A 71,147-nucleotide genomic window follows, 5' to 3' on the forward strand; every position below is an offset into this window, starting at 1 on the left:
ATCATCAATTCACACTAACATCCGAGTCTCAGGTGGGCGTGGGTGTATGTGCGTAGGAGGGGGTTATCTGGAATAACCACATTGTCTACAAACGGTGGACACAAAACGGACATTTGTTGACGGTTCGCAATCTCCCACTCATCTGTTGTTTTACTCATTTATCAGTTACCCCAGTACTAAGATACAACACAATTTGTGATTATGTTGCTTACATAAGATGTTCACTACCTCCTCCTTCTCCCTCAAAACATCCCTTTGGTGGGTGCTGACCATCCAACAGGAACTAAATGTCCCACTGCTGACCTTGCTTTGAAGTAAACTAGATTTCGTCCTACAGCCCAGTGTATTGTACTTTACAATCAAGTTGTGTCACGTTTTCTGTACTCAGTGATGTTCAGGTCTTACTGACGGCCATTTTGGCTGCTTGGTCATTCCGCAAGCAACCACCGAAGATGACCTGAAGTTCCCAAGTGTGAGAACTGAACTCTATCCGATCCATAGAGGGGTCACAATACTCTATCCACACCAATAAAACTCAAAATCTATTTTCAATTAGAATATCCTTTGAAAGTGCAATAATGAAATAGACTTTTCAATACAAAGCTACTGATCTCATGGCACTCGTACCAGCGTAAGACAGCTCTGTGCGCTGTCATCTGACCCTTCCTTTTATCCCTGTCATACAAAAAAAAGCTACGTTTTCTTTGTGCACACCAACATGCAAAGAATCCCCGGGTGCTGCAAACACACACACACACACACTCGCACACACAGTGGTTTCCTCAGTTCCTTATCATCAGATAACTGTAGATGTGCAACAGGAAAACGCCACAGAACCATTATTATTCTGTTGAATTTGAGGCCCGGGCCGAGCAGCCACCTTGTGCATATTGTCAGGGCACTCTTTTTGTTCAGAGCTCTACGCAGAAATGTGTGAACCTTTTGGCTGACCTGACGTCCGTTGTTTTAGTGCAATTTTCCGCTAAATGTGATGATAAAAACCAGCAGAATACAAACATGCCGCTCTCTATAAGCACCGTGGAGCATGTAGATGAGGCTTAGATCGGCTTGTAAAGCAAAGATGTGACATATTTCTTCTTGTACCGGTGAGTCGCGCTGAGCACCATCACACCATCCTACAGAAAAACAGGACAAACAGAAACAGGGAAGAGCAAGTTGTTACGGTTTCAGAGTACTTACCCAGTCTTCAAATCACCATGTTTGCCTGTCTCCCTACTTAGAGGACTATTAAGCTGTTCCTTCCAATTTATTTTGTGTTTTTTCATGGCGCGCTCACCCATTTCCAGAGACTACTGCAGCTATTTATTCCTTTTCAAGGGTCTTCAGTTTATAAGGTTGCTGATCTTTCGTGATTTTCAAAACTTTGGCCACAATTGCGCTGCTACACAAAGTGACGATGAAGGATCAGGACTACGAGTGGTTAAGGGTGACGTACAATCAGGTTTTACAGCAACATTTAAGCCCAAAAAAAAAAGTGGCAAAACTGACTTCTTTTCAGTATTTCTGGGACATGTTCAAATACTGCCCCCTGGAATAGAATTTCCAGACAAGTGTTTACAGAAGCAAGAACATAATGGCTGCCATTTCCTGCTAAGGGAAAGGGTGGGTCTAAATTGTCATGTCTTTATGTGTAGTGATTAGCAGCAGAAGAGGAATAATTTTTTTTTAAAATGACCGTGGCAATAATAAGATTTAAACAGTTTGTGTCCAAGACCAATTATACCTTAAGTGGAATAAGATTGTTACCAATTATTTTTGCTGACCTACCTTTATTGACAGAGCATACAGGTGGTTCAGCATGACATGGTTTGGTTCAGGAAGCAAGGCAGGGTCACACTGCCAAGAGAAACAAATTGGAAAAGTTAGGGACCTCAACTTTTCCATAGAAACTCATGAAACTAAAACACACAGAGAAACTGAGCAATAACAAAAATGTTGACTGGTCATGATAGCAAACGGTGGTCAAACAAACAAGAGAAACTGACAGATATGTTTGTGTCCTTGTTGAGTATGACTTGAAGGAGGTGCGGGGGGAGTATAGGGGGGGCTTTAAAACGCTCCTCAGGTCTGAAGATGTACTGCTCCTGTCCGTAAGGCCCTGGGGGAGAGCTGGACAAATCTAGGGACAGACAACAGCACAACATCATTTCCAATTTCACAATTCTGTATTTTTCCCCGACATGAATTTCTTGACTGAACAAAAGGATTGGGTGCGCACTTGGTATATCCTTAGAGCAGCTGGATAATTGATTTTAGTACAAAATAACATTTAAATAACAGTAATTATCAACAAATACCACAACACTGAAAATGAATCTACAGTTGTGAATAAACAAGCCGCTTTTGTTCGAGTTTTCCAGTCTGACAAATTTGAAAAACAGCTTTCAAGACGAGTTGATTATCAAATTAATTCTCCATAAATTTGCAGACCTGCATATAAACCCTCAAAAATGGAAAAAATATAACCAACACTTCATCAGAAAACTGCAATATGACAGAGCAGCATGTTATGAGCTCCAACACACCAGCAGGAAACTTTCAGCAGTTGTCTTTGTTGAGTGGAATATGAATACAAAGGCTACAATTGCCAAAGGGAGAACAAATGTAAATGGTATGAAACCAAACATGGTTGTGTTTCAGGGGCTAACCAACCTGATGTGTCAGAGCACTCCAATGAGTCCACCTGCAGGGCATCAAACACCTCAAAGTCAGACTTCCTCACATGGATCAGGTTGTTGATGGTGCCAAGCTGGCTGGTTACCACCGGCTAGAGGATGGGAGTTCAACAGGCGTAAACATTGAAAAAAAAAAAACTATTATCAAGCACTTTTACAGTTATTATTTAGTAGGATTTTCCCTGGTGTTTAGAAAGGCTTGGAGTTCTAGACTGTGCTGGAAGTGTGGCTGTTTTTACATTTACGCTGGGATGGGTTGAATACTAATAGAGGCTATAGCAATGTTTATGGGCCAACTACACATTTTTACTAACCCAAGTGTCTGCATATTTAATGATACATGGCATTTCCAAATCTGGTTTGGTCCTGCAGAAATATCTGTTACGCTTCGATGGGCTGCATCTAACAGTATCTTGTATCAACTTGCTGCAGTTATCAGCTGGGAAATGTTTTTTTTAGGTGGGTAAATATTCGTCCTAAATATCAAAAGTAATTATTCACCTACATAGTGCCTACAACTCGCAAAATCCATACACTGAACTTTGGCATTGAATTTTTCTCTTTTCTACAGGATATTTGATTATATTTTGGTAATACCTCAAAAGCTTTGTATACAGGTATATTCCCAAAACTTGTTTCCCCAAGACCAGCTTTATCAAAATAAATGTTTGTGGAAAAAGAGGAGTCAAACATGAAGGGAAATGTGTTACAGATAACATGTGACTGATGGAGTACCTCTGAAGAATCATGGACCCATTGTCCATCCACAAAGAACTTGTACTGGTGCTCTCCCTCTGGCAAGTCCAGGATTGCTACAAAGTCATTATGGCTTTGGAGTAGGGAAGACAGACAATATTATTTCAAGGCTGAACTTTAACTTAAATAAACAGTAATTCTCTAGTAATGTTGGTAACAGCTAGCATTTCCTGCTGAGCTGGTTAAGAGAATTAGAGTGAGCCTATACAAACATCTTACACTGAAATATTTTTTTTTTTTTAAAAGTGATTTTACCTTTTGTTTAGAGGGATCTTGGTACTCCAGTTATTGAAGGAGCCAGCTATATAGACCTCCTTGCCCCCACCAGCCCATCGAATGACAGTTGGTCTGGCCTGAGGACCTGTTTTCACCAGGTCATCCAGGTCTGGGGTGAACTCTTTCTCTCCTAAAGCCTTGGGAAGGAGAGGGAGCAATGGCAGAATTGAATTCGTGGATTCATAATTTCCCTCGATGCTGACTGATCTAGTCAGCGGGGACAGTGAAAAGAGAGGCAACAAGGTGGGTGAAATGCAACTCTTTTGGGAAATTTTTTTTATTTTTTTTTTTAGAAATCGTGTTACAGTAAGGGGTACAACAAAGGTGAAATGCATTTTTAGAGAGCATAGAAAACTTCTATTAAGTTTTATTATTTATTATTCTATACTGTTTTAAGCATACCTTTGACTCAGGTCCATGGGTGTTGAAAATGTTGGGATCGTCCGTGCTGTCCACCATCTTGCTGCTGGGTTCATGGTCTTTGTGACTTCCCCCACTGTCAGAGCGATGGGTTTTGGCCCCATGGCGATCTCCAGACACCCTGTCACTGGTATTGCCCATAATGCCTCAACCCTAACGGGGGGGGGGGGGGGGGGGGGGCAATTTGATATGGATACATCATCTCGTGTACAATCTATATCAAGAACATAATTACATGATAACCCAGTCATTCAGATACAGTGACATTAAATCGAAAAAGGGTATTGCAAAGTAGTGCCGGGCAATATAGAAAATATAATTTTCACAACAATAGGGACGTTTACACAATAACGATATACATCACGCACTCATTGAAAATGATGAACAAATTCAGGAGCTTCTGAGAAAAGCAGATTATGTGTGTGTGTGTGTGTGTGTGTGTGTGTATATGTGTGTGTGTGTTAATTAATTGTCAAGCGATTTGAGTGGCTGTTGCAGCTAGAAAAGCGCTACATAAAATGCAGCTTGACTGACTGATTGATAGACATCTGTTCCTATGCAAAATTACCATATTCAGGAACCCAACTGAGGTTCATCGCATTGAACTGTTTGGTAATGGTTAAGTATAATATTAAACATAACTAATTTTCAAATAATACCCCCTCAACTGTTTTAACCACATAATCATAGGCAATAGATTATCGTCATCATTAATGTAGACAACAAACTTGTGTGCGAGCTTCATCCTAACACAACACCGTTGAAAGACGACGAACGATCATGAATAATTGGCACACCTGTTTACAGACACCACACCGGGCGGGTGGTGCCGTCACGCCCCGTGTAACGTCTACGCTGCGTAGCCAGCCAGTCAAATTACTGCCGCTCTGCTTAGCGTCAGATCAGACTAACGCGTCCATAGCCCCGAGACTCCGCTGTGTTTATACGCATTTTTTTGAGATTAGAGTATACCGACAAACGAACATACTCGGCAGCGACATGTGCCTCTCCCGTTTCAGACAGGGTGGACAGGCTCTGCTGAGATTGTGACCCTGATAACAACAACAACAAACAGGAATCGCGCCTCTGTTCGTACAAACGAACGGAAATAAGCTAACGACGTTAGCTTAAACGTAAATAAGCTAACGACGTTAGCTTAAACGTAAATAAGCTAACGTCGTTAGCTCCATTACCGTAAAGACACAGTGAACAGCTAAAGCCGTACCCTCCGTCAACGCCCGCAACTGGACGATCGACAAGTACAGCTTAAAGAAATGTGTAGGTGGGATTTAAACATCCACCGTCAGCAACAAAAACCGCTTGCTGTTGAAAAGCCGCACGTCGCTACTATCGCTATTCGATGCGAGAAGCCGTCTTCTCGTTAGCCCCACTGAAGGCGACGTCAGCTGGGACGCTAAACGCGGCTGTCCGCGCCCGCTCGGCGGGAGGGAATATTTTTAGCTAGCGACAAATGAGCATTAGCTATGTCGGCTAGTTAAAGGCTAACGATTCGGATAACTTACAAAACTAGAAGTCAATTCGAAGCAAAAACAGTCAACTTGACTTAACGCGGATACAGCAGGACAACTCACCCGTTAAAAGCTAGGTTGACGTTAGACGTTCAAAGCGCTGTTTTCACCAGAGGGGCCGCCTCCTCTCTTCTGATCTGGCACGGCGACCTGACTACAGTGCCCGATTGGGACAAAAATGGCACGGCCGTGAAGGACAATTTTGAAGGCAATGTCAAGTAAAGGGCATCATTGTTACACTTTTTTTTAACTGAGATTTAAATTGGATTCACGTTTGTCAGAATACACACTGTAACTCCGTATAATATTGTAACGTGTATGGATAAGAAGACACGCTGGCCGCTGGCTTGCGGGTCTGACCCTTTAGTCGAGCGGTTAGCGACGTCTCCTGCGGTGCGGGCGACACAGTTTCGCTTCCCGGCAGCGGCAGTTCCTGTGGTTGCGTTGTCCCCCGAATTCGCTACAATATCCTGATTTGACCGCCTCATTCTGATACTCTGCATTTCGCTGCGGAAATCCTATTAGGAAAAAGGCGTGCTCAAAAAATCCAAGTGTAAAAAAAGCTAGAATTTAATTCGTTCACCTGGACACGAAGTTTAGCGGGAAAACGTTTCGCAAACTTGGTGTCCAGATGAACGGATTCGACTTTCTGGGAGGAAAAAGACCGAAAATTGACAGCTATTTCTCCTACGCGTGTTGTTTCGCTGCAAGCGATTTTCCACAATTACACCGTTTCACTTCTATGAATCAAAAGAACTGTAAACTACTAATAAAACACGTTAGCCCCTAGCTAAGGGGTCTGACCCTTTAGCCGAGCGGTTAGTGACGTCGCCTTGTGGTGCAGTACCCCTCGTATCGAATCCCGCACCGGGCAAGAAAATAACCGGTTACAGAACAATAATGATAATAATCTATCAACTGCGAACATATCTGTCCTGCAAAGAAGAGAAAGTGTTGGCGATACTATCGACACCTTTTCAGAGAGCGGATCCCCCGCTTGGCCATTGAAGCTGTCCTCACATAAAGGATCTTAAGAGTCTCGAGCTTGGGATAAGCTCTAATCAGGCCTAACAGAAGCTGATCATGCAGGTGAAGACTCACTAGACTTAATTCAGAAGATCAGTAAAATTAATTTTTTAAAAGAAGGCGATCAGAAATATGCATCACAGGCCTGAGGCATCTTTTGCCTTTCCTTCTTTTCTCTGTTTTCTTTTGGTGTGTATGAATTCTAAACCTTTTCTCTGATTGTTTCTTTCAGAGTCTGTTATACAGACCAGCAAGTAGTCCTTTGACAGACCTCACCGGTACCATCAAAAGCCACTCTGCTTTTGAAACTATTTCCATTTAATGACACTGTTTAACTAGACCTCTATATGAAGTCACTGAGAACCATTATGCATAATAAAGGTAGCCTTGTTAGCCACATTTTTTTGTGAAATGTCTACATTTTCAGGCATACGGCTTTTTAGCTTAACTTTATTGGGATCCCTGATAAAGCTGGGTGTTCATTTTATAAGTAGTACATAAATGTTGACCACTAGGTAATGTGAAATAACACAACATCATATTGGTTATCACAGTATCCTTTTAATCAGCCAGTCATCACATTATGCTCCTCTCTCACATAGTTCTGCATTTCTAACTAGCTTTGAGAACTTGGACTCTTGCAAATACAGGCTCCCCGATAACAATTCAGTCAAATGAAGAACTTGAACAGGTCCCAGCTTAATTATTGAGGTAACAACCAACATTTAAAACCTGTAAATCACTGTCAACAAAAATTTTTTGAATCTTAAAATCTATCTCTACTGTTTTTTGGTGACAATTAGGGAGGATGTTTCACATGCCTCTACATGCAGTTCTATCCCATCATTCACTTTTCTTTTTGCATTGTTTCATTAACATTTAGTACATACTGCAGTACTTACTGCTCTTTCATTAAGTGTTTTATCTACAATTCTGTTAATGCATTGTCTACTTTGCCTACTTGGCACCAGTTGCACAGCTATCCATCCAGGAAAAGGGACCCCTATTCTTCCTGGGGTTTCTCCTATTTTTTTTGGGGGGGGGGCTGTTTCCTCAGCTGAACTGAGTCTAAAGATAGAGTGTGTTATCAATTGTCCTTCACTTTATCTACCGGTTTTTCAGCATGTGAATGTAAAGCTTTTGGGGATTGCAACTACAATTTCGTTACGGACTATGGACGTAAACCCGACTTGACTTAAATATCTTTTGTAGTTGTCAAAAAATAGTGCGATAAAGCACATGTTAATAATTATCAACTCATATGCAACAATGTGCAGTTACTGAAAAGAAATGAGAATGTTTGCATGCACACACAGTTGTCCTGGTAGTGCCCATATCCCAAGAGTCCAAGTTAATGTTTATCTCAATATTCTGCATGCAGATAGCCATATGCACATAATTATGAAATGCATTATTATCCTGGACGACATTTGCAAGTCTCAAGAATTTTCATTTGGATGTCCTATAATTTGGATAACGGAAATTGCTCTGATGAGGAAGAAAAACCATGCTTTTCTGAAAACATTACTGTTTTGATAAATATTAATGTTATCTTATGATAATCACCCACTGGAGCTCATAGTTTCCCCGCTTTCTATTCTGACAGTACATCGCCCAACATTTCTTAACATACCAACTCAAAACTGGGATACAAATGTGCAAAGAACACTCATTTCAATAGGCCCAAAGAACTACAGCTTTGGTTTAGTCACAGTTTCAAATGAATCCCATCATATGACATTCCAATACACATTATTTATTTGTTGTCCACCTTTTTTTTATGCATCAGTAATGTGTATTAGATGGTCTTTGCTTGGGTCAAGTGTTGTATTTCTTGGAGTGTCTAAATCCAGGGGATATGTTTTGCCTCACAACAGGTCTGCAACTTGACAGCATGCTTCTCATAAATGATTAATATTTGACCTAGTAAAAAAAAAAAACCTTTAATTTATTAGGAACACACACTCAGTCTGCAGAGATTTTGTGCCCATTCATGCCTTGTATGTTTAGTCTCTGTTTGTTACCTTGGGGTTATTTCAGAGAAGTGTTTACGTCTGTAACCAACATGACTTTTCCCACTCGCAGCATCATTAAGAGATTCCCAGACCAGTCTTCATGTACTCATAGACTACATAACTGATGCTGACAGCAGGAATGACTTTCATAAAGTTGGGCAGGATGCCTCTGTAGAGTCCAAAAAAGCCCTCTTTGGCCACAATCCTCTTCGCCAATGAACTCATGGAGGGCTGATCAGATGCATCCATAGATGCTAGGGATACAGACATAAATTAGGGACCTGATCCAAAAATGGATGTACAAGCATGGCTTTTTATGTAGCATATCAAGTAGAATTGTCCACACATGAATCCCTAGGCTATGCTAGGGTATACAATACTACACACTGTGTTTTGTATTATGTAATACTGTCTAACTGTTGTGCTATCATCGCAGCTGCCAAATGGCTCCCGATTGTATTTACCTCGCGCCTGCATGCGTGTGCGAATGAGAGCAAGTGGGTAGCTGGCCAGCTGGCCACAGGTACTAGAGACTGTCCCACAGCCCAACAGCACAAGAACTCCAGGATTGGCTGTGTCTTTGGCATAGTGTGACAACCAGGCGTTCTTCAGACTCTGATGTACAAAAGAGGGGTGGAGAGTGGATAGGTTAATATCCACACCAGGGTAGTGCCACTGTTAACACCACCTATGAAACCAGATGCAGTCCAACAACTTTTGATGGATAGGCCTATCTATCAAACATCCAGCTGTGCTAATTAAATAAATTGCACACTATTAAATTAAATAAAGTGCACACCATTATGAAATACGGCGGACAAGGCGGCATACATTACTGAGCCTTCATACCTCATAAACAGCAAGGTCTATACCAGCATAGGGAATGATGCCCAGTAAGTTTGGAATATAGCCCTTATAGAAAGCTTTCACACCCTCTTTCTTCAGGATTTTCCTTGCACAATCAAACATTCCTGAATATTGGCCTGTTTTCCTCAAGGTCAACCTGGTCTTCATCACCTGGACAAAGAAAAGATAAAGAAGGCAAGAGATGGGGTCCTTCTTAGTTCAGAGGATTTCAAGGACTTTTTTTTAACATTTATTTCCACACAATGTACTGCATTCTTTGACTGTATGATATTCATCAGTGTGAGTGATGTAAAAGGTGCCTTACCTCCATGGGGTAGATGGCTGACTGTGCTGTGGCGCCAGCCAAAGAGCCAGCCATAAACCTGTGGTAGGTCTTAACCTTACTGCCCTCTGACGATAACAGCTTCTTATACTGCCACAAAAGACAATAAATAAATAAATAAATAAATAAACCATGCAAGCCCAACTCTGTAAGCTATACCATCCTGTATAAAATGGTCACACTGAAAGCACTGTTCCTTACTTGTTCATAGGCCATAAATTTGATTGCTGTCTCAGGGGCGATTTTCAAAACGTTTATTCCATTGCCTCTCCATAGTGATGTGACACCTCCCTCTGAAACCATCTGCTTAAAGCCTCCGACCAGGCTGATCCGGTTGGACTTAGTGGAGTGAACCTGCAATGCAGACAATAATATTCCACTGCTCTTTAGGTTTGCTGATTCTGTCCCCTTTTCTGAAAGCAGACTACTATTACTTTCGGCTGCTCCTGTTAGGGGTCGCCACAGTGGCTCATCCGTTTCCATCTCGTCCTGTCCTCTGCATCTTTCTTTATCAAGCCAGCCACCTGCATGTTCTCCCTCACCACATCCATAAACCTCCTCTTTGGCCTTCCTCTTCCCCACTACTACTACTTTTGGCTGCTCCCGTTAGGGGTCGCCACAGCGGCTCATCCGTTTTCATCGCTTCCTGTCCTCTGCATCTTCCTCTGTCACACCAGCCATCTGCATGTCCTCCCTCACCACATCCATAAACCTCCTCTTTGGTCTTCCTCTTTTCCTCTTCCCTGATATTCCCTCCATATTCAGCATCCTTCTCCCAATATACCCAGCATCTCTCCTCCACACATGCCCAAATCATCTCAATCTTGCCTCTCTTGCTTTGTCTCCAAACCGTCCAACCTGAGCTGTCCCTCTAATATACTCGTTCCTAATCCTGTCCTTCTTCATCACTCCCAATGAAAATCTTAGCATCTTCAACTCTGCCACCTCCAGCTCCGCCTCCTGTCTTTTCGTCAGTGCCACTGTCTCCAAACCATATAACATAGCTGGTCTCACTACCGTCTTGTAAACCTTCCCTTTAACTCTTGCTGGTACCCTTCTGTCGCAAATCACTCCTGACACCCTTCTCCACCCACTCCACCCTGCCTGCACTCTCTTCTTCACCTCTTTTCTGCACTTGCCGTTATGCTGAACAGTTGACCCCAAGTATTTAAACTCGTATGCCTTCGTCACCTTTACTCCTTGCATCTTCACCATTCCACTGTCCTCCCTCTCATTCACGCATATGTATTCCGTCTTGCTCCTACTGACTTCCATTCCTCTTCTCTCGAGTGAATACCTCCACCTACCTCTCCAGGCTCTCCTCAACCTGCACCCTACTCTCACTACAGATCACAATGTCAACCACAAACATCATAGTCGATGGAGACTCCTGCCTAATCAGGAAAGCAGACTTCTGAAAGCAGACTATAGAGCAAAAAGCACACTTTGGGCATTTTGTTGTATTATCTTCACCTGCATGAAGACTTTCACCCTGTCCAGGGGGGCGGTGCCAGTTCGAGAGACTGCTCCTGCCACTGCCCCAGCAAATAGCTGCTTCCACCAGCGGCCTGAGGTCTTTTCTTCTTCTGTGAACTCATCAGGAACGGAGAGGCTGTCACCTATGTCCAGCACCTAGGAGGCAGACACATGCTCATAGTTTTGCACAAAATTGCTGCACAGATCTGTAAGCTTAACCATTCCTAGAGGCCTTGGAGAGATCTACGTTAATGAAACAGGTGAATGTTTAATAAATGATAATCATCAACTTGTACCGGATTCTTTTTGCTGCTAAAATAATTTTCTTCTTAAACTAGAACGACCAGGATCTCCCTCATACCTAAAATGACAAACTCTATATTCTGTCAGGATAAATACCCAATTGAGATATTAATGCATTGCATATGTTAGTATGTCTGCTAAGAAACGACAGACACCAAAATTATAATTTTAACAACCATAATACTATTTTTAAACAAATTAAAATCGCCGGTGTCCAAACCCTGTAAATACTGCAACGCATCGGTGTAATTCTGTTTATCCTCTTTCAATGTTGTACTGTGTAAATTGTGTAAACACAACATCCACTGCACGTTGCCCGTCGTGAGAGAGAGATCCCTCCTCTGTTGCTCTCCCTGAGGTTTCTTCCTATTTTTTCTCCCTGTTAAAGGTTTTTTTTTTTTTTAGGGAGTTGTTCCTTATCCGACGAGAGGGCCTAAGGGCAGGATGTGTTGCTGTAAAGCTCACTGAGGCAAATTTGTAATTTGTGATATTGGGCTATACAAATAAAATTGACTTGACTTGACTAGTCATGGTGCATCTGAAACAGGGCTGTACTCAGACATGTTGGAAGTAATACCTGAAAAACAAGTCAAGTCCAGTCAAAATGTATTATAGCCCAATATCACAAAGTATGTCTCAAGGGCTTTACCTTAAACAATAATGACCAGCATTAGACAGCAACATCAAATATTAGTAATCAACATCAAAACAAGAACAAAACGGAGAATACATATTGTTAATCTAACAAACGTAACAATGCCTATAAAACGTGAAATGTAAAAAAAAAAGAAAGAACTGAACGTTGCAAGGAAATGACGCGAAACACACGTGACATGACGAGCGCAATGACGCGCAAATTACGCGCGGTCATATTGACCGCTCATTGTGGTTTAGGTAGCTCTTATCACAACTTTTGTTTTTCAGGTAATATTTTCACTTTTTCAATGTTGCTATTCAAGTTCGACCATATCTCTCTGAAGTTTAAGTTGTTTAAAAATAGTATTGTAGCGAATTCAGGGGGCAGCCGGGAACCGCCCCAGCCAGGACGCGAACCTGGACTGCGTTAGTCAGTCGACTAAAGCAGTGTCTTTCAACCCAGTCCTCAAGGACCCCCTATCCTGCAGGTTTTCATTGTAACCCTGCATAGGTAGCCCTGCTTGTACTTACTCGACCAATCATCTCGCAGCACTTAATTATGCAAGGTGTGCAACGTCTGACAAATGTCATTGCTGATTGGTTGAATAACTACAAACAGGTACCTATTCAGGGTTGCAAAGAAAATATGCAGGATAGGGGGTCCTTGAGGACTGGGTTGAGAAACACTGGACTAAAGGATCCGACCCGTTGGCGTTACTCTACCCCCCGCCCCACCCGCTTCGGAAAGCGTGCTTCAGCATACCAGCTCCCTCACGCCTCTGGGCGCACGCGCTTCCGATGGCTTCACGATCTCGCTGTCCCACTTCGGACACCAATGTAGCGAATTCGCGGGGAAGCCGGGACGGGGACGACCCGCGTTCGCGTCCCGGCTGCGGCGGTTCCCAGGCTGCCCCCCCCCACCCCGAATTCGCTGTAGTATTATAATTGTTAATTTTGGTGTCAGTCGTTTTCTAACAGACATACTAACATACGCAATGCCTTAATATCTCAATTGGGTATTGACAGAATCTCGACAGAATATAGTTTAAAAACCGGCGGTCATGATGACCGCCCACGGTCGTTTTAGGTAGATCTTATCGTAACTTTTTTTGTGCGATTGATCTAAAATTCATTTTAATGCAAATATATGCAATTTTAGTAGCATTCAGGGAGACAGATCTGTAACTTTTTTCCCACCAAGTGATTAAACTTTAAAAATCCGTTCTAGTTTTAATGACTTGAGTTTTACACGGTGCATACATTTGCATGCATAAAAACTGCTGACACGTTTTCCTTTTGATTGCCACAGTTGCACTGATAGCGCAACTATTACCCTTTAAACCTCCGTACATAAGCTCGTAGCAAAACAGAGTAACCCTTTCATAGACATAATACAACATGTGTGATTTGCATATGCTAAACTTTGGTAGCTATGCAAAAGACAGAAGTGGACATACTGTAAGATAAACAATCAGGAAATGAGATACAACCAAACCCTATTCATTGAACCAACTGATAAGTAGGACTAAAATTTAAAAAAAATCCACTAAAAACCCCTAATGCACCGAGTTCCCTCCTGGTTAAGCTAGTCGTTCTTGTGCAATCATAATCTTGTGTCCCAGCTAAACCCCTGTACTGCAAGCTTTCAGTTCCAGATACACCGCAGTAACAAGTGTTTTTCCTAGGCACACTGAATAACACTTATCAGGTGTGTTTTGGGTAGCTGGCGATGTGCATTGCTGTCACTCACTTGATGGACTTCTTAGAAAACAACAATAATAATAATAATAATAACAACAATAATAATAAAACAGTCATTAAAGACCTGCTAAGATACAACGAATGTGCAATATAGGTAAGAGAAATAGGTGAGCCGTTAAGCAGAGGTGCTGTTTTGCTCCAGAAACAGAAAACATTTTGTGGATGCAGGGGGAAAAAAAACAGTTACATCCTTAATGGCAGTTATAAGGGACAGCAAAAGAAAGGACAGGAGAAGAGAGGAAGAGGAGAGAAGTGGGAAAAGAGCCTGATACCTTTGCCCAAATAGACTAAGGCTGCTGTGAATACAAAAAGAGAGGAAAGTCCATAAGATCTGTATATAAAGGTCAAGATGACTTATCCATCCATCCATTATCCGAACCGCTTATCCTGCTCTTAGGGTCACAGGGATACTGGAGCCTATCCCAGCAGTCATTGGGCGGCAGGCGGGGAGACACCCTGGGCAGGCCGCCAGACCATCACAGGGCCGACATACACCCCCCCCCCCACAAACGTTCATACCTCGGGACAATTTAGTATGGCCTTTTCACCAGACCTACATGTATTTGGACTGTGGGAGGAAACCGGAGCCCCCGGAGGAAACCCACGCAGGCACGGGGAGAACATGCAAACTCCACACAGAGGACGACCCGGGACGACCCCCAAGGTTGGACTACCCCGGGGCTCAAACCCAGGACCTTCTTGCTGTGAGGTGACCGTGCTAACCACTGCACCACTGTGGAGGGAAAACAGGTGTTCCATTGTCTTGATGCATGCTCAATAATCCAGGTAAGAAAATGAAAGAAGGTTGAATCAGTTCAGCTTCTGGCAAATAAACGTATCCTGATGAACTGATTGAACTTTCTTGGACATTCATGCCATTGTTGCTCGTTATTTGTATTTGTGTGCGTGTGTGTGTGTATGTGTGCGTGCACGCGCGCATGCACACCCCATACCGATGAGTGTTTCCAGAAGCGTATGATCTCGTCCAGGTTATGAGCAGGGTTAAAAAGGAAGTGTTCCCTCCACTCATTCCAATCCACCATCATGGTGCCATCAATATCCATACTAATGAGAAAGATGAGCGATGAGAAAGAAGATTTCTCAGTTACGACTATGTGCTTAATAGCACATTGTCAATCAAACACTTCACATTTTCCAAGAGTTTTAAAAAGTTTGATGGACATTCAAATGACTTGACTCTCTGGACCCATACTTGTGGCAAGAGCACAAACTAGCATCTTGATAATAGACAAGAGATGAGCTCAAACCTCTTTAAGATTTTCAGGGCGTCCTCTCTTGATATGTCCATGCCCAGCTCAGCAAGGGACTGCTTGATCTCAGCCGCATCGATGCGCCCTTGGGGTGCCAAAAGACAGCGGTATTCAAATGTGCTTCGGTCTGTGTAAACCTGAATGTGCATATCTATGGAAATCGTGGTGTCAGGTATCTATCCTCACACGGAGGCAGTGCCTGAAATGCACCCCACACTCACAGCTTACCGTCGTTGTTCTGATCCAGACTCTTGAATGTCAGCCGCAGCTTCTTCTCGTGTTCCTTCAGATATCTCGTGAACTCGTTGAAGTCAAGGCTCCCGTCTTTGTTTTTGTCACCGGACGATACGATTTTCTGCACGCAGATCATGCATACGGTTAAGCTTCATTTCTATCATCCGGCGATGCAACAAGCAACATGTTTTCTTCTTTACCTTCTCTGTATCTGTGCACATTCTGCTTCTGCAAAGCGCATTGCATTGCATTTTAATCTGTACAGTATGAATTAAATTTGATCGATGATTGATAAATGGTGCACAAAATCCAGGCAGCTATGTCTTCCAAAGACCCCCCCACACACACACGTGTACATATATATATATTTAAACACATCACTTGAACAGTGGCAGTGGGACCCCATGGCTTTACCTGTGCAGCCCCTTTTCGGAAAACCCCCATTGCAGTGAGGCCCGCTCTCAACTCGACGACATCCACCTTCCCATCTTTGTTGGCATCGAGCCTCTCAAACAAGTCCTGGTATGACCTTTCACTGTTGGCGTCCCAGCATCGGGCATCCGGCAGCAAAAACGCCCGCAACGTTTTGTACATTGTGGAGGTATTGTGGCGGTGGGGGGGGGGGTTGAGACGAGACGTGCTAAATACGCCGGGATCTGGGAAAGTTATTCACCCATATTGTAAAACAGTCACACACCCTGCAAGAAACGAGGCTGTCTCCGTTCGCCTTTAGCAACGTCGAACGGATTTCCAGCCGGATTTAGAGTTTAGATCCCTCCATAGTGAATCAAATACGCGGAGGGGCATCCAGCGCGATTGCGAGGCAACTGCAGTAGTTATGGGCGGAGCCTGCACGTCACGTATACGTGCATTGTACGGGAAAGCGGTAAAACGGGTGTAATAAACTAAGCATAAAGCCAACCCGAATTCCGTTGTTTTCTGCCCGTCGCTCCGAGACGCAGACCTTATTAGCGTCTTTTTTTTAAAAAAAAAAAACAAATCTTCCGTTACTTTTAAACCCTATGTCAGATGAGCTTTAATCTCTTCATCTAAAGGTGTCGCATTTTTCAAGTGTCATATTTCTGACCGGGCCATGCCTATTATGGGCTGTAGGGGGCGCACCTTTCCTCAACATGGAAGCGGATATAACGGTTGTTGCGGGGGGCGATACTTACAGATTCCACCCCGCACAGATACTGAGGATGGTAATCCCCGAACTGGGTTCATGAGGGATGGTTTAATGGTGTTTCTCATTTTTGATGTCAACACCGTATTGTTTTTATGTATTTCTATACCCATACAGCCAAGTGTGTGTGTGTGTGTGTGTGTGTGTGTGTGTGTGTGTGTGTGTGTGTGTGTTGGCCCTTCTGTCGCCAGCAGTGCGACCCATAACAATAGTGTTATTTACAGTACAGTGCGTTATTTACAGTATTCCCCAATCACAGCTACCCTTTACTGATATTGTCTAGCCTCCCTTACCCCCCACCCCCACCCCAACCGTTTACTGTTGCTGTTGCTATGCAGCTGTATTGGTCATTGTTTATTGTCTGACGATGATGAGGATCCATGGGCTCAACACAAGACAATTCCTTGTATGTGGAAACACGGTCGGTTGGCCGATAAGTCTGATTCTGACTCTCGCCGTACGTTTGTGCAATGGGGGAAACTTTTAGGGGTAAAGATTTTCATGGAATTTCTTTTTAAAACAGTTGACTTCTCTTCACCGACAGTCCTACAAAGACACGCAGTGTGTATTGTTTGAGTCGAATGTCGAATACCTTTTTTAATTTATTTACGTTGTTTTATCAGAAGGTTAGGCTAAATCTATAGTAGGCTATCTCCAAGTTTAAAAAAAAACAGGTAGATGATGTAAACTACTAATAAGGCACGTTAGCCCCGAGCTAACGGGTCTGACCCTTTAGCCGAGCGGTTGCTTATGTCGCCCTGTGGTGCAGTACACCCCGTATCGAATCCCGCACCGGGGAAGAAAAATAGCCGTTTACATTGATGGCAGCGGGTATTTTCTTGGCCGGTGCGGGATTCGATACGAGGTGTACTGCACCACAAGGCGACATCGCCAACCGCTCGGCTAAAGGGTTGGACCCGTTAGCTAGGGGCTAACGTGTCTTATTAGTAGTTTACAATGATAAAGGTGGCGAATCAGATTCAAAGCTCAACACTAACACAAATCTCATACAACACGCAGCAGTCGATTGGTGAACCAAAAAAAGAAATCTCATTCATGGTTAACGGACAACCAGATATTACTGCACTCAGACCCTTTTTAAACAGTACTGTGTAATTACAGTTATTTTCCTCATACTATAATATACTAATCTAAATAATAATGGCCATAATTTATTGCATATTGTTACATAGTCTACTCCTCAGAAGTATGGAATAGACTGTGAAGACTACAGTCTTTAGACACTAACATTTTATTAATAACACTAATACTGCTACTACTACTACTACTACTACTGCTACTACCACTACTAGAACTACTATGACTACTACTACTACTACTACCAGTACTACTGCAACTACTACTACTGCTACTATTACTACTACTACTACTAGAACTACTACTACTAGTAGTACTTCTACAACAACTACTGCTGCTACTACTACTACTACTACCAGTAGTAGTAATACTACAACTACTACTCCTGCTACTACTACCACTACTACCACTACTAGTAGTACTAATACAACTACTACTACTACTACTGTTACTACTACTATTAGCACTACTACAACTACTACTCCTAGTACTACTACTACTAGTGATACTGCTACTACTACTGCTACTAGTAGTACTACTACAACAACAACAACTACTACTGCTACGTCCTCTTCTTCTTTTGGCTTATTCCTTGTTTCTTTGGGGTCACTACAGCGGATTTTACAGTTTCCATCGGTAGGCACAGCACTAATGGTGGCCATTGTTAATCTGAGCCTTGACCGATCCGGTGTGGAGTCTCTACCGATCTGGTATGGTCTTGTCAATCCACATAATGATTTGGCCCATGGACTACTACTACTACTACTACCACTACTACTACTAGTACTAATACAACTACTACTACTGCTACTACTACTATTAGTAGTACTACTACAACTACCACTACTGCTATGACTACTACTAATACTACTTGTACTATTACAACAACTACTCCAACTACTACTACTACTACAACTACTGCTACTGCTTCTACTATTGCTACTACTAGTAGTACTACTACTGCAAATAATGATAATACATTTTATTTGTAATGTACTTGTCATTAAAATTAAATGTCAAAGTGCTATAAAGTACGTCAGGTACAAATGAATGAATGAATTAAGATAGACACAAAGTAAAGGAAGGGCATATGGAGGGTTTTAACAATTACGGATAAAAACAAAACACATGAAAACAACACAGGGTTAAATAAAAAGGCGTTTAAAAAAACTAACACTGACGAAAGAGTTAAACGTTATTTTCATTCAAAAGTGGGGCCTTCCGATTTCCTTTATTTTATTTTATTTTATTTTTTTTTTTGCTCTCTGACTCTAACGGCATTGCTATGACTCCCAATCAGACGTGAGGTTTTCCCCACGTCACGCCGGTCGTGACTCATGTTGGACTTCGAATGCGTGGTGGGCCGGGCAGCGAGCGCAGCAGCTGAGGGAGAGCACGCACGCACGCACAGCTGCTGTCCACGCGCTCGGTCCGCGGAGCGTCTCGGGAAGCCCTTGGCTGCCAGCGTATCCAGAAGCGATGTCGTTCATTCTCACCAAGAAAAAGAAATTCAAATTCAAGGTAGACTTCGACTTGGACGATCTGTCGTCGGTTCCCTTCGTCAACGGCGTCTTGTTCTGCAAAGTTCGGCTGTTAGATGGGGGCTTTGCTGAGGTGTCCTCTCGGTAAGAATTTACTATTTATAGCGATTAACTAGTGCACACTGTTTGCTAATCCAAGCGAGATAGTTAGTGCGCAAATAGGTAAAATTGCCTGCCTCTGTTTATTCTAATGGGCTGTTTCTGTACCAGATTTTCTCTGGACATGTCTTGTTGCTCATTTGCTTTTGGTTGTTTTGCAAGTATATTGGCTTCACTCAGCCACTATTAGTTATATGTTTGGCTCAAACATATAACTTAGTCACGCCAGGTCCTGGTCTCCAATCTTTATAAGCCAAACCTAGTTCCCAAGATCCTTGTTGAGGTTGATTGGTGTATTGACTCAGCATGCATTGTGCATTTTCAAGCTTGTTCCTCATTAGATAACTACTGTCTCATGTTATTCTTTTTTATAACTTTTCATTAGTACCATTCATTTGAATAATCTCTGTTGGGTGACTAAACATAGAAACTCTGCATCGTAAAGGAGCCTTAACCAGTGATTGTTGCCATTTCAAGTTGGTCTAAGTGTCTTGCTTAGATGCAGCCTAGACTCTGGCCAACCCCTGAAAGAGAAGCACTTTAAATGAGTCACTGGAAAAGTGGACACATAGCCGTGCTACATGCCAACCACTAACCGTTGTCATTGCCCCCACATGACTTTGCTATGGTGACCGTGTCTCTAGTGGAATAAACACACACATAACCTTTCTGTTATTACCTTAAACATGCACAAACCGTGATTTTTTTTTCTAGTGCATTTATTATATATTGTAATGGGATGCAGTCAATTTTTATCGGAAAATGCTTTGTGTCCTCGGACTGCAAGAGCGCTGAAGAAATGCAGTCATCTCGTCTTGTTTTGTGCATCAGTAGTCACTTAGTTCAGTTTTTATTCCGATGAAGGTAACTGCGAACTCAATTATTTGAATCCTGTATCGCGGAAGCTGTATTGAGCCGTGTTCTCATGTGCGTTACTCCACAGGGAACCAGTCCAAGCAAACTGTGTGCACTGGAAAAAGAGGTTCTCTTTTGTTTGTAAAATGAGTGCCAATGCTGGGACTGGTGTGCTAGACCCCTGCATGTGCCGGGTGTCTGTACGCAAGGTAAGACAGAACATGTTTTATAGCTGGCAAGTCTTATTTTGCTAATGGTGCAAATACATATCGTGTACTTCGCTGGCCATTTCTACACAACGGAGTCGCTAAAGTAATGCAGAGTTTCATGGGCTGGGCTGCCAAAATGTTTGGCAAAAAGAGTTTAAAAGCAAGTCAATTCAAGTCAATTTTATTTGTGTAGCCCAATATCACAAATTAAAAATGTGCCTCAAGGGGCTTTACAGCAGCACAACATCATCCTGTCCTTAGACCCTCACATCGAAAAATAGAAAGCACTATTTCTTTATTTGCAACCGAAGCCTGACTGAGAAGTCACCTTCGTAGACAATTTTCAAGATACAGTGGCGTCAAGGAAGTTTTGATGAAAAGTGAATTTGTGGGATAATGAATCAACAGAGAAATCTGATAAATGTTTTATCGTTTTAGGAAATGAAAGGTGGAAAGACTTTTGCAAAGGTAATATCACCCCTCTTTAAGTCTCCAGATTGTTGTGTATACAAACTTAAGTGCATGACGTTGACGACAACACTCTTATCATTATGTTGATGTGATAACAATTTTCCTTCAAGGAGACTCAGAGTTCATTCCTTTGTTAAGTTAGACTCTGCAAACAGTCTTATTATTGACACTTTCTGCCTTTGGGCGTGTTTTTATTTACAATAATCAGTAACCAATGTTAAATAGTAACTCACACACAAAAGCCGGTGAAAATTAGGTTATCTTGGTTGCAGTTTCCATTTAGTCTATCCCTGTACTGTGTGTGTCCTAAGACTTGAGCTGGGACCAGTACTTAGTCAGTTATAAGTTTGGCTCAAGGGCGACGCGGTGGTTAGCACGGTCACCTCACAGCGAGAAGGTCCTGGGTTCGAACCCTGGGGTTGTCTAACCTTGGGGGTCATCCCAGGTCGTTCTCTGTGTGGAGTTTTTATGTTCTCCCCGTGTCTGCGTGGGTTTCCCCCGGCTGCTCCGGTTTCCTCCCACAGTCCAAAGACATGTATAGGTCAGGTGACTCAGCCGTACTAAATTGTCCCTAGGTGTGAATGTGTCGGCCCTGTGATGGACTGGCGGCCTGTCCAGGGTGTCTCCCCACCTGCTGCCCAGTGTAACTGCTGGGATAGGCTCCAGCATCCCGCGACTCTAAGTTGGATAAGCGGCTTGGATAATGGATGGATGGATGGAAGTTTGGCTCACACCACCACACCCTCATACCATAGCTTTATCTTGATGTGCGAAGAAATTGTCATTGCAGACCTAACAGTCATGTTTAAATGTCATCAACTGATCTGCATTGAACCAGTATGAACTGAGGTCCAAATAGCTCTAAAACCGTTCGTCTCTTGTAACTCCGTTGCAGCTGGGCTTTGCTGACTTAAACCTGTCTGAGTTTGCTGGGTCCGGCAGCACCACGAGACGATGTCTGCTGGAGGGATATGATACCAAGCATACCAGACAGGACAATTCTATCCTCAAGGTACGGCGGCGAGACTTTACACACAGCTCCAGAATCTTACATCTGGGGTTTTGGGAAATGTCTGGCCTAGGAGCCACTCATGCAGTAGCTTTGTGCTCGTGCAGTCAAGTGAGTCATCGTTTTCGTCAGAAGTCACAAGTAAAGAGACAGAAGAAAGCTGAAAACAGTGGTTAGCTGCCATGCAACCTTGCCAACAACTATGTCACTTGTTGATGAGCTTATACATTCAATACAAATACACAGTTGGTAACTAGGGCCATAAGTGCCAAGTGGTTCAGGATGTAGTATGTGCTCTGGCATGCTGATGATGCACGGCATGTTAGAACATGTGATCTACAAACTGCTAAAACCAAGTAAACGAGTTTTAGACATGTGGAGGTTCCCCCCTCGGCACAGACATAGCATCAGCTAACAGTATGTTCCCAAAGTTGAACCCTAGCCTCCACAAAGTAAACATTAATACATACCAACATGTGACTCCTGAGGGAAAATGGTAACGTGCCTGGAGCATAGCATGGACCACATATGGAAAATATTGTTATCATATGGTCATAGGGAATTTTACACAGTGTCGATATATATCATGATATCTGCTTGCAAATGCAAAAATACCGTATTTAAGAATCCAACTTAGGCTCATAACATTGAACTCTTTGATAAAGTATAATCTCAAATCAAAACTAGTTTTCAAATAATACTACATACCTCAAATATTTCAGACTTCATTTTATACGAAATTTTAGGAAATGGATTCTCATTATCATTATCTAACATGTGCCTGCACATTGTTTTTAATGACAATAAATTGAATTGAATTGAATAGAATTAATTAGACAACAAAATTGTTTTGACAATATCAACATTTCATCCCAATTAAATACCACTGAAAGATGATCGACAATAATATTGGATTATTGCCCAGCCCTAGCTCCAAGGCTAACATTGGTATTTTTCTCATCTCTATTGCAGGTTGTGATCACCACACAGCTCATGTCTGGAGACCCCTGTTTTAAGACGTAAGTACACATCTGTCCTTAATCCTCAATGGTCCAGTCTGTCTCTTTAAACAAGTACTAAGTCAGAACGTGTCACCAGTGGAGTGTAACTATGATACCGAAGCTTATAACGAAGAAAATATCGACTTTCTTAAATCATTACACTACTTTCTGCAGACCAGCTGTATATATAATACAAGCTGCTCGACTACATGAACACATGAAACGGCCTTAAGGTGCAGTAGTCTGCATCCAGCCTGACCACAGTCTGCTAATGTAATTACACAGGAAACTGTCTTTCACACATCCTCTCTGAAACAAACCACTCTGGCAGTAATGACCCCCCCCCCCCATGTCAAAGTCTGTCACATCACTGAGTGTCAGTGTATTGATGAGACCTTAATATGGCCTTATCAGAGAGACAAATAAGACAACGCCTGTGTGTTAACCTGCCCGGATGAGGTTGTGCACCACAGCTGATAGGGGATCAGCCCTGCCTTAAATGAAATCGTTATAACAATGGTGCCGGCCGGCGAGCCGTCAGCTTCCAAGGACACGGTGTAACCGCACACTCCTGGCCAAGCTCAGACCACGTGCGTAATGACCCCTGCTCCATCTTCCCCGTTACACAATCTGTGTTTGATCTTACTCACATTCGACTCCCTCTCCATAAAAAAACACACTGTTGCCTAAGAAATGTCTAGCGTGTACGCCCTGAACGCCCATTTATTTTCTCTTCTGTTACTCATTGCATGTGGCGGAGAAGCAAGACAATCCACGACGGAAAGCCTCAGCTGGCATTCCCTCCGCTCCACTTTTGTGTCTTGTTTGTCATACACCCGCTTTCTCTACTCTCTCTCACCTTCTTCTGTCCGAGGTTATGGTAGCATCCCTGTTTGCGCAGGAACGGAGTTTCCCCCCTTGAAAGAGTCACCTAAGCCCCCCTCCGGATGTTACCGGTTAAAGGTCGCATGCTTTGTAAGGCAGACTCACTAGATGCAGACGACTTTAGGACTTGTGAAAAAATTTGGCCGTCTACTTGGCAGGGCAGCACTGTGGCCCAGTGGTTATCGCTGGTGCCTCACAGCAAGGAGGTCCTGGGTTCGAACTCCCAGGTCCTTTCTGTGTGGAGTTTGGGTTTCCTCCGGGTGCTCCGGTTTCCTCCCACCATCAAAAAGACATGCATGTTGGGCGTCCGGGTTGGTGTAGCGGTCTAATCCGTTGCCTACCAACATGGTGAGCGGCGGTTTGAATCCCCGTGTTACCTCCGACTTGGTTGACTGTCCCTACAGACACAATTGGCCGTGTCTGCGGGTGGGAAGCTGGATGTGGGTGTGTGTCCTGGTCACTGCACTAGCGCCTCCTCTGGTCGGTCGGGGCGCCTGTTCAGGGGCAAGGGTGAACCGGGGGGAATAGCGTGATCCTCCCATGCGCTGTGGCCCCCTGGCGAAACTCCTCACTGTCAGGTGAAAAGAAGCGGCTGGCGACTCCACATGTATCGGAGGAAGCATGTGGTAGTCTGCAGCCCTCCTCCTCGTCAGCAGAGGGGTTGGAGCAGCGACCGGGACGGCTCAGAAGAGTGGGGTAATTGGACGGGTACAACTGACAATTGGGGGAGAAAAAAGAGAACCCCCCCCCCAAAAAAAGAATACAATTCATTGCAAGAATACAATTTCTTGAAATTTCTATATTTATTCTACTATAGTAATTTATTTCCTGTGGAGGAGGCCTACAGGATGGGGTGTAAGGTAGGGGGTTAAGGGTGTTTTGGGTTGGGAAGAAAACGTAAAAACTGAAGATGCCCGGTGTATGACCTTTTTTCTATTATTGTACAACATATTGCTGCATTTTCTTTAATAATATTGTTTAAAAAATGAACACAATGTGGAATAAAGTGGCTTGCGTTTCATTCATTCTTTCATTGTTGAAAAGTGCTCGCTGTAGCCACCGCATGCTGAGCTCTTCACCAACAAAGACCAAATGAATAGCCTGTCCCCTGCGTGTCTCCATAACCCCGCTGCACAGTAATTTCACTTGTGTTTACTTTGGACAGCCCCCCATCTACAGCCATGACCCTGGGGATACCGCAGGCCGAGTCGGAGTGTCTCCACGAGGACAGAAAGGGCGGGGACGTTCACTTGTCCCAATCTGCCGCCGGTATGTACGCCTGAACCGCTCGCTCTCGGGGGGTTGCTGTGACATCTGGAATGTTTTTGCTTCCAGTTTCCTCGGACGCAGAGCCGCGCCTCGGCTCGAGAGGGAAATACCAAAGAGTTTCAACAGAGAATCATTTTCTCTAAAGTTTATCAGTAGTTATGAACACTTCATAGTGATCTGTCTGTCCACCAAACCAACATTTGGTTTTATATGTATTCATTCCTGACAAAAGATTTTTTTAGGGCTTCTCAAAAAAAAAAAGTGGCAAGGGTTTCAAGTCAAAGTGCCGCCGTAGTTTCCGAGTAGCACTTTTTTGCATGTGTAGCATCCTCATTCTTTATTGCAACCGATTTTATAAGTGTAGTTAGTTCTCATTGTTGACTGGATGACGGGTTGTGCTGATGCTCTGTCCCCCCCCCCCCAATTAGAGACCATAGGAAAGTCTGCATCTGTCCCCGATGACCTAAGAGTGTATGGCCACTCTCGGACATCCAGCTATACCAGCCAGCAGTCAAAAATCTCAGGTACCACACACACACACACACACACACACACACCACCATCACACACTCGCAAATTCATTCATTTTAAAGGTCCTTCTGCAGCATGACCTCATACCTGAATGAAACTACAAGGTTGGGTTGGATTTAGTGAGAGGAGGGAGTTTGAGTTGGCTACCAGACAGTGACACCGGGCATCTTTAGAAGAATGCCCAGATAGCAAAATTGCTGTGGCCCAGACCCATCCCACACCCGACACTTTCATCCGGCCCACATACCGCGTGGAATGATGGCACTTGGGCAGTCCTCTACTGTTTGCCAGATCTGGGCCAGAACCAAGCCATAGCAATGCCACATATTTGCTAAAGGTGGCCCATATTTGTTTTGAGATATTTGGGCCATATTCAGCATTTACCACACGGGCAACTTCAGGGTCACATCCAGATTACATGTTGCCGAGGGGACCGCATTTTTGCCAAAAAAGGGCCACATTTGATTTGGCATATTTGGGCTGTATTTGCTATTATACATGTGAGCCACTTCAGACTCACATCCATTTTGTCAGGGCGAGAAGAAGGCCATCAGTGCCACATCATTGCCTGAAGTGGCCCACATCCGGATGCTATCTGGGTGTGGACATCGACACACTGTCGGCTAGATTCAGTTTGGTGGTCGAAGATTGCTCGTCTTTGCTCAATCGCGATCCAGTTTTGTCAGTAAATACCCGCAAGTGCAGGATGACGTAGCCACAAAAAAAAAAGCATTTGACAGGAAGTGAAAAAAAATATAAATCCAAAAATAAGACAATATTTTTTTCCCCGAAATTTTGAGAGCATAATGGCATCCGGGTGGCGTAACGGTCTATTCCGTTGCCTACCAACACAGGGATCGCCAGTTCGAACCCCCGTGTTACCTCTGGCTTAGTCGGGCGTCCCTACAGACACAATTGGCCGTGTCTACAGGTGGAAAGCCGGATGTGGGTATGTATCCTTGTCGCTGCACTAGCGCCTCCTCTGGTCAGTCGGGGCGCCTGTTCGGGGGGGGGGGCACTTGGGGGAATAGCGTGATCCTCCCATGCGCTACATCCCCCTGGCGAAACTCCTCACTGTCAGGTGAAAAGAAGCGGCTGGCGACTCCACCTGTATCGGAGGAGGCATGTGGTAGTCTGTAACCCTCCCCGGATCGGCAGAGGGGGTGGAGCAGCGACCGGGAAGGCTCAGAAGAGTGGGGTAATTGGCCGGGTGCAATTGGGGAGAAAAAGGGGGGGGGGATCCCCCTCCCAAAAAAAAAAAATCAAGAGCATAGTGTTAAGTAGAAGGAAATTAGGTGTGGATAAAAGAGGTAACAAGAAAATATATTTGTTTATTTCATGGGACTTTTTTAATTCCATGCGACCTTTTAAAGAAAAGCAACATTGGTATCCTATCAAGACTTGCGAGAATTGTCACTCACTTTTTCGCCTATAGGTTACAGCACAAATCACTCGCGGTCATCCAGTCTGACAGAGCTCGGCCACCGCAGAAACCCCTCCGGAGGCTCGGTGTCCACAGGCATCGGCAGCATCCAGGAACCCAGCGAGCAACAGGGCGATAGAGGAGAGAGAGAGAGCAGGTCCTCCCCTCCACTCTCCGGTATCTGTCTCCACCTGTCTGAACGCCCCTCCACCCCTGCCAGGACCCCAAGGTAACGCACACACTCCCATTCACACTAGCATGCATCACGCTTCCGTCAACGGCCAAGCAGCGAGCGTCAGATGATTAACCCTTAGAAAACAAAGCACAGGGTGTCCGGGTGACGTAGCGGTCTATTCCATTGCCTACCAACACAGGGATCGCCGGTTCGAATCCCCATGTTACCTCCAGCTTGTTCTGGTGTCCCTACGGACACAATTGGTCATGTCTGCGGGTGGGAAGTCGGATGTGGGTATGTGCCCTGGTCGCTGCACTAGCGCCCCCTCTGGTCGGTCAGGGCACCTCTTCAGGGGGGAGGGGGAACTGGTGGGGATAGCGTGATCCTGCCGCGCGCTACGTCGCCCTGGTGAAACTCCTCACTGTCAGGTGAAAAGAAGCGGCTGGCGACTCCGCGTGTATCGGTGGCAGAGGGGGTGGAGCAACAACCAGGGTGGCTTGGAAGAGCGGGGTAATTGGCCGAGTACAACTGGGGAGAAAAGGGGGAACCCCCCCCCCCAAAAAATATACACTTCTCTTTATATTATTCAGAACCGGTTTTTGTACTTGATTGTTTTCGCATTGCAAAACCATCCGTTGTTTGGATTCTCCGGTTCACTCCAGCTCTCTGTCCTCCCATTAGACACCCTGTAAAGCAGAACTCCGTGGAGAATCAGTTGAAAAGAGTGGACGCCACCAGGGTGGATGCTGATGACATCGTAGAAAAGATCCTACAGAGCCAGGATTTCAGCCACAGCTTTCTTGACTCGAGTGCAGAAGGTATTTTACACACACAGGTTCCCAGTCTCTCCCTTGAGACTTGAGACTTGCTCTGCACTGCATCCCAGTACTTACATGCACATGATAAGTAAATGCTTTGCACGCCATTTGTCGACCATGTACACGGCGGGCTGGACATTGTAAGGGTAGCAGGAATATGGCGCACTCACATGCTGGCTGCACATACAGGTCCAATGCAAACAGGATTTTAGCAGAACACAACGCACAAACCACCACACGTCATCTGTGAGTTTCACTGTGCTAACGAGGAAATAAGGTACTTGACTCATGAACAATACTCTTACAATGAAATTGAGCGGATTATGTTAAGTATCGGGCGGCACGGTGGCGCAGTGGTTAGCGCGGTTACCACACAGCAAGAAGGTCCTGGGTTTGAACCCCAGGGTTGTCCATCCTTGGGGGGTCGTCCCGGGTCGTCCTCTGTGTGGAGTTTGCATGTTCTCCCCGTGTCTGCATGGGTTTCCTCCGGGGGCACCGCTTTCCTCCCACAGTCCAAACACATGTAGGTCAGGTGAATCGGCCATGCTAAATTGTCCCTAGGTGTGTGTGTGTGTTGGCCCTGTGATGGCCTGGCGGCCGGTCCAGGGTGTCTCCCCCCCCCCCCCCGCCTGCCACCCAATGACTGCTGGGATAGGCTCCAGCATCCCGATGACCCCAATTGGGATGAGCGGCTTGGATAATGGAATGTATGTTAAATATGAGCAAGGCTCAGCGTTTCTTTTGTTGTTTTTTTCAAAGCCATCCAGCATGCCGAATTTCGCCACAAGAGGACGCTGTTACATAACCTCACATGAACAGGAACAACTTTTGGATCAGTGGAAACATAAAATCCGGGTGAAAATCAGTTTAAACCGGTCTGCTCCTTGTTAAAAATCTGGGTATTTTTCGGTGAAAATCGGTAAAAACGGAAAACGCTGAGCCTTGAATATGAATGAAGAAAGAGAAATGCTAATAACTGTAGGACTGACTGATTTGGTCACAATCGTTTTTAATTATTTAAATTCTTAATGGAATTTTTGTAAGTTGCTATATATTTTCTCTATTTGACTGCACTGTTGCACTTTCCAGTAAAACGTAGATAATAATGGGGATGGGGGGGGGTTGGGTGATACATGAACAATACTTTATTTATCCCTCGGGGATAAATAAAGTATTCTGATGCCATCCTGACAGACATGCATTTCTTATTCACCCGGACGTTAACAAGGGGCTTCTGTCACTTGCAAATGAAAGGGGACAGTTTGGTGACGGACACGTAGCCGCTGTCGAACATGGTGAATTTAGATCCGAGCCTGAATTTAACTTTAATGTTATTTGCCCAGCAGTTTTAGGGAGATTTGGTTTCATGCCATATCGATGAATAACACAAGGACAGTTTTCCCCAGGCCGTCATGTGCCATGTGAGACTGCTTAGTCCTTTATCAAGGAGTTTATTCAGAGGGCAAGGGAAACTGCTGTTTTCTGAGAACTGTCGCCTCTCGCCCTCATGATTTCACATTAAGCCGCTAAACATTTGTCATAGAAACACATTTTCTACGTTTTTTCGCCTTCAGTTATTGCTGCAGACTTTGCCCCAGTATACCACAGTACACTGGCGGATGCAATGTCTTATCCCCCCCCCCCCAGTTTCCTTACAAAGCCCCCTGTCAATATTTATTTATTTTTAGACCGCCTAGCAGCTAACTGTGAGCCAATTTCACATCCTGATGGTTAGGTTGACCGCATGGTAATTTCGTGTGTGTGCGTGTGTGTGTGTGTGTGTGTGTGTGTGTGTGCTGCTACAGAAGAGGGGCTCAGATTGTTCGTTGGTCCTGGTGGAAGCACAGCCCTGGGGAGCCAACATACGAGGTGGGTGTGATTAGGAATCTTCTGGAACGGGGACACCTCACACGACGGCACGTATGTCCAGCCATGACAAAGACCACCAAGACCTGATAGCGATGACCCATTTTTCTATTTCTAGTCACAGAGACCAAACTGTTTTGCCTTCGCTGCTTCTGATACAGCCCGTAACGGTGTGTTAAAAGTGAACTGTCGTAATCTAACGGTTGCCCTGTAATTGCGTATTCTTCATATTAAGACACAGATAACTTTCATATTTAGAGTCTGGCGTTGGAAGTAGAGCTCGGAAACTGTCAAACACATGCTTTCGCTGTCAGCCCTTGGTGCAGATAAATGCTGCATATGCTATCGTGTAACAGCTCGTGTTGTTCTCTTTCAGGGTTGCAGCTGGGGCCTTCGAGCAGGTGGTGATCAAGCACTAGGCTCTGAGGAGCACGAGTACGTCAGCAATGGTGCCGTGTTACCCCAGTGAGACAGAGGAGGAGGAGGACGAGGTGGAGGAGGGGGTGGGTGCAGGACTAGACAGGGAGTGGTGTCATCGGTAGTTGCTCCCACCTCTCTCCAAAAGACACTTTTGCTTCAATAGAATTCCCTCAATTCCGGACAGACTCTGCGGAACAGGAGAGCTTCCTGGTATTGAAAAATGTGGAGCTGAAGGCCACATTTTCTTTTTTGCTTTCTTTTTTTGGATAAATGAGATGATAGGTATTCTGATGTATTTTATTTTTCCGTTATACTGTTGTACTCTGCAAGGGCTGCACTCCCCCCCCCACACACACGCACACTATTTTGCAAGTACCATAAACGCTTATTTAAAACCTACTTGGTAAAAAATATCCTAAGGAAGGAGAAGTATTGAAACTGACAAGGGGAGGGAAGGTGCTGGTATCATTTTTCCTATGACCTTTATTTAAACTGACTGTAGATGAGTACAATCCCCACCCTACACTGGTGCTGTCCCATTATGAACAAGAAGAAAAGAGAACTGAAGATGCTAACTCAGATTATATGAGCGGGACATTGTGTTTGGGACAATCAGGGACAGTCACCGGCCTGTTTAGTTCGCTTTGACATTGAGCTGAATGAAGAGGAACTTAGAAGGAGCGAGAGGAAGTCAGCGCGAGTATCAGGTTGAAACGAATGCGCTCTTTTAGTCTAGTACACAAGAAGTCACTGTGTGATTCATTCCTCTAAGCTAGAATGGTCAGAGTACCATGGTGCACCATTACGTCAACCAAAAAAACTATCCTGTTCACCTGGCTGTGAATGTAGAGTGTGTTTGAAAAAAAAAATCTGAAAAGGTGGTGGACTAGAAATAAGTTGCCAATTTTGGCCACAAGCAAAACATATTTTGTAAAGAGCCAAGACACTTTTTTAAATTCAGTGATCAACAACTCAGGGTAGTGTTTCACCAACATATTATCATTTTGCATTAAAAAAAAGTGTAACTTAAAAATTTTTATTACCATGCCAAGCACATCCTTTTTTCAAATGTCAGTGCATCTAAGGGAGGTTAAAAAGTTGAGTAGGCTGCACATTTGGCTTCATTTGTGGTCTTCCTGGTTTAGTAGTTTATTGAATTACTGGGCTGATCTAGGCTGGCTGTGGACCTGTATTACAAGTCCTCCATCTCGTGTGACTGTTACCTGTTCATTGATTGTTAATGCCTCAAACATTTTTTTTTTTTGCCAAGTGTACTTGTTGTCAATGTTCATGTGTGGTGTTTTTAAATACAAGCAGAATGCTGAATCTTGAAAACTCACTGATATTTGCACTACACAAACAATTGTGTACTAGTTGGGGGGGGGTGTACATGTTGCATTAATTTCTGACAAGCCTGCACAAAAATGTTCAGACAGTGAAGAGCCTTTGGGGTTGTGTGTTTAAAAGTTTCTTTGATTTGAAAACATAACCAGCCCGTCAAAGGTTATTTGAAACGGGTTTGGCCCCATTTTACAGGATTACACAAACCGGCGTCCCGATTCATCCAGTCTACTCTGAGACAACCGTATGTGTTTGAAAGGCTGGTGGACTTCGCTCGACCTGCACTTAGCGGGCAAATTGAAACTAGAAGAATTTCGACTTCCGGTGTCCCACCCCCATCCAAACATGATTTTGCCTCCAGTTTCATTCTCATAAAGTTAGCGATTGTGACGGCCGAAAGCCGTTCACAATAAAAGTCCCCTGGAAGTCGACAGGGTTGGAGAGGCGCCCAAGTTGCGCATTTAAAAGCGAATGTTTGACATTTGGGGTCTTTTGTTTGTTTATGTATTTTGACAATCCCCCCCCCCAATTGTACCGTTACCTAACTGAAAAACTACAATTTTACATAAGACAATTTGAATCTCGTTTTGATATCTATGATAAACAAGTTTTGTAGTGAATTCACGTGTATAGATAGGGCTTGTAGAATACAGCCAAAATAGCATGCGCAGCAAAGGAAATCTGTTTAAAATAAACAAATCAATAGATAAATGACAATACAGGGAACACCAACTGGCTTTCGTAAGTGTCTCTGATAGACTGGTGGATTGAAAACATTCTTTGCACTGTTGACCCTGAACAGCTCCACTGAAACCATTCGACTTTGCGTCTTGCTTTAAGATGTCTGCTAGGGTCGGCGTTCATCGCAGAGAATTGGATACTGTAACGTGCATGGATAAGAAGACACGCTGGCCGCTGGCTCGGGGGATCCGGCGCTTTAGTCGAGCGGTTGGCGATGCCTCCTGCGGTGCGAGCGACACAAGCTCGCTTCCCGGCCGCGGCAGTTCCTGTGGTTGTGTTGTCCCCCGAATTCGCTACAATACATTGATGGTTTTCATTTTTCAACGGAGTAACATCAAGCACATTGTGTAGCTGTAGAAGGCTACTTTTTTGTGAAACGTTCTCCATCGGGATTATTACTTGTGTAAACTACTAATAAGACACGTTAGCCCCTAGCTAACGGGTCTGACCCTTTAGCCGAGCGATTAGTGATGTCGCCTTTTGGTGCAGTACACCCCGTATCGAATCCCGCACCGGCCAAAAATTAACCGGTTACACTTGTGTAAAATGAGGGTTTAATGATCACCCTCTTTTTCCACATTGGAAATGCCGGACTCTGTCTAACTTTATGTGATGTTTCAGATGAAGCAAAACGGCGAAATGTTGCCCCGAACGGGAACGTTATATTAGCCTGGGAGCCAAACGAATTCGCAAACTCTGGCTTCTCTCGGTTCATTTTCTAAGGGGCGTTATCAACGGGCGCGGACCAAAACGTACTACTCAAGCCTCGGATAAACCCTAACAGGCTAAGAATTGGACCTGCAACCAATCAGAGCGACGAAACGTGTGACGTAACGCTTAAGCGTCCTACCGAGAAAAGCTTTAAGCGCAGTTATTTGTTATCCTTTCAAGGAAAATATAACGCCCGGTTCGTTTAACACTGTTGCGACGGCGGCTTCACCGGCCCATTCCGCGTCAGCAACAGCCTCCCGTAAAGCAAGGTTTATTTTTTCCCTTACCCGCATTCTAAGAAGACCCGCCCCTACTCTGCCTCTGATTGGCTAACCATCAATTTAACCAACCTAACCCAACGGCGGCAACGAGCACCAGCCAATCAGAAGCAAAACTCCCGAATGAGGGTGGGGAACAAAAAAAAATAAGGCTGTACGTCATCGGACCAAACCCGCCGTTATAAACGGTTCCAGACAGGCCTGCTTGGAAATCTGTCCAAATGGGAGAGTGGCCGGACGTCAATGCCAGAGCAAGAGTAAAACGCGAGCTCGCAGAGTCGTCTGGCTCCCAGGCTTACGATGTATGTTAATTACGACAAAACATTCCTCGTTGTACGTTTGCACTCAGACGCGTAAACTCCCTGCTTTTATTTTGAAAAGGACAGACAGGAAGTCGTTGACGTTCATTTGACGTTCCGTCGTTCTGGCTACAGATGAATGACGCGCAGGTCCCGTACCGCCGCAGTACCATTGTTGACGGTCCCCACTCATGGCGGCAGCCAGTTCTCACCGTTAAAGAATAACAAACAACGTCCGTACTGAACAGCTGAAACTTGACGAGTGAAGATTCGGGTTCGCAAATCGATGGCGGTTATAGTCTGAGGACCACCGCCTTTGGAAGCCGAGCTTTAGCGGGGTAGGATTCCGCCATCATGGCTAACGCTGGTAGTCAGCAGCAGACACAGGCCGTCAGCAAACCCGCGCCGGGGAAACATGGAAACGTATTGCCCCTATGGGGCAACGAGAAGACCATGAACCTCAACCCGATGATTCTCACCAATGTCCTCTCCTCACCTTACTTCAAAGTTCAACTCTATGAACTGAAAACGTACCACGAGGTCGTGGACGAAATCTACTTCAAGGTAAAAAAAAAAAGAAAGGGGGAGGGGGCCCTTTCTGCGGCGGATGCTAACGCGGAACCCTAAGCTAGCGAATACGTGTTAGCATGAATAGCAGCTAAGCTAGCTATGCTAACTTTGCCGAGGCAACCACTGGGTTAGTTACCGCATGCCAGTATCAACTGGCGGAAAGATCAAACGAAACGAGCGTTGGGACGTCGTCGTTTTTACCACGCAATTTTTCTAACGTCTTTAATTCGCGTCGTTGGTCGACGGCAGTCCGAGCCGTAACGTAAACGTCAAGCTAAATTAAGACCGACGAGGCTCATTGATTTAACTTCTGATTGCGTCTTTCGTAATTTAAAAGCAGAAGTCTCCCCGGAGGCTCGGGCAAGGATGGCACCTCTAGTTATGTGTCTGATCAACGTGGTCGGTGACTTGATTTAGATAATCTGATGACGCGAAGCTCCGTTACGTAACATGCTGTCAGGCAGAGCCGCAGAGCCCCCCCCCCCCGTTTGTCTAGATCAGTGTTTCTCAACCCAGTCGTCAAGGACCCCCTAATTTGCAGATTTTCATTGTAACTCTGCATAGGTAGCTCTGCTTGTACTTACTCAACCAATCATCTCACAGCACTTCATTATGCAAGGTGTGCCAACTCTTGACATTCACTGCTGAATTACTACAAACGGGTACCTATTCAGGGTTGCAAAGACAATCTGCAGGATAGGGGGTCCTTGAGGACTGGGTTGAGAAACACTGGTCTAGATGGTGCCAGTTCGGGCTCTGCCCCGTGGCCAGCTGTGTGTGTTCGTCCAGATGGCCCACCTTTGCAAAACAAAGCCGCTGAGGTTCTCTCTCTCTCTCTCCCTCTCCCTCTCCCTCTCCCTCTCCACGCAGGTAACCCACGCCGAACCCTGGGAAAAAGGAAGCCGAAAAACTGCGGGCCAAACTGGAATGTGCGGAGGGGTAAGTTAGAAGTACGTGCTTTTTGCCTTCCCAACTTCTTTACTTCCATGAACTTTTACTGAAGTTGAGCCCTCCCTGACTGGCCCTGAGCTCGTCACAACGGTGTTTATGGCAGTCAAGGTTAGATCGGGCGAGATTTAATGACCTTATTATCAGGAAATACGACATTGTGGTGCTTGCATAGTCCATATCTTGATTGATGGCCGGTTGTCGGTGGCGTGGTTGCTTGGGATGTGTTATGTCAGCTGCCTAAAAGTTTAATGTTTTGTTTTTGTCCTATTCAGGTACGTGGAGTTGGCACTGGTGGTATTGTGTCAACTGCTTTCTGTCTTCTTTACAAACTGTTTACCCTTAAGTTGACGCGCAAACAAGTCATGGGTCTGATCACTCACACAGACTCTCCCTACATTAGAGCACTTGGCTTTATGTACATAAGGTATGAATGTCCTCTGATGGCGTTATGATTGCTAAATGTCTAGCCCTTATTTGCGCCTTTGAGCTTTTTTTGGTTGCCTATTTCAGTGATTGTCATTTGAACATGTTATTTAATTTTGATTTTGGAACTGCATGCCCATGTATAAAAGGGGAATTAGAACCATTCTATACCAGATGCACATAAAACAGGAAATTAATGCAAAGCCTTGAATTGTGGAAATATCATTCATTCAAGTTTATGAGGTAATAGTGAGTAATGGCTTTGTTGAAGCTAGTAATAGGAAAATATCTTGTAAATTTTCTAATGGTTCCTTCCATGCATGTGTACTTGTTCAGCAACACTCGCATTACATGTATCCCAGCTTTTATTTTAGCTAATAGATGTTGCTTTAAAAGTGCTAGTTCATCTCATTGCAAGTCTGAAAAGCTGTACATAAGATATCACAGGAAGAAAACCGGAATTACCAACATAGCTCATGCCATTACATTAGCTGTACATAAGATATCACAGGAAGAAAACCGGAATTACCAACATAGCTCATGCCATTACATTTGAAAACAGTGTCACTTTCAAATGGAGTTAATTCACTTGGGTGCTCATATTATGTCAATTTTGTCTCCAAACAGATACACTCAGCCCCCTCCAGATTTGGTGGAATGGTATGACGACTTCCTGGATGATGAGGAGGTATGTCACCACGGGTAATGATTTCATGTTATTTTCCCCTCACTGATGTCACAGTAGTCATATAACAAATTTTTAAAAACAGCCACGTTTCCCCCATTGTGATGCTCATAGCTGATTTTTCACCTTTGCTTTCATTTGGCTTAATTATTCCCCAACTTTGTTCTCTAAAGTTGCATAGCTAGGCCACTTGCTCACTGCTGTGCTGCTGGTTAAATCAGGGTAAGTATACATGATTCAGAGTAAATCATCTAGTCTGATCTCAAGGCATGCCCTGTGATGACATGTTAACAGGACTTGTTACACAAATCTTAATTGGGAATAATTGCCAAAAGTTGCATAGCTTTTTGACACATACAGTATAAAACATCTCACTTTTTGGGACATACAGCTGTTACATTTTTTTTGTGTATGTTAAAATTAATTTGACTGCCGGGCTGTGCAACCATTCCTACTTTGATGTACTGATGCATTATAATTGAACTGCTCTTATGACATCCTACCCAACTGGTTAATTCCCCTGTTCTTTCCTTTAGATGCCCATTGTGCAGCAGGTGAATTGGATATTGTATCTCAGCACTGTTGGTTTGCGTGTGTGAGTGCAAAGTGGCTGTTCTCTACCATATAAAGTCGATAACTGTTCAACTGGTGTGCACTTAACTGCCGACTCCAGTCTGTGCTTACATTGTGGGCGCTGTTTTTTATTTACAGTCCGTAGGTAATTTTGATGAAGAGTGATTGAAGACTAAAGCCAAGGCTTCCCTCTTTCTCTCTCTTTACATGATTAATAGATGCTACTCTACCTTTCTTTCATTTCTGGTATAAGAGGAATTAAAAGGATGGATGGAATCACTTGGAAACCACTTGCTATGTATTTGTGGCTATGGAAGGAGGGAGAAAGAACTGACTCAATAACATTAATTATTAAAACTTAAATAGTGTGCTGTTCACTTTGTGAATACAGACTCTGGAGAAAGCCAGTCATTTTAGATGACTTTTTTTTCTTTGTATATTTTATTTAGAATCAGCGGAATCAAAGCTAGGTGCATCTGATTAATATTTAACAGATTAAGCTAGATGAACAGAGGTGAAGGTTCAGTACTTGGTCATCACAAATTATTTTTGACTTAAAGCAAACAATTTGGTGATCCTTACTTGTAAGTGCCAATAAAGTTATTCATGCATTGCTCCCACCCTTTAACTCCAGGAGCTAGACGTGAAGGCAGGGGGAGGCTGTGTGATGACCATTGGAGAGATGCTGCGCTCCTTCTTGACCAAACTGGAGTGGTTCTCCACTCTGTTTCCTCGCATCCCAGTACCCGTGCAGAAAATGATTGACCAGCAGATGAAGGCTCGGCCTCGAAAGATTCCTCAGAAGGAGCCAGTGGAGGAGGAGGAGGGCCAGTTCACAGAGTCAGGGAGGCCAGGAGAACACCGGCGCACCAGGTGACACTTCAGATGGATTCAAATTATTGTCATCACATGGCGTTTTATACACTGGCTGTTTAGGTTTTCCACTTGATTGTAGCTAATGTTAGCCTTTTCACCAGGAGCCCCAGACGCACACCAACTCCGAGGAGGTCACCCAAACGGTCAAGGAGCAGGAGCCATCACCGTGAACGGGACCGCCATGGTCCAAGCTTTGACCGTGAGCTGGAGCGGGAGCGCGACCGGCAGAGGAAGGAGAGGGAGGGCAGGGATAGGGACAGAGACAGAGACCGGGAGAGAGGAGAGCGGGAGAGACGCCGGTCACGCAGCGCAGACAGGAACCCAGACCGGCGAGAGCGTCGAAGCAGCGGCAGCCGGGAACGAAGGAGTGAGCGGAAAGACAGGGAGAAGGACGGGGGGGAAATTGACCGGAGCAGGAGGAAGGAGAGGGATCACCACAAAGATCGGGGCAATGATAGGGAGAGGTCCAGGGATAAGAAGAGCAGGGGAGAGACTGAGGAGAGGCGACACAAAGATGACAGGGAAAGGCACAGGGAGGAGAGGAAATCCAAGCGGTCCAGCCGGAGCCGGAGCAGGGAGAAGCGACACAAAAGTAGTAGAACAGAGGGCGGAGAGGAGAAGAGCAGGAAAAAAGAACGCAGTCACAGCCGAGAAAGAGACAGGGACAGAGAGGGAGAGCAGCGCTCTCACAAACGTAGCAGGAGCAAAGAGAAGAGCCATCGGCAGCGAGACTCCAGTAATGACCACGGTAAACACGGGGATCGTCGAAGGAGCCAGAGCATCGAGAAAATGTCACCTTAGAGCAATATCACCTTCTACTTCTGTGGTCCTCCTTTACTTTTGTTCAGTTCTTTTTTTACTTGATTATCTAGTCTGTCACATGTGCTAAAGAGTGAAGATGTTGGCACAACAAACTTCTGGAATTGTCTGGCCGATGTAACGTTGCTTTCTGTTGATCGTTTTCTGCCTTTCTCACTCCTCTCCTCTAGACCATTGTTAGTCTTCACCTGAGATTTGTAAAAGTGTGGCATTTTAATTTTCTATGGTTCGTTATTTTTCTCGGAGGAGGTTCAATGGCTTTGTACAGAGAGAGCCTGAGAATGTTTCAATCATCTGGAGCAGTCCGCAAAGGGGAATTTGTACACACACCGAGCCCTCGCTTGCGCTGTGTTTGGGTTATTGCTCTGTTGCATTTTGTTTTCTAATAAAATACTTTTATGGACGAACACATGGTTTCAGTATTTTCATTAGATTAAGGATAAAATGCTAACGAGACCTGTAGTCAGTGATGGAAATAAATTCTCGAGTACACAAAATAATTAGATTATTTTTATTTGAAGAGCTTTTACTTCCCGTATCTTGTTAAATATACATTTGTATTTGCAGAGGTAAACATTCACTTGGGTTGTACAACACTGCCTGATAAACTGTTATTAACATGTTATGTAACTTATTAAACACTAGGACTTTCCCAACAGCAAATTATTAAAAGTTATCCTTCACAGAAAAGTTAAGGGATTTCAATACAGCTCAGTTCTGTGAGCTCACTTGCACGAGACCCCCCCCCCCCAAACCACGGATGAAGAAAATTAAATACATTTGTACCCCGTAGGTTGGCGTGAGGGGGAAAGACACTTGCAAAAGCCCTACAATTCAGTTTTCCTTGCACATCTACATACAGTATAACGCCTACATAATTTTACTGAAAATGACAGATGGCTAAAACGACCCTTGCCCGTTCCTACTTTCTATCAGATCTCAAGTCGAGATAGTTTATTATTGGGCATTGGTAAAACAACTAATTATCAGACCGGGCTTTGAAAATTTTAATAGCTTCAAAAGGGGCCGCCATTTTGGCTTTGCTCACCAGCAGCAAGACAAGACCATCGTATTCTGGTTGTGCAACATCCACAGACATTTTGCTTAATTCACAGAAGCCCACCTCACATCTGCAGCCCCCGCCCCATTTGCACGCACACGGGCTCGGAATAGGATCCGTTGCTGGTCGTGCTTTGGGCGGACACGGACAGGCAGTAAGTGGAGTCGGGGTTCAAGTCAGTCAGTATGGTGCTTTCCCCCAGTACAGTCAGCACCTGAGGCCTGTGGGAGCCGCCCCGCTGCCTGACCACCAGACTGTAATGGGACGCGCCTTCCACCGGAGACCATTCAACTCTGACTGCTGTTGGTGTTCCTGCAGTGACCCACACCGAGGGTACTGAAAGGTTTCCTGCTGTGGAACACAGGACAAATTTGTATGTTAGGTGGCAGGCAGAGCCCAAATGTTCTTTTTGTCTGATACAGACAGCTGAGGAGGAAAATGCAACGTTATCTGTTATGCTGTTTAAGATTATCTCTGAAGGTTGCATGTTCTTAAAATAGCGCATGGAATCAGGGCCGGCTCTAGACTAATGGAGGCCCCGGGCAAAATATTATAATTGTGTTCAAAAAAGAACTCTTAACAATATTTTCTTGAATTCTTCCAAGATTAAAACTAAATTAAAGGATGTGTGAGGCCCTGGGAAACTACATAATCAGATAGAGAGTACTGGCTATGCTTGTGATCAAAAGCTGCAATGAAAGCTTTTTGACAAATTCATTCATTCATTCATTGTCCAAACCGCTTTTTGACAAATTAACTTGACATAATCACAAAAGTAGTATTCTGAGACAGGGTGAGATTCTGAATCGAGTATTTTGCTTGACAGTAGCCTGTTAGTGTGACTCATGGAAAAGTTGAATCAGTTCATCCGGGCACCGTTTAGTGGGAAAATGTTTCATCACTCCTCGTCAGTCTCAACTGGCTGTAGGTATCCCCAACCTTAACAACAGCTCAGTTGCATAACGACCGAAACTGGCGCTCTAACACGGGTTTCATATTCAAGATGCCGTGACCATTAATTAGAGCTAATTGGGCGGCACGGTGGCCCAGTCGTTAGTACTGTTGCCTCACAGCAAGAAGGTCCTGGGTTCGAATCCCAGGCCATCCCAGGTCCCTTCTCTGTGAAGACTGCATGTTCTCCCCGTGTCTGCGTGGGTTTCCTCCCACCATCAAAAAGACATGCATGTTAGGGTTAATACTCCTGTCTGTGCCCCTGAGCAAGGCAATGGAAAGTAGAACTGGAGTTGGTCCCCGGGCGCTGCAGCTGCCCACTGCTCCTATACAATAGGATGGGTTAAATGCAGAGAACAAATTCATTGTAACAGTACAAATGTACAATGACAAAATAAAGTGGCTTTCTTTCTACAATGGCCACATAGACTGGGGTATAGCTGCAATCACAGCATTGTAAGATGGCGACAGATGTACACTTAGCGCCCCTCCTCAGTTCAGGGATGGTAGATCCCTCTTCACATAGATGGCCTCTTTTTTCTCTTTTCTTTTTTTAAGATTATTTTTTACTGATAGTGAAAGGCAGACAGGAAATGGGAGAGAGAGAGAAAGGTAAGATATGCAACAAAGGTCACCGGCTGGAATTGAACCAGCGACAGTTTCAACCATGTTGTATGCGCTGTAACCTTTCGGCTACGGCGGCGCCCCATAGATGGCCTCTTTGACTCCCCGTTCAAACCAGCGTTCCTCCCTATCGAGGATGTGCACATCCTCACCCTTGAAAGAGTGGCCACTGGCCTGTAGATGGGTGTAGACTGTGGAGTCCTGGCCTGATGAGGTCGCTCTTCTGTGCTGTGCGTCTGGCAAAGCGGATGGCACAACACAGAAGCGTGACCTTGTTAAAACCTGGTGTCTAGTCGAACCGATTAAAATTTTCTGGGATTTCTACACCTGGATTATTGTGCATGCATTAAGACCTATAAGTGTGAATATTTGTAGTGTGGAGGGTGTCCGGGTAGCAAAGCGGTCTATTCCGTTGCCTACCAACACGGGGATCGCCGATTCAAATCCCCGTGTTACCTCCGGCTTGGTCGGGCATCCCTATAGACACAATTGGCCGTGTCTGTGGCTGGGAAGCCGGATGTGGGTATGTGTCTTGGTCACTACACTAGTGCCTCCTCTGGTCAATTGGGGCGCCTGTTCGGGGGGGAGGGGGAACTGGGGGGAATAGCGGGATCCTCCCACACGCTACGTCCGCCTGGTGAAACTCCTCACTAAAAAAAAAGGCAGCTGGCGATGCCACATGTATCGGAGAAGGCATGTGGCAGTCTGCAGCCCTCCCCGGATCGGCAGAGGGGGTGGAGCAGCGACCGGGACGGCTCAGAGAGTGGGGTGATTGGCCAGGTAAAATTGGGGGGGGGGGGGGGCTTAGTGTGGTTGAGTCTCATAAATCTCACACAGATGTTTATGCAAGTTTCATAAAATGATAGTATGGCACAATTCTTAGTAAAACATGTTCCTAACTCACCGTAGTCTAACATTTCCTCACTGAGGTCCCTTCGCCTACGTCCCTGGGGTACCACTGTAGGGGCAAAAACCAAAAAAATGATCATATAAGATTATTAAAATTAAACGATAAAGACATGATCTCTCATTTCAGTTGAAATGGTACGATCCCACATACTGTAATGTAACTCTTGTGACGTTAATGTCAAAAAAATCAATACTATATGCCCCCCCCCCCCCCCACACACACACACACATACACATATACATACACACACACACACACACATGTTCCTACCACTAATGGCTTCACTCTCCCCAGCTGCGTTACTGGCTGTGATTGTCAGGTCACTGGAACTGATGTTGTACACAGAGCAGGTCAGCTGGGCCGTGCTGCACACCGGCGCCATCGGTGAAACGCCTTTATTATACAGAGTGTAGGAGGTGGCATATACGGAGGCATCCCACGAGACTGTGGCAGATGAGCCGCCACTGCCGTACGTAACTCCTGACGGTGGGCAGGGAGCTGGGGAAGAGAGGTGTGTTAAGGTTATTTCTGACAGAATTACCATTCTGCCGAGGCTTGCTGCTGCTTGCTACCGCTGGATCGACCTGTAATGCAAGATCTGCTTTTTCTGTTCATTGTACTTGCCTTCATAACAGGACCCAATCTTCCCATATGCTGTCAAATTCTTCTTACTGTCTTTTCAGATTTGGGAATCCCTGGTTCTTTACTGTCGTGGTTCACCTCCTACCTGTCTGATCTCACTGTCGATGTGGGTTTTCATGAATGTGTACTCTCTTTACTATGGCTCCGTCAAGGATCTGCCTCTGTGTGTAATTGTGATTGCCCGTGTCGATTCAAATTCTCATTTCTGGTGTTGATACACAAAACTATTGAGGGAACATTCAGTTATTATTAAGCTTCCTTTATTAACCCCCTTGGGGAAATTTATTCATTCATCATCAGCCACTTTTCCGGGGTCGGGTCGCGGTGGCAGCAAGCTAAGTAGGGCACTCCAGACATCCCTCTCCCCAGCAATGCCCTCCAGCTCCTCCTGGGGGATCCCAAGGCGTTCCCAGGCCAGATTGGACATGTAGTCCCTCCAGAGAGTTCTGGGTCTACCCCGGGGTCTCCTCCCAGTTGGCCGTGCCCGGTAAACCTCCAAAGGAAGGCACCCAGGAGGCATCCTAATCAGATGCCCGAACCACCTCAACGGGCTCCTTTCGACGCGAAGGAGCAGCGGCTCTACTCCAAGCTACTCCGAGCTCCTCACCCTATCTCTAAGGCTGAGCCCAGACACCTTATGGAGGAAACCCATTTCAGCCGCTTGTATCCGTGATCTCACCCTTTCGGTCACTACCCAAAGCTCATGACCATAGGTGAGGGTTGGAATGATGGGAAATTCATTTACTGCAAATTAACCCATCCTAGCTGTGATCTGTGTAGCTCGCAGCAGTGGGCTGCCGCCTTGGTGCTGTGCCTGGGGACCAACTCCAGTTCTGTTCCCATTGCCTTGGTCACGGGCACAGACAGGAGTATAAACCCTAACATGCATGTTTCTTTTGATGGTGGGGGAAACCAGAGCACCTGGAGAAAACCCACCACAGACATGAGGAGAACATGCAAACTCCACACAGAGGACGACCTGGGATGACCCCTACGGTTGGACAACCCTGGGGTTCGAACGCAGGACCTTCTTGCTGTGAGGCAACAGCGCTAACCACTGGGCCACCGTGCTGCACAATGGACCCTATACCTCCAAAAACAAAAACAAAAAAAACCCTCAACAAACTAAAATGAACCATTTCTTCCTTCTCTACTAGGCTCTGATTTCCTTACCTAGCACCACTTGTGTCCCAAGGATGCACAACCAAAGAAAGTCTTTTTTGGAGCATTTAATTTAGTAAATGAGTCCTGTTTTTCTGATCCTGCATCACTCATACATGATCATTACTGAGTCATGGAAATAATTTGACACATTTATTGTGACGGCGCTCTTACTCTCCATACTATTGGTTGTAATGAGCTTGGCATTTATGCATACATTGTAAAACAGCCTGTATAAAAATTAATGCTAAGTGACAGGAGTGTAAAATGTAAAAAGTACATTTGAGCGGCTGGTTGAGTTTACCTGTAGTTCCACTGAGAGCCTCGGAGGGGGCGCTGGCACCAGCAGGGCTTCTACTTTCTACTGTGGCAAGGTACGACGAACCGCAGGGGAGGGGTATTTCAAAGAACGTTGAGTTTGTCCAATAGGAAGAGAGCTCAAATAGGGTCTGGTTGTCTCCGAGGAGACTTCCTGTCAACTTGAGCAGGTACTGAACCTCTGGACAGGTGATCTGAGTCCATCTGAAATGCATGATCTGGATCTCCATTTGCATTGGGAAGAGCTGTACTTGCAAACTGCCTGGTGGACAAGGAGCTAAGGGAGAGGAACGGAGTTAAATTCTGACCAAATGTGGAGCATTAATACTCTACACCACTTATTACTTTAATCGCCATGCAGTTAGTACTGTCTCTTTCCACTGGAAAATCTGAAAGCTAAAACAGTTTCTCTTTTTCTCTTCTAAAAGAGTCTGCCTGGTTCACCTTATCTCTTCCAGCTAATCCCTTTTTCTGATACTCAAGATGTCGTCAGACTCATTTACATATATTCAGTCAGATCAAACCATTCAATTATTAGACACTGCCCACCCTGACCACCAACTCTTGCTTGTACTTGTCACTCAAAGGTCATCTCATGAATATTAATGAGGACTAGACCACTCCCCCACAGTGCTTAAGAACAATTATGGATAAAGGTATAAAAACATAATATCCATCAATTACAAATTTAAAAACAAATTGCTATTTTTTTATGCCTTGTTCAAAATTTTTAGACAAAAAGTTACATTTTATCACTGATTTCGGTCCGACTTTAATGTTTTAAACACCTTAAAAGCCATAGCTGGGCATTTTATGAAATGGAAAGTGAAAAGACATTTCACAATTCAGTATAAACATTTGGTGGAAATCTCTGACAATTAATAGTTGATAGTGGCGACGATATTCTTTGTCTCTGAAAGGTAACATGCACAATGGCAAATTCCTGTACCTGCCCCAGCCAGCACTGGGTCGCTGAAGGAACTGTTGCATGTCCCATCTGAGGCCTGCACAGAGAAGTTGTAATGGGCGCCACACTCCAGACTGGCGATAGTACAGGTGGGTTCTGTGCTATGACAAGAAAGCATGGCGCCATCTTCAGCCTGGGCACAACCAAAGTAATCCGTAGCGTTGCCTCTGGGTGTCCATGACAGCACTGCAGACCGATTGGCACAGTGTAGTGTAACTGAAAGACCGTCCGGTGGGCACGGCACTGAGGAGGAGAGGCATTGAGACGTTTTAAGTTTGTATCCAAGCAAAGAATTAAAAATGGTGTTATCTCTTGAATGTGCCCCTTATTCTGTGTGTATCTCTAGAGATCTGTGCACTTTCTTCCATATGCAGAAACACAAACCCATGTTTAAGGTGACATTCTGGCTGGCCACACTGGAGCAGTTCTCATGACTGGCAGTCACAAACATTGTATACTGCTGGCCACAATGGAGCCCCGACAGACTGCAGTTGCTGGAGGAGGTGCTGCAGCTTTGTAAATGACCGTCTCCGCCCATAGCGGTCACATGGTAGGTCTCAGCCACCGGAGAGGGGCTCCAGGACACTGTTGCATCATGGTCCTCACAGGAGGCACTGACTATCACATTCCTGGGTGGACAGGGCTCTGTGAAGAGCAAGAGAGAGATGAGATGTTAGGAAGTAATATTTCTGAGCACATGTTTTGTTATGAGGGACATGACGTGGGTATACAGTTTGCATCACAGATTATGAAAACAGATCTGTCTACGTACCCATGCTGATCCTGTAGGGTGGACTTCTCAGGCTGCTGCACAGATCTGATGATGCTGCCACGATAACGATGTAGTGGAGATCACACTGCGCTCCATGGAGGTAGCAGCTGGTACCAGTGCTATTACAGGACAAATACGTGTGGTCGCTGGCCTCGGCAGTGGCGATGTACACCGTGCTCCCTTCTCCGCCCTGCAGGAGCTCCCAGTTGACAAGGATGGATGAATTGTGGCACTGAGCAAATGCTGTGATGCTAGAGAGGGAGCAGGGAGCTGGAGGAAAGAAGGAAAAAAAATTTTTTTGTTTGTTTTGTATTTGTCAGTTGATTCTCTGTCTATTTATTGGGAATGAAACAAATGGTAATCTCAGGTTTGACTGACAATCGATTAGGATATTTCATGCTGTGACTGTGCTCAGCTGTTACCTGTCTCTAAGTCAATGGTGGCACTGGGCTGACTGTCACACAGGCTGTTGGTGCCAATGACACTGAAGTTATAGACGACACCACAGGCCAAGTCCTGCACCTCACACGTGGTGTTGGTGGAGGTGGTGCAGTTGGCCCTGGAGCCTTCGCCACCTTCGGCCAGCACTGTGTAGCCCTCCGCCCCCTCAGTAGAGTTCCATGATATCCAGGCTGAGTTGGTCACACAGTCAAGGTTGCCTCTAATTCCCTGGGGCTGGCAGGGAGCTGGGGAAAAGGCAATAGGAAATATAGTGACTGAACTCAGAGGATATGAACACATACTCTGATAACAGCTTATTCAAAGACAGACATGTCAGAGTAGATTGGGACGGACTGATGATGCCGTGGTTTTGAAGACAGAATATACCTGAGAATAAGTCGAGGGGCTGACTGCTTTGGCTGGTGCAGTCTCCCCTGACAGCTCTGACCTCGACGGTAAATTGCTTTCCACAGGCCAGACTGCCGATGGAACATGAGGTGTTGGTGGTGTTACAGGAATTGCTGCCTCCGCCATCTGCCATTACTGCGACTAGAAAGTACTCAGCATCCGCGCTGCCATCCCAGGAAACCATCAAGGCATCCAAAGAACAGTTGTCACTGGCACTCACATTTTGGGGTGGGCAAGGGGCTGGGAATAGAGAGCATTATTTGATTTTTAGTGAATGTTATAGACTATTATTAGCATCGGATCTGTGTATATGTGTGTGTCTGAATGTGTTTCTTTATCTGTGTGTGCACTCTGCTTAAAGTCAAATGTGTGTACATGCCTAACTGCTCCAACTACTTACCTGAGTTGACGGTCACAGCCTGGCTGGGGGTGCTAGAGCAACTGCCATCCATGGCCGCCACCTGAACAGTGTAGGGGGTGCCACACACGAGTTGGGTGAGGGTACAGTTGAGTTCAGAGCTCTGGCAGGTGGCATTGCCCTGACTACTGTAGGCATGGACAGAGTACTGTACAGCCCCCTGGCTGATAGACCAGGACACTAAGGCTGTACTGTTGGCACAGTCCATCAAGACAGAAACATCAGTGGGCACGCATGGCACTGTGGGAGGGAGGGGGCAGATAGGAAGAAGGGTCAAATATTCCATATCAAAAACATAAGGTGTAAAACTTTTCTGAAATGGTGATCTGCTGCATTGTTGTGTATTTACCCCCGACAACAGAGGTTTCAAACCTCACCTGTCTGCAGACTGGCAGACATGCTGGAAGTGGAGTTACACAGTTCATTGAAGGCTGTGACCGACACAGAGAAGTTCTGCCCACAGGCGAGACCAGGGACACTGCATTGACCTGAAGAGGACATACAGGTGTTCGACAAGCCATCCGCAGTCTGCATGGCAGCGGTGTAGTAATCTGCCCCGTTGCTGTCCTGCCAGGTTACCACCACGATGCCAGAGAGACAGTCAAGGGATGCCATGACTGCTGTGGGTCGGCATGGCCCTGGGTATGAGAGAAGCAGTATGTATGTGTTACATTTTAGTCCTGGAACTGCAAGTCACCTGTGGAAAACAGTAAAAGTGCAATAATCATTTAATTTTATCGATCTTGTGATTTCCTTTCTCTTTACCATTCTCCAAAAGGTCCTGTTGTCTTTTCAGGTCTTTCTTTTTTTTTTTTGCATGTATGGTTTTGTTTTCTGCAGGCTTTTTCACGTCATCTGTACAAATTAGCACTTTGCATCTCTACTTTCTATTTGTTATCTTTGTATTTCATAACAGATTTTTTTTAACTACCCCCCCCCCCCCTTTTTCTCCCCAATTGTATCTGGCCAATTACCCCCACTCTTCCAAGCCATCCCGATCTCTGCTCCACCCCCTCTGCTGATCTGGGGAGGGCTGCAGACTACCACATGCCTCCTCCGATACATGTGGAGTCGACAGCCGCTTCTTTTCACCTGACAGTGAGGAGTTTCACCAGGGGGATATAGTGCGGCGGAGGATCACGCTATTCCTCCTAATCGCCCCCCCTCCCCGAACAGGCGCCCTGACCGACCAGTGAAGGCGCTAGTGCAACAACCAGGACACATACCCATATCCGGCTTCCCACCCGCAGACATGGACAATTGTGTCTGTAGGGACGCCCGACCAAGCTGCAGGTAACACGGGGATTCGAACCAGAAATCCCCGTGCTGGTAGGCAATGGAATAGACCACTACGCCACCCAGATGGCCAAGATTTTTTTTTTTTGGCCATTTTCTGCCTTTATGTGATAGCGATAGTAGAGAGAGACAGGAAGGGCAGGGGAGAGAGAGGGGATGACATGCAGCAAAGGGCCCAGGCCGGATTCGAACCCAGGCCGCTGCGGTAAGGACTCAGCCTTATGTGGCACACACTCTACTAGGTGAGTCACCGGGAGCTCCCCTTAACAGATTTTTTTTAACCACATCACATCTTTGTTTAGTTGAGCTGCAGATCAACTGCATTTAACTAAACAAAAGTAAACTGTAAAAAATAAAATAAAACAAAAAAATAAAATAAACTCAACCCTGACTTGCTTCAGGTGAATACATAAATAGCATCAGTGGTGCCACTTACATGTCTGTAAGAAAGCCAGCGCACCGCGGCCTCCAGGGCAGTGCTGGTTGTGAGGCGTAACTGTCAGGTTGTAGACTTGTCCACAGGTGAAGTCAGTGAAGGTGGCAATGGTATCATTAGTGGTCAGCACAACGCTGCTGTTCCCTACTTCCGCTTTTACCACATACAAATCTGCCCCTTCACTGACATTCCAACTAAGAGTGCCTGTCTCCAAGGCACAGTCCACCGAACCCACCAAGTCTTGGGGCACACAGGGACCTGAAACAAGCAAAGATATCTGGCAAGTTAAAGAGAGTAATGGCTATATATATATGTGTATATTCATTACTCTCTATTCTCCAAAATATCTTAGTTAGGAGATATATTCTCCTAAGATATTCTAGATTTTTGTCTCCAAGGTGGATTTACATAATTAATACATTTGAAGAACACGTAATATAAAAAAATATGCATGGAATTAATTGTTGAAAATTAAGGCATTCCTCGCTAACTCCATTTATAGAAACAAAGCACATGCCGTACCCATATGTATGACTGAGCTGTTGCTAGGGAGGCTTGTGCAGTTGTCAGCCTTTGCTCTCACTTGGACGGCGTACTCCTCCCCACAGTGCAAGTCCCACCACGTACAAGACGTGTTGCTGGTGACATGCTGGTGGGTGTGGCCATCATGGCCCGTGGCCACGGCGACGTACGTTTCGGCGCCATCACTGGGAGCCCAGCTGACAGAGCCAATATTAGATTCACATTGTACGTATGTCACCACAGCCTGGGGGATACATGGAGCTGGGGGCAAAAGGGGTGGGATGTAAACATGCTGTAGCATGAAAAATGTAGACTTGTGGGCAAACATATATGCATATATTGTATATATGGATGGAAGAACTGGGTGCAGGCGCATGGAAGAAGAAGCAATATAAGCAATGAAAGTCCATCATAGTTTATGATGTGAGATCATACTTGTTTTGAAGGAGGCAGGGCTGCTGGGGATGCTGTCACACTGGCTGCCGTGCCCCTGTACAGTGACGTTATAGTCCTGTCCACAGGGCAGCGAGGCAGACAAGTGGGTCTCAGTGGTGTTGTAGGTCTCCACATACCCCAGGCTCCCTGTGGTTTTTACTAGGTAGCTTACTACACTCCTAGCTTGCTGCCAAGACATTTGGACCACATTACTCTGGCAGAGTGCCTGGATAGAAGCGATCTCTGGTTGGCAGGGTCCTGGATGGAGTGAGGGAGAAGGACAGAAACAAAGATGAGAAAGAGGGGGTAGTAGAAGGGAGGGATACCAGCATCCTTGACAAACAAATACTATGATCCCCCAGGTAAGCAAACTGTGAAAGGGATGATAAAACATTTTGCAGTACCTGTTTCAATGTGTGCTGTGCTGCTAGCCTGACTGGAGCATCCTTGGCTCTGTGCTGTGACAGTAAAGTTGTATGTCTCTCCACAGGCCAGACCAGGGAACTGACAGGTAGAGCCTGTAGAGTTACACCATTGCACCTCCCCTCCTGACCCTCCGGAGGCGCTAGTGATGTACAGTTCCACTTCAGACCTCTCCTCCCAGGTAACAACAGCAGTCAGGGAGCCACACTGCAGGTCCACAGTCACATTCTGTGGGGCACAGGGACCTGTGAGTAAATGCCAATACACATTGCATGAATCAAAACAGTCCAACAGCCAAACAGTAGCTATGTACAAGAAAATACAGCAAAGAGGTGCCTATAAATTAAGATTAAATCTTGCATTGATGAAACACAGCCCGACAATAGCCTAATATTAAAAGGTCTACAGTAAAGAATCAGCTCAACTCACCTGTGGTCAGATTGGCAATCACTGGTGCTGTCAGGTTGCACTGCTCATTGCTGGCAGAGAGGCTGAGGTCGTAGCTTTCCCCACAACTTAATCCTGTCACATTACAGCTGTTAAGCTGGGTGGTGCACAGGGTGTGCTGAATCCCACTGACCAAGGCTGTCAGAGAAAAGTCTGCAATCCCATCAGTAATATTCCAGGACACCACGGCAGCTCCATCAAAATGACAATCCACCTCTACTTGTAGGGCGCTGGGAAGGCAGGGGGCTGAGGAATAAGAAGCATTGCATTTTAGCATGCACACAAAAGAAAGAAAAGACCGCCACACAGTGTAGAGATCAGCTGTGCAGTGTATGTGTGTGCATGGGTTTGTGAATTTGTTTGTGTAGGCGGATACGTGGTGTAGGAAATGGATGTGTCCTGAGTATCCTGTATGTATAGATAGTGTGTGCTGTATGTATCAACAATATATGTGTTTGTATTTTTACATAGTGTAGACGTGTCTTACCTGATGTGAGATAGATCACCGTGCTGTCAGAGCTGTTGTGTTGCTGTCCCAGGGCCATGACAGAGATATTGTACACCGTTCCACATGTCAATTCTGACACCCTGCAGTGAGTATTTGCATTTGTGACAACACAGGAGGAGTAGTGGCCATTTTGTCCTACAAAGGAGGCAACGTAGCCCACAGCGAAGTTGCTCTGCTCCCAGGAAATGGTTCCAGCAAGTTCTTCACAATTCATATGGGCTTGAACGCTGGTGGGTGGACAGGGCTCTGAATAAGAAGAAAAGAAAAAGCTTTCAAGTATGGTGCTGCGTTTTCTAATAGTGCTCAACTTGCATGTGTTCAAAACAAGGAGGTGAAATAAATTATGCAAATAATATTTTATGAATTGGTCGTTAAAGCACACATTTTTGTTCTAACCACCTCTACAACCTTATGCAAAATATCCATCAAGTTTGTTGTTAAACCTGGAGGTTTACCAGTTACTAAACTAACTGGTCCCATACTAACCTGTCATGAGGTGGTAGGTATCAGAGGTCACAGTGTCGTTGCAGGCCAGGTTGTGTGTTGTTACAGTGATGTTGTAGATGTGACCACACTGCATGCCGGTCAGGCCGCAGTTGGTGCTGTTGGTGGTGCAGTTGACTGCTAAGCCGTGCTCAGTCACTGCCTCAACAGAGTAGGAGCTGGCACCTCTGGCTGCATCCCACATTACCTGGGCCATGCTCACATCGTACTGGACAGACATGTTCACGGGAACACAGGGCTCTAGGGGGCAGGGATGATGAGGAGAATGGGCGTAGACATGCTTCAGTTAAACAAAAATCACAGATCTCGAGAAATCAACTTATCAACATGTGAGATTCAGCGCTCCAAAGAAATGTAAAATACTGACAAAAAGACGGACAAACAGACGACACCACACTTAGCTGACACACCTGTGATGAGGTATCCGGTGAGTTGCCCTGTGTTGTTGCAGGTCTCTCCCAGGGCCACTACAGTAACATTGTATTCCTCACCACAATGCAGAGAACTCAGCACACAGTTTGTGAGGTTGGTGAAGCAGCTAGCACTGTGGCCAGATGACGCTTTAAGCTCAGTAACATAGGACACCACGCTGGTGCCGGGCTGCCAGGACACAATAGCAGAGTCTTCCTGACAGTCCAGAATAGCCTCAATACCACTAGGCTGGCAGGGCCCTGCAGAATAAATGGAGAAACAGGTCTGTTAGTTGCTTGACCAGCTTTGATTGATGAAGGAATCAATATTAGCAATGATCTGTCCGTTTAACAGAAACTAAAGAAGCGAACTCACAGGTTTAGGCAAACTTTGCACATACTTTACCCTACTACTAAAACTAATTGAAGCTTAGTAAATAGCTCATTAGTCAGTTGGTAATCCTTTTAGTGGTTGCACAGTGAGCAGCACAGGTTGCTAAAAAATGCGATATATGGCATCCGGGTGGCGTGGTGGTCTATTCCGTTGCCTACCAACACGGGGATCGCCAGTTCGAATCCTCGTGTTACCTCCAGCTTGGCCGGGCATCCCTACAGACACAATTGGCCGTGTTTGCAGGTGGGTGTGTCCTGGTCGCTGCACTAGCGCCTCTTCTGGTTGGTTGGGGCACCTGTTTGGGGGGGAGGGGGAACTGGGGGGATTAGCGTGATCCTCCCACGTGGTACGTCCCCCAGGCAAAACTCTTCACTGTCAGGTGAAAAGTAGCGGCTGGCGACTCCACATGTATCGAAGGAGGCATGTGGTAGTCTGCAGCCCTCCCCGGATTGGCAGAGGGGGTGGAGCAGCGACCGGGATGGCTCGAAAGAGCGGGGTAATTGGCCAAATTCAATTGGAGAGAAAAATGTGATGGGATGTAATACCATTACTAAGAAGAGCAATTGAGCAATTCAACAAAAGCCTGCCAACAGATGTAATAGGGCTCATAATCACTGGACTGGCACTGAAATGTTAGATTAGCATATCAAAACATTACTTTCTAATGTTTCATTGTACAACCGTTATTTATCATTATGAGACTAAACACTGAAAGGATTATTTAAGCCTCCCCCTAAAAAAAAAAAAAACACACACACACACACACACACACACACACACACACACACCTAAGGACAATTTAGTATGGCCGATTCACCTGACCTACATGTCTTCTGACTGTGGGAGTAAACCGCAGCCCCCGGAGGAAACCCATGCAGACACAGGGAGAACATGCAAACTCCACACAGAGAACGACCCAGGACCCACCAAGGTTGGACTACCCTGGTGCTCGAACCCTGGACCTTCTTGTTGTGAGGCGCTAACCACTGCACCACCGTGCCGCCTAATGTGCACCATGTATCCGAAAATTTACTGAAGATGCATCCATTGTTGTCAGTAATGCACGTACACAGCAGGCTAGCTTACCTGGATAACTGTTATCGGGCTAGGCAATGTTAGCATTAACATTGGCGCGTTATCACGGCTAGTTCTAGTCGATGGTCATATCTGCAATTGTTCAAATATTTGGAGCCAAATGTAAACCTGTAAAGTTTGTCTGACCCCTAAGCATGTGTTTTTCTTCTATGGATGCATATTTTGTGCTGTGAAATGTTAAAAATTTCAGGAGAAGACAAAGTCTTCCATTTGTGGGCTAGCAGAGGAGGCTTTGGCGGCTCGTTCCTTGAATGAAGCGGGGCTATTGACAGTAAAATGGTCCTTATAAATCCATAGTTGATAAAATGCTTACATTGAGCCTACAGTTAAAGAATATACATTTTGGGATGCTTTATTAACAGAATTATTTAACAGTGACATGTTTTAATGGAAATGTAATGTTATTGATGGATCCATTGATATTTCAATTAATTCACATTCTGATTAACTGAAAATGTGATACTGATTTGAACGAGATCAGTTGGAATATACTTCCAATTGAACTCACCTTGTGCCAACCGACGTACTTTGTCCATATTTAGTAATTCTCCAAAATAGACCCCATTTCATAAACTATGTCACTTTCTACACAGCATGCCAGTAGATGTGTCTCACCTGATGTGAGATAGAGAGTTGTGCTGTCAGAGCTGTTGTATTGCTGTCCCAGGGCCTTGACTGAGACGTTGTACACTGTGCTGCACATCAGCCCCCACACAACGCAGTAGGAATCAGTGTTTCTGCCCACGCAGGAAGTGTGGTGTCCGCTTTGGCCAATGAAGTAGGCGATATAACCCATGGCGAAGTTGCTCTTCATCCAGGAAACCATCCCAGACAGCTGCTCACAATCCATACTGGCCTGAATATTGGTGGGTGGACAGGGCTCTGAATGAGAGGAAAACATGTTCATTTACTCACACAAGAAAGAAGCTGCTACACCTGTTAAAAGCAGGCAAATTAAATGAAACAAATGATAAGACATAGATCTTCTTCAGCAGACAAAGGTCATTAAAGTCCTCTTTTATTCATCATAACAATTGCAGAGCCTTAATGGGGGCTCTGGTTTACATCAGGTCCCACGTCTTCCTGGTCACAACACTAACCTGTCATGAGGTGGTGGGTATCAGAGGTCACAGTGTTGTTGCAGGCCGCGTTGTGTGTTGTTACAGTGATGTTGTAGATGTGACCACACTGCATGCCGGTCAGGCCACAGTTGGTGCTGGTGGTCGTGCAGTTCACTGGTAAGCCGTGCTCAGTCACCGCCTCAACAGAGTAGGAGCTGGCGCCTCTGGCTGCATCCCACGTTACCTGGGCCATGCTCACATCGTACTGGACAGACACGTTGATGGGAACACAGGGCTCTGGGGTGCAGGAGAGACAGGAGAGTTGTGACCACTGGTGCAGTTATGTCAAGATTGAGTACAATTATTAAGCGCCGAGCAAAGCTAATATGGGAAACACAAAGGATTGGATTAGAAATACAAATACAAACGCACACTGCACATTTTAAATTGCAAGTAATAAACATGCCAAAACACAGGCACACATTGCAAGCAAATCAACCCACAAACTGATGACTTACTATCTAATGCAGATCACTTGGTCAATTATTTTAAAGCAAACACTGCACACTTATTCAACGCTAACTGTTATTGGACAGTTAGCCGTTCATAAGTGACAGGACTTGGACCTGGCATGAAGTCATCTTTGAGGTGATGGGTCCTAACCTCCAGCATTTCAAGGGTTCGTTCCTAAGCAGCCACATTGTTTGATATACATTCTTGATCCTGCCAGAAAAATAATCTTTTCTCGTGCTTATTACCTGTGGAATATGCACTCACTAGCACCACAGTACTTATAGTACTGGAAAGTATTTAGTGTCTTGCTCAAGGATGCTTTAAGAGGGAGAATACTAGGTGTTGCTGGAAATCGAACCTACGTAGTTCTTCCAGTTAAAGAACCACCACCCTACCGTCTACACTGCTTTGCTGCTATTTTATGGTCATGTGCTGCAATATGTTGAAATGGGACAATTTTTTTTTAGATTTGAGGTTGGAATAATGTCTACTGGAGAATAAGCTACGAGGTGCACTCACCTGTAGTGAGTATGATAGGCACACTGCCCGGGCCGGGACAGCCAGTGTGCATCGCCACAACAACAACAGTGTATTCCTGTCCACACACCATGTCACCAAGACTACAGGACGTGCCAGTGTCACTGCAGGAGGAATTGTGTCCATTGATACTGTGTGCCTGCACACTATAGGCTATGGCTCCAACAGCACTGCTCCATGTGACCAGGGCTTCACCAGTACTACAGTTCAGACTGGAGGACATGTTGCTGGGAGGACATGGAGCTGGAAAATATATACACAGAAATAAAATTTAAAAAAAGGTAACATAGGGCTGAGAGAAATTGCAAGAAACAAGTATGAACAGACTGATTTAGTTTTAGTACACAGAACATATTTATAGTTCAGTTATTGTATACCTGTGAGCTTCTGCACAGGAGTGCTCATCTCGCTCACACACACATTAGTGTGTCCCATCACAGTGAAGGTGTAGAGCTCTCCACAGCTCAGGTCCAGAAATGAACAGCTGGTCTCATTGGTGCTGCAGGTAGAGTTAACGCCCAAAGTGTCAGTGGCTCTCACGGTGTAATTCTGAGCCCTGCTGTTGTGATCCCATTTTAAAGTTACGATGTTGGTACTGCAGTTCAGGTCGACAGTGGTGTTCTCAGGTTTACAGGGGGCTATGGGTGGGTGAAACACGAAACAGGAGACCATTACTATCATATTACTCATCCATCTTTGGTCAGTTTTGGCATATTAAGAAATGTTGCACAATTCAGTGCAATACCAATAAACAAGGTGGTTAAAGTCATTACAGTATTTTTCAATATTTGAAAAGATTAAAAATAAATCTAGTAGTTTTGCAGCACCTATGTTAAATTTATTTATTTTTGGGGGGGATTTCCCACCCCGTTTTTCTCCCCATTTGTACCAAGCCAATTATCCAACTCTTTCGAGCCATTCGGGTCGCTGCTCCACCCCCTCTGCCAATCCGGGGAGGGCTGCAGACTACCACATGCCTTCTCCGATACATGTAGAGTCGCCAGCCGCTTCTTTTCACCTGACAGTGAGGAGTTTCGCCACGGGGACGTAGCGTGTGGGAGGATTACGCCATTCCCCCCAGTTCCCCCTCACCCCTGAACAGGCGCCCCGACCGACCAGAGGAGGCGCTAGTGCAGCGACCAGGACACATACCCACATCCAGCTTCCCACCCAAAGACATGGCCAATTGCATCTGTAGGGATGACCGACCAAGCCAGAGGTAACACGGGGATTCAAACCGGCGATCCCTGTGTTGGTAGGCAACGGAATAGACTGCGTCACCACCCGGACGCCCTGCACCTATGTTAAATTGATGAACATAACATTTGCACCCACCAGACTGGACCTGATAGTCAGAGCCAGCAATGATTTCACAGCTGATGGAGGAGGAGGTGACCGCCACCTCATAAGTCTGGCCACACTGCAGACCATGGATGGAGCAGGAGTTGGAAGTGGAGTTACAGGAGGCCCTGTAACCATCACCGCTGATGGCCAAGGCTGTGTAGTTGTCGGAGCCTGGGGTCTCCTGCCAACTCACATTCAGCACGTTGGCATCACAGTCCAGTTCTGCAACTACATTCTCCGGGAGACATGGAGCTAAGGCACAGAGTTAAGAGAGAGAGTTAAGATGGATACAAATGCTTACTGAAAATAATATTGTTGTTAAGACCTTCAATATTTGATACGTTTCTGACTGAATTATTGATTGGCCTTCATTACTTGATGGACATTTTTATCTAAAGTAATGTAAAATACCACGAGTGCATCCATTCTCATTAAGGGTGGCCAAACTGGTAATGGAATCACTAATCTAGGAAGTCATATTACCAATCAGTACTCACTGGGCTGTACTGGAGCATGTCAGATTTACCATGAAGTAAATCAGTTATGTCATTGTGTGGAAATATGGATGTGCATTTGAGCATGCATGTCAGGCTGAGTGTTTTGCGTGTGTCTGAGTCTGTACATATCTTACCAGAATCAAAATGAATGTCTGCAAACTGACTGCTGTTGCAGCGATGTGTGGAGGCCACCAGCGTTGCGGAGTAGGAGCGACCACACTGGAGTTTTACAGCACAGGAGCTGCCATTGGAGGAACAGGAAGCTACATGGCCGTGCTCTCCTGTCGCCTCCACGGTGTAGAAATCTGCTCCATCACTCTCATTCCAGGAGAAGTTTGCTTTGTTAGTTCCACAGTCCACATGGACAGTGAGGTTGGAGGGCTGACAAGGAGCTGTCAAGAGTGCAGGATTAACAATATTCATACATAACAGATGTTGAGATATTAACCTAACTGGTATTTTATCATATGTCTTGGTGAAACACATTTCTTATTTTAGCTAGAGTGGAAGTTTTACTCTGTTTCAGCAGCAGAAGTTTTAACAGTTGCTGTAGGAAATGAGTACAAATAAACTAAATCATTCACTGCATATTTCGGCACAATACATGAGAGAATGACTGAACATGGCAGCACCTGTTTTAATGGATGTAGTGCTATTGGCCTGACTGGAGCATCCTTGGCTCTGTGCTGTGACAGTAAAGTTGTATGTCTCTCCACAGGCCAGACCAGGGAACTGACAGGTAGAGCCTGTAGAGTTGCACCACTGCACCTCCCCTCCTGACCCTCCGGAGGCGCTAGTGATGTACAGTGCCACTTCAGACCTCTCCTCCCAGGTAACAACAGCAGTCTGGGAGCCACACTGCAGGTCCACAGTCACTTGCTGTGGGGCACAGGGACCTGTGGGTAAGTGCCAATAGAAATTGCATGAATTAAAACAGCCAAACAGTAGCTATGCATAAGAAAAAGCAGCAAGGAGAGGTGCCTATAAATGAAGATTAAATCTTACATTGAGAAAACACAGCCCGAAAATAGCCTAATATCAAAAGGTCTACAGTATAGAAACAGCTCAACTCACGTGTGGTCAGGTTGGCATTCACAGGTGCTGTCAGGTTGCACTGCTCGTTGCTGGCAGAGAGGCTGAGGTCGTAGCTTTCCCCACAACTTAATCCTGTCACATTACAGCTGTTCAGCCGGGTGGTGCACAGGGTCTGCTGAATCCCATTGACCAAGGCTCTAAGAGAAAAGTCTGCAATCCCGTCAGCAATATTCCAGGACACAACAGCTCCATCAGAACTACAATCCACCTCTGCCTGGAGGGCACTGGGAAGGCAAGGGGCTGAAGAAATAGAAGGATGATATTTTAGCATAGACACAAATGAGACACAAGAGCCACCACACAAGAGATCACTTGCAGCAAATATCATTTGTAAACTGTGCTTTTGTTTGTACATATGCTGTTTATTAATGGTTGTTTCATATGACATGGCAATGTAAGTGCTTCTGTTCTGTGCTTTTGTCAAGATGTGCATCTCACCTGATGTCAGGTAGATTATTGAGCTCTCGGAGCTGTTGTATTGCTGTCCAAGAGCCTTGACGGAGATATTGTAAACCGTTCCACATATAAGTCCCGAGACAATGCAGGAGGAGTCTGTATTTGTGCCCATACAGGAAGCATGTAGGTCATTTTGGCCAACAAAATAGGCAACATAACCAACAGCGAAGTTGCTCTTCCCCCAGGAAACCATCCCAGAAAGTTGCTCACAGTTCGTACTGGCCTGAATGTTGGTTGGTATGCAGGGCTCTGAACAAGATGAAAACATATTCATTTATTTAAAAAAAAAGGGAAAGAGATGTGACAAAACTAATATGACAGATTTTCTTCAGTACACAAGAGAAAATGATTAAACTCATCTTGATTATTCCTCACCACAACTCAACCACAACACTTGAGGAAAATGTGGTTTGAACTCTGTTGCAATGAGAGCGCTACTTCCCATTCATTTCCATCTCACTTCCTGGTCACAACACTAACCTGTCACGAGGTGGTAGGTATCAGAGGTCACAGTGTTGTTGCAGGCCGGGTTGTGTGTTGTTACAGTGATGTTGTAGATGTGACCACACTGCATGTCGGTCAGGTCACAGTTGGTGCTGGTGGTGGTGCAGTTCACTGGTAAGCCGTGCTCAGTCACTGCCTCAACAGAGTAGGAGCTGGCGCCTTTGGCCGCATCCCACGTTACCTGGGCCATGCTCACATCGTACTGGACAGACACGTTCATGGGAACACAGGGCTCTGGGGTGCAGGAGAGACAGGAGAGTTGTTACCATAGGTGCAGTTATGTCAAGACTGAGTACAACTAAGTGCTAAGTAAAGCTACTGTATACATCTTAAAACAACCCAAAAGATTAAACAGGAAAAACGACAAAACACACAGATGCATCAATATTCATAATATACTACATGCCACAAAAATATTTCAGATTTAGGTTGGATTAAAATGTATTAGAAAATCAGTGCAAACTGCACTCACCTGTAGTGAGTACTATAGGTACACTGGCAGGGCCGGGACAGCCAGTGTGCATCACCGCAACAACAACAGTGTATTCCTGTCCACACACCAGGTCACCAAGACTACAGGATGTGCCAGTGTCACTGCAGGAGGAGTTGTGTCCATTGATACTGTGTGCTTGCACATTGTAGACTGTGGCTCCAACAGCACTGCTCCACGTGACCAGGGCTTCACCTGTACTACAGTTCAGACTGGCGGACACGTTGCTGGGAGGACATGGAGCTGGAAAATACATACACAGAAATGTTAAAAACATGGTAATGTAGGAGTGAGAGAAATTGCAAGAAAAAGTACGAACAGAATGATTTAGTTGTAGTACATAGAACATCTATTTTCATATTTGCTTAGGTAATACTGCGTATTTATAGAATCAGTTATTGTGTACCTGTGAGCTTCTGCATAGTCCATGGGCCAGACGATATTTCGGTACACTCAAGTTGGCAAAACTTACTTATAATTTTTGAAAGGATCCATGTCTGTAGATGATATTTTGGTATGATAACCATTCCTGAGTGGCAGCTGTATCACAGTTATCAGCTCATGAAGTTAACCACCCGCTAAACTAAATTGCATTTTAGACGCTGGTGCATATCCTGGTTTAGCCTCATGGTCAGGACATTTTTCAATGTTCTATAATATTGTCTTTGGTATCATTTTAAAGGGGACCTTCTTAGCTTTCATTCAAGCCCTGTTGTGGATATTTCTCACAAATATAGAGGTCACTTGAGCTCTTCAACCCGTCAATAACACACATCTTTCTGCAATTTTCGCCTAAACTATATACTTTCTTTTAGCCCTGTGGCATCTAGGAATATCAGGGACACAAAACACAAACACTGGAATACTCACAGGACTGTAAAGATTCAGGAAATGTATAATATACCCATACTATTTCATTTTGTGAGGTGATTGTGAGCCTTAAATGAGAACTAGACCAAAGCCAGTTAGGTCACAAACTGGTCTCTATACATTTGTTTAAATACACAATCAAAATACATGATAAAAAGGAATACCATAGTGAGGTAATGAACTATTTTAATATTTTAAACAACATTGACATTTACATATACTTAGTCAATGATACATGTAATCCGATATCATTAGTGGGTATATGTAATGGTAATGGGTAGGGTAATGGGTATATGTGAATATGGTTACATTATTGTTATCAAGCTCTGGGTAACCAAGTCCAGAATCAACATCCTGTGCATCAATAGACTACTACCACAGTAATACCATCAGAATCATCACACTGTCATTCATCAAACTGCTCGTTTCTCTCATCATCTGACTCCCCAAGTTCAAAGTCCAGTTCTGGACCATCCTGCTGTTTTTGGTTACTGCAGGTCTGTAACCTGCACATGTCTGTGCATGGAAGTCCATTTGACAGGCACATGCAGCTTGGCATTTTGCATGAATGCACACACTTGCATGTTAGCATTTCCAAGACCACATCTGGTGCAGGTGGGGAGCGCATCCAGTAAATGGCCAGCTTGCCTTCATCGTCTGTCCATCCATACTCAGTAGGACTTGGCACCACAGGGTTAGCCTGCAGACAGCACTTCCATATTGCTGCCTGATAGTTGGCTCGTTGAACATGCATAAAGAGACAGTCTCTACATGGTGGCAGCTGGCTGGACTCAACCTCTCCCCTTTTGGTGCAGAAGAGCTGGTAACGCAGTTTGTTCACCTCAGCAGTGCTGCTATTAGCAACATACATCCGACAGGTGAACTGCTCAATTTTCTGGAACAGCTCATCACTCACATTCCATGTCTGCCCCAGTTGACTAAAGGTCTCTTGGCAGGAAGTGTGCTTTCTCACTATCTTCAGGGCATTCAGCTTCCCTCGACCAGCGAATGCACTGACAGTGTCGCAGCCTGTGAAGGCATGTAAGCCAATTAGGCTGTCACAGATGCTGTCTCCAAGTGAACTTGCCAGTTTGGTGATGTCGACAAACCGTGTGCGGTTCTGAGTCCCACACTTCTGGTAGATGGGACAGGTGATGTCCTTCTGGAAGCCAAGACAAAGCACCATGACATCAGTGTCCTCAGCTGTGATGATAACTGACTTTGAGCCCGCATTTGCTGCATGCAATGCATGCAGGAGCAGACGGGTGTCAACTTCTTCATGTGTGGAGTGCAGTTCTGCTGCTTCCTCACACCCATCTTCTGTCAACTTGTAGCAGGTTTCCTCACAGGTCATGTACAACACCTTGCCATGCAGCATAGCTCTGTATCGTGGGAGTTTCCACTCTTCCACCAGAAACTTGATGAGACTGGTCTTGTTGGAGGAACTGCACAGAAATTTTCTCCACTGCTGGACGTGGTGTCCCCCTGCAAGATTCTTGTACTGGAGAGTGATGTCTCCACTCCGGTTCAGTCGTTCAGCATCTTTGATCGAAGTCTGGTGATAGACATCAAAAACAACATCAATCCTCCCGATCTGTGCTCCCTCATGGAGGACCTGGGTCAAGGCTGACTCTGCCACCTGTGCAAAGGTTTTGTTGTTACCATTCATTTTTTGGACCAGGCTCATCCCATCAATGATGGAAGTAGATGGGATTGGGATGTCTTCTGCAGGAGATACATTCTTTTCAAGCTCTCTGGCAAGTGCAGCCTTGTTTGTTTTTCGTAAGGACCCATCAGCATTTGCCAGTGCCCATGGTAGTGGGCCCAATGGGTAGGCAAGGACATCCTTCAGATTCACCTTCCTGCTTTCAGCCACCAGGATCATGTGACTGAAAAGGTTTCTATCTGCCTTCAGAACCACATCCTGTGCTTTCTTTCCATGAGCTTGTTTTGTGCTGACATTGGAGAATGTTTTCAGACTTTGCTTGGTCATCTTGTCGTGGAATTTCACAGGTGGTGGGTCTGCATCTAACCTTGTTTGCTGGAATGCTTGGTAGGCCTCTTCTCCTTTCTCAAGAGCTCTCAAGAGATCTATGGTCACATCAGGTGGAGCCATGTTGCCAGTGGAGAGGCTAACCAAATCAATCTCATCAGGGGACATAGGATTGAGCCAGTTATTCTCCATAAGGTCCATGAGAGACTGGACATCTGCTTCATCTCTCTTGATCCTTGGACTCTATAGATCTGGATGAGACCATTTGCACCTGCCTTGACCTGTCAGGTCTCTCAGCTGTCTGAGGTACATGCTTCTATACTCAGCTGTGAGATAATATTTGGTCACAGCTCCTGGCTTCAAGCTGAATCCCTTTGTCCCTCCAGCTGTTTGGGTGTCTTTGTTCACCATTTCTTCTATAGCTTGGTCAACAAGGATTCGGCCAAAGGGATTGGTGGAGCCCAGTTGGACTGAGAAGCCTCCTTCCATGAATTCTGTGTACACATCTGGGTGTGTGATGGGCAGCTCAGACATCTGGGCGTAGTAGTAGGGGAGGTAGCGTGCATAATTCATCCTGTCATAAGCAAAGCACCATGGGATCATTGCTCGAATGCTAGCCGAGTGTAGCATCCAGTCTCCCTCTCTGGATGCTCGGATGAGCCCCAACAAGATTTCAACCATGTCCAAATAGGACATCCAGAAGTTCGAGAGGCTGCCGTTTCCACCTCTAAGGAACTCACGGTAGACTTCAAATAGATCCATGATGCGTGTACAAGAGCTGTCCTCGAGGACCTCCTTCAAAGCATGTTGTGAGACTTCTTTCCCAAGGCTGTCAATGGTCTTCAGTGTCTCATTCAGGTGAACCATGTCATTCCTGTGAGTTTCTTCCAACCAGGACAGGAAACCATTCAAGGTCAGTCGCATGAGAGCCTCATACAGGAGCTTGTGTAGTCGCACTGCCCTGTTGTACTTGCGGCCATCCATAACACCAGCAATTGAGCCTTCTGCAATCATGCCAGACTCAATGCAGAGGTCTTTGAGTCCAGCATCTTGGAAACGCTTTCCTATTATTGCCAGCAGTGTGCAGATGGTGTGGAATACCCCAAGCCTAACGATGATATCATGGAACTTGTCATGGTGTTTCCATGTGATCTCGACAGCCTTCGCATACAGGGCTTGGTCAAAGACACAGACAATCTTCCTCAGGCCTAAGCACTGCATGATGCTCAGTGACTGGTTAAGCACCTCGTTGACAGTAGACATTTGTGTCGCTGGAGCATTGATGGTAGGCAGATAGCCTATATTGTCGGGGATGACCGTCATCTCTCCTCGAGTAAGGATGTTGAAGCCTGTCCAGCTGCTGACTGACTGTTCTTCTTGTTGTGACATGCGTGCTAGGACCCAAAGAAGGTTTTTCTCTCTGGCAAGCTTAGTATTGGCTGCAGTATCGGCATCTGACTTTTTGCTTTGTGGTGGCCCTACCCGTTGTCCAGCATTGTAAGTTGGTAACATTGGTGGGGGTCCATCAATGCTTCTCTTCTTTGTTTTGGGAACAGTGGGCATGGGTTGGACAGGAAGTGGGTTGACTGGCTTTGCTTGCACAGCAATCCCATTGACTCTGTGAGATGTTCCCTCACCACTGACAGTTTCTTCAAGACGGTCGATATTGTCCCAGGCTAAAGTTGTGAATATGCCAGGATGGATGTTAACTGGAAGGGCAATGCCACTCCCTGATGATGAGAGTTTCTGGAGACACAGGGCAGTGTTGATCTCTTCCATCTGTGAATAGGACACACTGTGACCAAGTCGGTTGAGGATGTTTATCAACTCTACATTTCCTGTCAACGATTTGACACTGAATGGCAGAACAATGTGCTTGGAAGGCTTGGTATTTCCACATGTCACTGCATATACTATGTCATGGCCAAATGACTGCAGAAGGCACTGCACTCTCTGGGATGCATGATCAGGATCATTTGAGCCTGTGAGTAGAGAATACAGGAAGATAATGAGCGACTCCGGAATGGTAGGACATTCTGCTTCTGGTTTGACTTCAGGCGGCCTGGTTTGAGGAACATCTTGACTTTTAATGTCTGCTCTCAATTTGATGGTTGCTTTGGCTATAACATCTTGTGCACTGACACTTTTCAGGGTCTGCAGCTCCCTTTTGAGAGACTGATTTTCTTTGGCAAGTTCCCTCATGGACAAGTTATCGGGATAGAGGAGGAATTTTCCTTTCTCATCAGGGAATATCTGCAAGGCTCCAGCAAACTCACTCTCCAGGTTTCGCCTTATGTGCTTCTTGGTTGATTCCTTGACTTGGGCAATGCCTTGGGAGTTCATTGAAGCTACCAGTCTAGAAGAGAGATCAGTCATTGTCATCACTTGAGGATTGCCAAAAAGCTCCATCCTGATGAAGAGGAACAGCTCATTGTATGCCTTATTCACAGCAGCTTCATACTGGGCTGCAGCATCATCATCTTCATTGCTGGCAACCTCTCCTTTGGAAACCTCTTCTTTGGTGTAAAGTCTATAGCATGACCTGTGGTAGTGCCCTTCAGCTGCTACAAGATCTCTACTCACAATGGCAAGGATTCTGCTGTCCCTTTTCTTTGTGGCTGCACTCCTGATCTTTGCATCAGCTCGCAGTTCTCGACACTGCACCAGTACTTCTCTCGTATTCTGTCTCTTGGAATATTTGCTGTTTTTTTTAATTTTTTTTTATTTCTGATTTTTTCCCTTTTTTCTCCCAATTTAGTGGCCAATTGATCCCTATTTTTAATTCAAACACCCACCCTCGTATTACATGCGTTCGCCAACTGCATCTCTCCGGCCGTCAGTCTCGAAGGAAAGCGCCTTCCCACTTTCGTGACAAGGCGAATCCAAGCCGAACCACTGTTTTTCCGACACACACAGAGACGCATTCACATGACGAACACAAGCCGACTCTGCCCCGCTCCCGAAGATAGCGTTGCCAATGATTGCTGCTTCATCGAGTCCGGCCATAGTCGGATCTGACGAGACCGGGGCGCGAACCCCAGTCCCCAGTGGGCAACTGCATCGACACCAAGCCGATGCTTAGACCGCTACGCCACCGCGGACTATACGCCACCGCGGACTGTTTTTCTGACAAAATATGCACTCTGCATCATAAGTCCTAGATGTACTTGGAGCATGTCGAGCTACTCTCTTAGATTGTTTCTCTTCAGCAGAGACACAACTTTTCTTTTCTTTTGCAAGGAGGCCATCAAGAATTTGCTTCATAGTGAAGCTACTTCGACACTTTCTGTGGTAGTAGATTGCTGGAATCTGTCCCTCAGGAATGTCTTTTGCCAGTTTCAAAACTGGTGCATGATTTCGTATCTGAGCTGCCCTGAGCAGAGTCCTCCATGAGTCGACACTTTGTAGTGAAACCAGCTTATCTGTATCATCAGAACAGTGGATAATTCACTCCACCCGTGGGCGCTTTGGTATTGGGTAAAAACTTGCTTGTTCACCAGTGGCCATATTCAGTCAGTTTTCACCTGCCACATACAAACAAATACATGTAACTTAGGTCTATGAACACTACTAAAACAAAGTTTACTTTGCTTCACCAGCGTCATATTACCATTATTTATCTTACTTAGCCACAAATAGATACATTACCTAGTTGCTATGTAACAGCTGTATTTTTGTCCACATGAGGCCGCTAAAATCAACACAAGATGAAAGTTCCTCGTAGCCACTTTAACTAATCATATTAACATATACATTAAAAGAACATGCTAACATTATGGGAAATTAGCTTACAATCTTCTCCAGAGTGAGACAAGAAGATAGATACCAGTTTCCTCTATATGTGTTTAGTAGAAAGCTATCTGGCTGCACGTTAGCCTAGCTTAGCACAATGAATGGAAGTACACAGTACTGGTTATCCTTGGTTGTTGGCCAACTAAGAACTGTCCCAGAGTTTAAGCTAGGCTAATCAGTACCAGGGGTGTTGAAATGCTATATTTGTAAAAATCTGGGCAAATACACAATCGTGAGAGGCACAGAAACAGGTTTCCTGAAAGAAAAATGAAATAGCTGCTCATTTGGAAAGGTTATCATGTATTATTTTACTTCTATTAGTGTACCAAATAAAATGGCACCAGTGAAGTTGTGTCACCTTGGGTGATATCGATATCTGGTCTGACCCATGGACTAACTGGCTTTGGTCTAGTTAGTTTCTTAGTAATAATGCCCTTCTAATTTAAGGTTCACAATCACCTCACACAATGAAATAGTATGGGTATATTATACATTTCCTGAATCTTTACAGTCCTGTGAGTATTCCAGTTTTTGTGTTTTGTGTCCATGATATTCCTAGATGCCACAGGGCTAAAAGAAAGTATATAGTTTAGGCGAACATTGCAGAAAGATGTGTGTTATTGACGGGTTGAAGAGCTCAAGTGACCTCTATATTTGTGAGAAATATCCACAACAGGGCTTGAATGAAAGCTAAGAAGGTCCCCTTTAAAATGATACCAAAGACAATATTATAGAACATTGAAAAATGTCCTGACCATGAGGCTAAACCAGGATATGCACCAGCGTCTAAAATGCAATTTAGTTTAGCGGGTGGTTAACTTCATGAGCTGATAACTGTGATACAGCTGCCACTCAGGAATGGTTATCATACCAAAATATCATCTACAGACATGGATCCTTTCAAAAATTATAAGTAAGTTTTGCCACCTTGAGTGTACCGAAATAGGAAATTTTGGGCTCTGGCCCATGGACTAGCACAGGAGTGCTCATCTCACTCACACACACATTATGTTGAAATGGGACAATTTTTTTAGATTTGAGGCTGGAATAATGGCTATTGGAGAACAAACTACGAGGTGCACTCACCTGTAGTGAATAATACCGGAACACTGGCCAGGCCGGGACAGCCAGTGTGCACTGCCACAACAACAACAGTGTATTCCTGTCCACACACTAGGTCACCAAGACTACAGGATGTGCCAGTGCCAGTGCCACTGCAGGAGGAGTTGTGTCCATTGATACTGTGTGCCTGCACACTGTAGGCTGTGGCTCCAACAGCACTGCTCCATGTGACCAGGGCCTCACCTGTACTACAGTTCAGACTGGCGGACACGTTGCTAGGAGGACATGGAGCTGGAGGGACAGAGATGTAGAAAAACAGAGGAGGATGGGTAAGTTAGAGGAGTGAGAGAAATGGCAAGAAACAAGTATGAACCATATATATTATGAACAATATATAGTTTAACTACATTAATTAAATAAAATGTATTTCGATCTTTACAGATAATACCACAAATTTACAGAATCTGTAATCAAAATGTATTTGGCCAGTGTACCTGTGAGCTTTGGCACAGGCGCGCTCATCTCGCTCACACACACATTAGTGTGTCCCATCACAGTGAAGGTGTAGAGCTCTCCACAGCTCAGGTCCAGAAATGAACAGCTGGTCTCATTGGTGGTGCAGGTAGAGTTAACGCCCAAAGTGTCGGTGGCTCTCACGGTGTAATTCTGAGCCCTGCTGTTGTGATCCCATTTTACAGCTACGATGTTGGTACTGCAGTTCAGGTCAACGGTGGTGTTCTCGGGTTTACAGGGTGCTACGGGTGGGGGAAACACCATTAGTGTCATATTACTCATCCATCTTTGGTCAGATTTTGGCATATTATGAAATGTTGCACAATTCAGCGCAATACCAATGAACAAGGTGGTAAAAGTTGTTCAAGTATTTTTTTTCAATATTTGAAATGATCAAAAATAAATCTAGTAGGTTTGCAGAATGATGAACACAACATTTGCACCCACCAGACTGGACCTGATAGTCAGAGCCAGCAATGATTTCACAGCTGATGGAGGAGGAGGTGACCGCCACCTCATAAGTCTGGCCACACTGCAGACCATGGATGGAGCAGGAGTTGGAAGTGGAGTTACAGGAGGCCCTGTAATCATCACTGCCGATGGCCAAGGCTGTGTAGTTGTCTGAACCTGGGGTCTCCTGCCAACTCACATTCAGCACGTTGGCATCACAGTCCAGTTCTGCCACTACGTTCTCTGGTAGACATGGGGCTAAGGCACAGAGTTAAGAGAGACATGAACAATTATTAAAACTATTATAGTTTTGATATTTGATAAGTTCTTAACTGGATTGATTTTATCCATGGGTATTTAGTGCAGACTACAGTGTGCAGGCACACAGTAACAACTGACATAACGCCTCCTTTTTAACATGTATGGCTCCACTAGTAGTGTTGATACCAGTTTCAAACCGGAGAATGTCAGGTTTACCATTGAGTAGATAAATGATATTGTGGCAAATCTTAGCTGCAGGCACAGAAAAACAGATGACGATGGAAATTGAGGGCTTAAGAGCCGTTTATTTAAATTTACAAGGATTAAAAACTCCAAGGATAAAAACCATATATTGTAATACTGAGACGTGTTGCAGATTCTTTTGTTTGAAAGAGTGGCCATGTCTCTGCAGACAAGCTTTCTTCCCATCTCTGGTGTATCTTTGTGTGTGTGTGTGGGGGGGGGGGGGGCAAAATTTTAACCTGTCTCTAGCCAATTACGAGACAGGTGCGACACCCCACTCCACCATACTTATCATTACTAGGCTGTTTAAACAGCAGAGTTTGTGAGCCTAAATACTGTTTGTGTGGACATGTGTAGTAGACGTGAGTGTGCACTTGTACATGTATGTCTGGAGAAGCGTTTCACATGTGCCTGATTTTGAATCTGTGCAAACGTGTGTGTGTGCCCATATCTTACCAGAATCAAAACGAATGTCTGCATACTGACTGCTGTTGCAGTGATGTGTGGAGGCCACCAGCGTTGCAGAGTAGGAGCGACCACACTGGAGTTTTACAGCACAGGAGCTGCCATTGGAGGAACAGGAAGCTACATGGCCGTGCTCTCCTGTCACCTCCATGGTGTAGAAATCCGCTCCATCACTCTCATTCCAGGAGAAGTTTGCCTTGTTAGTTCCACAGTCCACACGGACAGTGAGGTTGGAGGGCTGACAAGGAGCTACAGCGGCACAGAAGTAAATAAGCTGATCTTTAGCCAACAATCAAATTACTTATCCTGTACACTCTCTCGTACCCTTTTATTACCATGCAACCATCAGACTAATAGCATTCTCATAAGTCTCCTGCAACAAGTCTTCACAGTAGCAACCTGGAGTGTTGTCATACCTGTGCCAATTTCAATGGCTGCACTGTGTCTGCTTTCGCAGGTTCCATCCCTTGCAGTAATGTAGAAGGAATATCTCTCTCCACACAGCAAGCCAGTCATGAGGTGTGAGGTGTTGGAGGTATTATACACTACAGGGCCGAGCATGTCTCCTATCTTCTTTGTATAGATGTTGTATGTGGCCCCCGACACAGGGCTCTCAGCCCACGTGAGGTTCAGCGTGTTTGTGGCACAGTTCACCCGGCTTTCCAAGTCAGTTGGCTGACAAAGGGCTGGAATGATGCAAAGGTAAGTTTAAAAGACAATTCTTTAACTGCACAATGGAAGCCACTCATTCCCTAGGCATTTTCCATCGTGAAATTATTATACTCCCGTTTCTGCTACTACTACCACCACTAATACTACAAATATTACTATAGCAATAATAATGGCGACAACAAGATACCACATTTGCATATTCATCCAGTAATTTATAAATGTATTTATTTATTTACCCCCCCGGTTTCTCCCCTGTTGAATTTTGGCCAATTACTCCACTTTTCTGAGTCGTTCCCATTTGCTGCTCCACCCCCTCTGTCGATCCGGGGAGGGCTGCAGACTTCCACATGCGTCCTCCGATACACGTGGAGTCGCCGGCCGCTTCTTTTCACCTGACAGTGAGGCGTTTCGCCAGGGGGATGTAGCGCGTAGGAGGATCACACTATTCCCCCCAGTTCCCCCTCCCCCTCGAACAG

The 71,147-nt window shown here is 45.1% G+C and overlaps 4 protein-coding genes and 1 long non-coding RNA gene across 5 annotated transcripts in view; 2 read left to right on the plus strand and 3 right to left on the minus strand.

The window, feature by feature from the left end:
• Positions 1-5,825, minus strand: part of prkab2 (protein kinase, AMP-activated, beta 2 non-catalytic subunit) — a 6,917-nt gene extending 1,092 nt beyond the window's left edge. Inside the window, exons 1-8 of the mRNA XM_056292839.1 lie at positions 5,741-5,825; positions 4,131-4,301; positions 3,708-3,865; positions 3,432-3,525; positions 2,674-2,788; positions 2,007-2,140; positions 1,789-1,857; positions 1-1,136 (exon numbers count right to left, since the gene is read on the minus strand). The exon at positions 1-1,136 is cut by the window's left edge and continues 1,092 nt beyond it. Of these exons, the coding sequence (XP_056148814.1) occupies positions 1,059-1,136; positions 1,789-1,857; positions 2,007-2,140; positions 2,674-2,788; positions 3,432-3,525; positions 3,708-3,865; positions 4,131-4,289 (807 nt within the window). The 5' untranslated portion in view covers positions 4,290-4,301; positions 5,741-5,825 and the 3' untranslated portion in view covers positions 1-1,058. The remainder of the gene's footprint in view (positions 1,137-1,788; positions 1,858-2,006; positions 2,141-2,673; positions 2,789-3,431; positions 3,526-3,707; positions 3,866-4,130; positions 4,302-5,740) is intronic.
• A 2,643-nt stretch (positions 5,826-8,468) lies between these two features.
• LOC130123860 (mitochondrial adenyl nucleotide antiporter SLC25A24-like) lies at positions 8,469-16,188 on the minus strand. Its single transcript, XM_056293170.1, has 10 exons — positions 16,003-16,188; positions 15,583-15,709; positions 15,352-15,439; positions 15,037-15,148; positions 11,381-11,539; positions 10,109-10,261; positions 9,890-9,997; positions 9,568-9,735; positions 9,183-9,333; positions 8,469-8,972 (listed from the first exon to the last, which is right to left on the minus strand). Exons 1-10 carry the CDS (start codon positions 16,180-16,182, stop codon positions 8,794-8,796), a joined length of 1,425 nt encoding a protein of 474 aa, XP_056149145.1. The 5' UTR covers positions 16,183-16,188; the 3' UTR covers positions 8,469-8,793.
• Positions 16,189-19,271: 3,083 nt separating this feature from the next.
• On the plus strand, positions 19,272-31,797 carry LOC130123848 (EEIG family member 2-like). Its single transcript, XM_056293156.1, has 11 exons — positions 19,272-19,497; positions 20,456-20,576; positions 21,015-21,044; positions 21,943-22,059; positions 23,029-23,075; positions 25,108-25,211; positions 25,640-25,735; positions 27,178-27,394; positions 28,022-28,158; positions 29,964-30,027; positions 30,401-31,797. Exons 1-11 carry the CDS (start codon positions 19,352-19,354, stop codon positions 30,441-30,443), a joined length of 1,122 nt encoding a protein of 373 aa, XP_056149131.1. The 5' UTR covers positions 19,272-19,351; the 3' UTR covers positions 30,444-31,797.
• Positions 31,798-33,761: 1,964 nt separating this feature from the next.
• prpf38b (pre-mRNA processing factor 38B) lies at positions 33,762-39,118 on the plus strand. Its single transcript, XM_056293047.1, has 6 exons — positions 33,762-34,378; positions 35,255-35,323; positions 35,608-35,759; positions 36,386-36,446; positions 37,651-37,889; positions 37,994-39,118. Exons 1-6 carry the CDS (start codon positions 34,169-34,171, stop codon positions 38,691-38,693), a joined length of 1,431 nt encoding a protein of 476 aa, XP_056149022.1. The 5' UTR covers positions 33,762-34,168; the 3' UTR covers positions 38,694-39,118.
• A 918-nt stretch (positions 39,119-40,036) lies between these two features.
• On the minus strand, positions 40,037-42,539 carry LOC130123656 (uncharacterized). Its single transcript, XR_008811341.1, has 3 exons — positions 42,527-42,539; positions 42,251-42,304; positions 40,037-40,119 (listed from the first exon to the last, which is right to left on the minus strand). It is a non-coding gene; the product is annotated as an uncharacterized LOC130123656 (long non-coding RNA).
• Positions 42,540-71,147: the final 28,608 nt, after the last annotated feature.

Source organism: Lampris incognitus, chromosome 14, assembly GCF_029633865.1.
Source record: "Lampris incognitus isolate fLamInc1 chromosome 14, fLamInc1.hap2, whole genome shotgun sequence".
NCBI classification, from domain to species: domain Eukaryota; kingdom Metazoa; phylum Chordata; class Actinopteri; order Lampriformes; family Lampridae; genus Lampris; species Lampris incognitus.

What these genes read in the sequence shown, in the direction of transcription:
- LOC130123860 (XM_056293170.1), bottom strand. Translation starts at nt 16,182, where the DNA reads ATGTACAAAACGTTGCGGGCGTTTTTGCTGCCGGATGCCCGATGCTGG. An exon ending in GCCCTGAAAATCTTAAAGAG is followed by an intron (nt 15,149 to 15,351) that starts GTTTGAGCTCAT and finishes CTTTCTCATTAG; the next exon opens with TATGGATATTGATGGCACCA. An exon ending in AATTTATGGCCTATGAACAA is followed by an intron (nt 9,998 to 10,108) that starts GTAAGGAACAGT and finishes CTTTTGTGGCAG; the next exon opens with TATAAGAAGCTGTTATCGTC.
- LOC130123848 (XM_056293156.1), top strand. Translation starts at nt 19,352, where the DNA reads ATGTCGTTCATTCTCACCAAGAAAAAGAAATTCAAATTCAAGGTAGAC. An exon ending in GCCGGGTGTCTGTACGCAAG is followed by an intron (nt 20,577 to 21,014) that starts GTAAGACAGAAC and finishes TTATCGTTTTAG; the next exon opens with GAAATGAAAGGTGGAAAGAC. An exon ending in AGGACAATTCTATCCTCAAG is followed by an intron (nt 22,060 to 23,028) that starts GTACGGCGGCGA and finishes TCTCTATTGCAG; the next exon opens with GTTGTGATCACCACACAGCT.
- prpf38b (XM_056293047.1), top strand. Translation starts at nt 34,169, where the DNA reads ATGGCTAACGCTGGTAGTCAGCAGCAGACACAGGCCGTCAGCAAACCC. An exon ending in TGGACGAAATCTACTTCAAG is followed by an intron (nt 34,379 to 35,254) that starts GTAAAAAAAAAA and finishes CTCTCCACGCAG; the next exon opens with GTAACCCACGCCGAACCCTG. An exon ending in AAACTGGAATGTGCGGAGGG is followed by an intron (nt 35,324 to 35,607) that starts GTAAGTTAGAAG and finishes TGTCCTATTCAG; the next exon opens with GTACGTGGAGTTGGCACTGG.